Source organism: Rattus norvegicus, chromosome 4 (genome assembly GCF_036323735.1).
Source record: "Rattus norvegicus strain BN/NHsdMcwi chromosome 4, GRCr8, whole genome shotgun sequence".
Lineage (NCBI taxonomy): Eukaryota > Metazoa > Chordata > Mammalia > Rodentia > Muridae > Rattus > Rattus norvegicus.
In genome coordinates, this window is record NC_086022.1 from 167,574,997 (window position 1) to 167,633,556 (window position 58,560).

A 58,560-nucleotide genomic window follows, 5' to 3' on the forward strand; every position below is an offset into this window, starting at 1 on the left:
AGATCTTTGGGTTCATTTCTGGATCTTCGATTCTATTCTCTTGACCTATCTGGCTTCCTCCATAAGAATACCATACAGTTTTTCTCATGATTGCTCTGTTAAGCTGCTTGAAGTCAGGGATGTTGATTCCCCCAGATTTTCTTTTATGGTTGAACATACTTTTTGTTATCTTGGGTTCTTTGTTATTCCAAATCAATTTGCAAAATGCTCTTTCTAACTCTATGAAGAATTGAGTTGTAATTTTGATGAGAGTTGCATTGAATCTTCAGATTGATTTGGTAAGAGGACCATTTTTAGTAATTTAATCCTTCCAGTCTGTGAGTATGAGTGATCTTTCCATCTTTTGAGATCATCTTCACTTTCTTTCTTCAGACACTTGGAATTCTTGTCATACAGACATTTCACTTGCTCGGTTATAGTGACACTGACTCTAAATAAAAAGCATAATATTTTATATTACTTCTGACTATTGTGAAGGGTGGTGTTACCCTTATTTCTTTCTCAGACTATTTATGCATTAAATACAGGAAATATACTGATTCGCTTGAGTTAATAGTAGATTCAGCCACTTTCCTGAAGTTGTTTAACAGATTTATGGGTTCTCTGGTAGAATTTTTGGTGTCACTTGAATATAATATGATATCATCTGTAAATAGTCATATTTTGACTTCTTCCTTTCCAAGTCATACTTTTTGAACTCTTTTTATTGTCTAATTGCTCTGGGTAGGAAACAGAAATTAAACATAGGCACAATGAAACTAACAAAAGGTATGAACCAAATGGGTATAACAAATATCTACAGAACATTTCATCCTAAAACAAAAGAATATACCTTCTTCTCAGGATATCATGGTACCCTCTCCAGAACTGACCACATTATTGGTCACAAGACTATCCTACAAGAAGATTAAAATAATTACAGGCATCCTACCAGATCCCCATGGATTAGGGCTGATTTAAATAAAACTAAAAAACTGAAAACATATACACATGGAAGCTGAACAAGATTCTACTTTGTGATAACTTTTTCAAGGATGCAATAAAAAAGGAAATTAAAGACATTTTAAAATTTATTAAAAATGAAAGCACATTCCTAAATTTATGGGATACAATGAAAGGAGGGTTAAGAGGAAAATTCATACCTCTGAATGCCTCAAAAAAGAAAGTGGAGAAAGCAAACACTAACAGCTTGAGAGCACACCTGAAAGCTGTAGAACAACAGGAAACAAATACACCCAAGAAAAGTAGATGGCTGAAATAATCAAACTGAGAGCCGAAATCAACCACGTAGAAACAAACAAACAAACAAAAAAAGCTATAGAAACACTCAGCAAAACCAGGAGCTGGTTCTTTCAGAAAATCAACAAGATAGATAAACACTTAGCAAGGTATCTATAGGGCACAGAGACACCTCTGTAATTAACAAAATCAGAAGTGAAAATGTAAACATAGCAACAAAACTGAGGAAATTCCAAAACTCATCACATGTTTCTACAACTGCCTATACTCAACAAAATTCAAATATCTGGAGGAAATGGATAATTTTTTAGACAGATACAAGACACAAAATTAAATCAGGATCAGATAGACCATGCGAACTGTCCCATAACACCTAAAGGAATAGAAGCATTCATTACAAGTTTGTAACCAAAAAAAAAAAAAAAAGCCCAGAAACCAGATGGGTTTACTGCAGAATTCTATCAGACCTTCAAAGAAGATCTATTCCCAATACTCTTCAAACAATTCCAGAAAATAGAAAGAGAAGGAACACCACCTACTTTGTTCTTTGAAGTCCCAATTATGCTTGTACATAAACCACAAAAAAAACCTTAAAAAGAAATAGACCAATATTTTTATGAATATCATTGAAAAAATAGCCAATATAATTTTAACAAATTGAATCAAAAAATACACCAAAACAATCATTCCCCATGATCAAGTTGGCTTCAGCCCAGATATGCAGAAATGGTTCAATATGTGGAAATCCATCAACATAATCTAATACATAAACAAACTCATAAAAACCCACATGATCATCTTATTGAATCCTGAAAAAGCTTTTGACAATATTCAGCATCTCCATATGATAAAAGTCTTGCAAAGATCAGTCATTCAAGGCTCATACCTAAATATAGTAAAAGCAATTTACAGTAAACCAGTAGCCAACATCTAACAGAATGGAGAAATCTTGAAGCAATACTACTAAATTCAGGGACTAGACAAGGCTGCCCACTCTGCCCCTTCCCTTTCTCTCTGATAGCGTGTACCACCCACCCCCAATTCCCATGGCATCCCCTTCTCAGGAGTATTAATTCTCTACAGGACTAGGGTCATCATCTTACACTGTAGCCAGACAAGACAAGATGTCCTCAGCTACATATATACCAGGTATCTCAGACCAGCCTTTCCATATTCGTAGATTGTTTTCTTAGTTACTTAGACCACACACACCTACGGGCACTTGATTGTTTATGAAAACTCCAAAACCACACAGTGGAAAAAAGAAAGGAAATTCAATAAATGATGCTTGTCTAACTTGTGATATGCAACCTTGCAACAAAGCTCAAGTGCATGGGCATATGCTTTTCTTCAAGCAGATTTTATCTTTCACCTGCTTTTTAAGAATGTCAGTGAGCCACTATATATTATGCTAAATGTTAAACATTTTAAAACCTCAGACTTTAAAAAAAATTGCTCATAAACTTGCCTCAAAAAGTAGTTTCTATATTGTCACAATGGTCTTCCTCTTTATGGTTTTTTCCTGGTAATTACATGATAGAGGATAAACTACGCTTTGTTATGTAGCTAGAAAATAAATAGAACCCCAATCTGGAGTCCCAAGATGGTTTTTTTAATGAGGGTTTAGAGTAATTACAGTAGACCATAACTTTGCACTAATAAGATCATTCTACTTCTAGTGTTAAAATAATGAGGAAAAACATTGGTACAAAATTATTTTCACAAGACAATCACAACCTGAATAGATACAGATGATGTTGACTCACTATGTTTGATGTAGGCATCTGCACCAGAAATTGGAAAGAATTCTTACTTATTATACAAAGACTCCCTAGCATCATACATATGCAAATCCCATCTACTTCTCAAGTGTAAAAAATATTAGGCTTTACTGGAAATGTTTCCAGAAAGAAAGCTTTTTGGTCTGGCAAATGCAGTTCAGCAACTCAGGGCTCATAAAAACAGAGTTGAATATGAGAACAAGAGCATGTATGTAGAATCAATAAAACAGTGTTTAGGCATTCTACTGTCTATGGGTGTTCAACCAAATTATCAAAAGCCCCAGATGGTTAAAACCTGTAAAATTATAATGTCTTCCTTAGGAGTCAAAGCATTTGTGTGTGTGCGTGCGTGTGTGTGTGTGTGTGTGTGTGTGTGTGTGTGTGTGTGTATTTTTGTGTGTGTTCACACACATTTGTCCAAGCATAGCTCAAGTGTCAGTGATGATAGATAAGTCTGGTAAATCAACTTCACAGAACTATCTCTGGTCACTCAGGTGGGCTTGGCCTCATCAGGAACATGAGAACTGCTCAATTCTTTTGCCTTCCCAGTCTTTATTTCCAGGATGTAAGACCCTGGCAACCAGGCTTGGTTTTCTCTCCATTGCCTTAGTGGAGACAAGAAGACTGTGATTCATAGAAACTGAGCCATAGTAGGCATTTTGGTTTGATTCCTACCTAATTGGTTCTGTTAAAGCCCCCAAATCGTTATTCCAGATAAGGGAGTTTTTACCCTACCTGTCTTTTAACATGGGCAAAAATTTGGGAATAGTGTGAGGATAGAGTTCATTTGTAAAAAGACACTATAATTTACCTTATGTGTTTCTTCAAGGTATTGCTTGATGACAGTGAACACACAAGGCAGCACATGTTTCCTATTGCCTAGGTTGGTATGGACTAATGTAGGACCTCAGAGAATGTGGTACATTACAGTAACATGGTTACATTCTATATTTTTCTGTATGTAGCTATCACTTAGAGTCAGCATTCTCCACAATCACAAAACCTCCAAGTGCCAATAGCCCATTTTGCTCTTGAATATGTTTGTCAGATCTATTATTAACTCTTTCCCTTTTCAGAGAAACTAACTAAATAGAAACCATATAAAATTATTCACACTCTATTCAATATTATGTTTTTAAACAGAGACCTCACCAAAGAATTTTTATGGACATGATTTTCTCTTTGTGGTATAGGCTCTCTCAAGAGGTTAAATAGATAAATTCAGTGTGTTTTCTGTCTGACTCTTTTTTATGGATGTAGTCATTGAAACACTCCAAGTCCAATGCAGTTCCCAGGAATATCTTCATTTTCTCTTCTGAAATGTCTCAGTGAGTAGAGAGAGCATTGATAGTAAGGATAAGATCACATGCAACCTGTAGTACTAATATTTATTTACTGGATGCTGGCTCTGAGAATAGAGAATAGAATAGAATTTCAGGAGTCCCCAGCTAGTACATACCCAGAATTTTTGAGATTTGCAAGCAAAATACTGAGTGTTTCTTTGGTCTCATGGCCTTTAATTAGAATTCAGACATTTTTACTGCAAACTGAACTAACTCCACTCCCTTAGCTTCAGGAAGCAGAATCTTCATTTTCAGTGGCCAAGATCATCTGAGTGCTATGTGCTGATATTAGCATGAGTGAAGGGGATACAGATAGGCCAGACTGGTGTTTCTATAAGGAAAGAACACATATAAATGTCATAAAACCAATATTTATTTTACAAAATCTCAAATATGTTAAAACAATAAATTTAGCAACATACATAGAAAACCTATTGGGCCACGGAAAAAAAGCACTGAAGGATATGCTCACAGAAAATTTTTCACTGGAAGCTATGGAAAAGGGGCTTTCCAAATTCACACTTTCTGTTGGCCATAAAATCTCCAAATCTGCTGATCTTCTATATTCTGAGATAAGTGGATACCTAGGGGCTAATCATGCATAGTTTACCTGGTAGCTTGGCACTGTCTTACTCCTGGAGTTACAGAGCACTTTATAAATTATAATGTTTGCTGTTAAGTCTTCCATCACCTGAATGATGTGAATACCCTTTTTTAATGATGCATTAACCTCTTTCACACTTATCTCACAATGAAAGAAGGTTAGCCAAAGGGCAAATGCAGGGTGATATTTACTAGAATTAACATAGGGCAAGGATGGCTTTTTGCCATGATGTTACTTCCATACCAACTCATGAACCTACTTTTGCTTCTTCTATCTTATATGAAAGTTAAGCATGTGGTTGAAGTTTACCTGGTACAGTGCCTATATAACAGCTGGGCTCAACCTGTAGGCTGCCACCCATTTCTGGGTTGAATAACTCTTTTATATACTTCCCCCAAAATCTTAAAAGCCACAGATATTTATGTTACTATACATAACAGTAGCAAAATTACAATGATGAAGTAGAAACAAAAATTATTTTATGATTGCTGGCACACCAACATAAGGAAATATACTGAAGTATCACAGCATTATGTAGCATGAGAACCACTGTCATACTGCTTCCTTAGTATTACTGATGGTTATGGTAATAATCGAGGATATTTGAGGAACTTGTACATATATCCTACATCCAAACATAAAAAATATAAAGAGCTCCTCAGATTTCCATATGTCTTGAGAGAGTTAACACATTGTAACCTATCTCCTTCCAAAGCCAATATGCATTTACAAACAATACAAAAGCAAACAAGTCAAAGAAATTGAGACAGATAATTACCTATGGATAATTAAATTCTTTCAAAGGTAATTATATGAAGTGTTGGAGACACCTTAGTCCACACTTTAAAAAAGGTTGGTTTTAGACCGCCGGAACCTGAAAGAAACAGACCGGATAAACAGTTCTCTGCACCCAAATCCCGTGGGAGGGAGAGCTAAACCTTCAGAGAGGCAGACAAGCCTGGGAAACCAGAAGAGACTGCTCCCTGCACACACATCTCGGACGCCAGAGGAAAAAGCCAAAGACCATCTGGAACCCTGGTGCACTGAAGCTCCCGGAAGGGGCGGCACAGGTCTTCCTGGTTGCTGCCTCTGCAGAGAGCCCCTGGGCAGCACCCCACGAGCGAACCTGAGCCTCGGGACCACAGGTAAGACCAAATTTTCTGCTGCAAGAAAGCTGCCTGGTGAACTCAAGACACAGGCCCACAGGAACAGCTGAAGACCTGTAGAGAGGAAAAACTACACGCCCGAAAGCAGAACACTCTGTCCCCATAACTGACTGAAAGAGAGGAAAACAGGTCTACAGCACTCCTGACACACAGGCTTATAGGTCAGTCTAGCCACTGTCAGAAATAGCAGAACAAAGTAACACTAGAGATAATCTGATGGCGAGAGGCAAGCGCAGAAACCCAAGCAACAGAAACCAAGACTGCATGCCATCATCGGAGCCCAATTCTCCCACCAAAACAAACATGGAATATCCAAACACACCAGAAAAGCAAGATCTAGTTTCAAAATCATATTTGATCATGATGCTGGAGGACTTCAAGAAAGACATGAACACACTTAGGGAAAAACAGGAAATCATTAATAAACAAGTAGAAGCCTACAGAGAGGAATGGCAAAAATCCCTGAAAGAATTCCAGGAAAACACAATCAAACAGTTGAAGGAATTAAAAATGGAAATAGAAGCAATCAAGAAAGAACACATGGAAACAACCCTGGATATAGAAAACCAAAAGAAGAGACAAGGAGCTGTAGATACAAGCTTCACCAACAGAATACAAGAGATGGAAGAGAGAATCTCAGGAGCAGAAGATTCCATAGAAATCATTGACTCAACTGTCAAAGATAATGTAAAGCGGAAAAAGCTACTGGTCCAAAACATACAGGAAATCCAGGACTCAATGAGAAGATCAAACCTAAGGATAATAGGTATAGAAGAGAGTGAAGACTCCCAGCTCAAAGGACCAGTAAATATCTTCAACAAAATCATAGAAGAAAACTTCCCTAACCTAAAAAAAGAGATACCTATAGGCATACAAGAAGCCTACAGAACTCCAAATAGATTGGACCAGAAAAGAAACATCTCCCGTCACATAATTGTCAAAACACCAAACGCACAAAATAAAGAAAGAATATTAAAAGCAGTAAGGGAAAAAGGTCAAGTAACATATAAAGGGAGACCTATCAGAATCACACCAGACTTCTCGCCAGAAACTATGAAGGCCAGAAGATCCTGGACTGATGTCATACAGACCCTAAGAGAACACAAATGCCAGCCAAGGTTACTGTATCCAGCAAAACTCTCAATTAACATTGATGGAGAAACCAAGATATTCCATGACAAAACCAAATTTACACAATATCTTTCTACAAATCCAGCACTACAAAGGATAATAAATGGTAAAGCCCAACATAAGGAGGCAAGCTATACCCTAGAAGAAGCAAGAAACTAATCGTCTTGGCAACAAAACAAAGAGAATGAAAGCACACAAACATAACCTCACATCCAAATATGAATATAAAGGGAAACAATAATCACTATTCCTTAATATCTCTCAATATCAATGGCCTCAACTCCCCAATAAAAAGACATAGATTAACAAACTGGATACGCAACGAGGACCCTGCATACTGCTGCCTACAGGAAACACACCTCAGAGACAAAGACAGACACTACCTCAGAGTGAAAGGCTGGAAAACAACTTTCCAAGCAAATGGTCAGAAGAAGCAAGCTGGAGTAGCCATTCTAATATCAAATAAAATCAATTTCCAACTAAAAGTCATCAAAAAAGATAAGGAAGGACACTTCATATTCATCAAAGGAAAAATCCACCAAGATGAACTCTCAATCCTAAATATCTATATCCCAAATACAAGGGCACCTACATACGTAAAAGAAACCTTACTAAAGCTCAAAACACACATTGCACCTCACACAATAATAGTGGGAGATTTTAACACCCCACTCTCATCAATGGACAGATCATGGAAACAGAAATTAAACAGTGATGTCGACAGACTAAGAGAAGTCATGAGCCAAATGGACTTAACGGATATTTATAGAACATTCTATCCTAAAGCAAAAGGATATACCTTCTTCTCAGCTCCTCATGGTACTTTCTCCAAAATTGACCATATAATTGGTCAAAAAACGGGCCTCAACAGGTACAAAAAGATAGAAATAATCCCATGCGTGCTATCGGACCACCACGGCCTAAAACTGGTCTTCAATAACAATAAGGGAAGAATGCCCACATATACGTGGAAATTGAACAATGCTCTACTCAATGATAACCTGGTCAAGGAAGAAATAAAGAAATTAAAAACTTTTTAGAATTTAATGAAAATGAAGATACAACATAATCAAACTTATGGGACACAATGAAAGCTGTGGTAAGAGGAAAACTCATAGCGCTGAGTGCCTGCAGAAAGAAACAGGAAAGAGCATATGTCAGCAGCTTGACAGCACACCTAAAAGCTCTAGAACAAAAAGAAGCAAATACACCCAGGAGGAGTAGAAGGCAGGAAATAATCAAACTCAGAGCTGAAATCAACCAAGTAGAAACAAAAAGGACCATAGAAAGAATCAACAGGACCAAAAGTTGGTTCTTTGAGAAAATCAACAAGATAGATAAACCATTAGCCAGACTAACGAGAGGACACAGAGAGTGCGTCCAAATTAACAAAATCAGAAATGAAAAGGGAGACATAACTACAGATTCAGAGGAAATTCCAAAAATCATCAGATCTTAGTATAAAAACCTATATTCAACAAAATTTGAAAATCTTCAGGAAATGGACAATTTCCTAGACAGATACCAGGTATCAAAGTTAAATCAGGAACAGATAAACCAGTTAAACAACCCCATAACTCCTAAGGAAATAGAAGCAGTCATTAAAGGTCTCCCAATCAAAAAGAGCCCAGGTCCAGATGGGTTTAGTGCAGAATTCTATCAAACCTTCATAGAAGACCTCATACCAATATTATCCAAACTATTCCACAAAATTGAAACAGATGGAGCCCTACCGAATTCCTTCTACGAAGCTACAATTACTCTTCTACCTAAACCACACAAAGACACAACAAAGAAAGAGAACTTCAGACCAATTTCCCTTATGAATATCGACGCAAAAATACTCAATAAAATTCTGGCAAACCGAATTCAAGAGCACATCAAAACAATCATCCACCATGATCAAGTAGGCTTCATCCCAGGCATGCAGGGATGGTTTAATATACGGAAAACCATCAACGTGATCCATTATATAAACAAACTGAAAGAACAGAACCACATGATCATTTCATTAGATGCTGAGAAAGCATTTGACAAAATTCAACACCCCTTCATGATAAAAGTCCTGAAAAGAATAGGAATTCAAGGCCCATACCTAAACATAGTAAAAGCCATATACAGCAAACCAGTTGCTAACATTCAACTAAATGGAGAGAAACTTGAAGCAATCCCACTAAAATCAGGGACTAGACAAGGCTGCCCACTCTCTCCCTACTTATTCAATATAGTTCTTGAAGTTCTAGCCAGAGCAATCAGACAACAAAAGGAGATCAAAGGGATACAGATCGGAAAAGAAGAGGTCAAAATATCACTATTTGCAGATGACATGATAGTATATTTAAGTGATCCCAAAAGTTCCACCAGAGAACTACTAAAGCTGATAAACAACTTCAGCAAAGTGGCTGGGTATAAAATTAACTCAAATAAATCAGTTGCCTTCCTCTATACAAAAGAGAAACAAGCCGAGAAAGAAATTAGGGAAACGACACCCTTCATAATAGACCCAAATAATATAAAGTACCTCGGTGTGACTTTAACCAAGCAAGTAAAAGATCTGTACAATAAGAACTTCAAGACACTGAGGAAAGAAATTGAAGAAGACCTCAGAAGATGGAAAGATCTCCCATGCTCATGGATTGGCAGGATTAATATAGTAAAAATGGCCATTTTACCAAAAGCAATCTACAGATTCAATGCAATCCCCATCAAAATACCAATCCAATTCTTCAAAGAGTTAGACAGAACAATTTGCAAATTCATCTGGAATAACAAAAAACCCAGGATAGCTAAAGCTATCCTCAACAATAAAAGGACTTCAGGGGGAATCACTATCCCTGAACTCAAGCAGTATTACAGAGCAATAGTGATAAAAACTGTATGGTATTGGTACAGAGACAGACAGATAGACCAATGGAATAGAATTGAAGACCCAGAAATGAACCCACACACCTATGGTCACTTGATTTTTGACAAAGGAGCCAAAACCATCCAAAGGAAGAAAGATAGCATTTTCAGCAAATGGTGCTGGTTCAACTGGAGGGCAACATGTAGAAGAATGCAGATCGATCCATGCTTATCACCCTGTACAAAGCTTAAGTCCAAGTGGATCAAGGACCTCCACATCAAACCAGACACACTCAAACTAATAGAAGAAAAACTAGGGAAGCATCTGGAACACATGGGCACTGGAAAAAATTTCCTGAACAAAACACCAATGGCTTATGCTCTAAGATCAAGAATCGACAAATGGGATCTCATAAAACTGCAAAGCTTCTGTAAGGCAAAGGACACTGTGGTTAGGACAAAACGGCAACCAACAGATTGGGAAAAGATCTTTACCAATCCTACAACAGATAGAGGCATTATATCCAAAATATACAAAGAACTCAAGAAGTTAGACCGCAGGGAAACAAATAACCCTATTAAAAAATGGGGTTCAGAGCTAAACAAAGAATTCACAGCTGAGGAATGCCGAATGGCTGAGAAACACCTAAAGAAATGTTCAACATCTTTAGTCATAAGGGAAATGCAAATCAAAACAACCCTGAGATTTCACCTCACACCAGTGCGATTGGCTAAGATCAAAAACTCAGGTGACAGCAGATGCTGGCGAGGATGTGGAGAAAGAGGAACACAATTCCATTGTTGGTGGGATTGCAGACTGGTAAAACCATTCTGGAAATCAGTCTGGAGGTTCCTCAGAAAATTGGACATTCAACTGCCTGAGGATCCAGCTATACCTCTCTTGGGCATATACCCAAAAGATGCCTCAACATATAAAAGAGACACGTGCTCCACTATGTTCATCGCAGCCTTATTTATAATAGCCAGAAAATGGAAAGAACCCAGATGCCCTTCAACAGAGGAATGGATACAGAAAATGTGGTACACCTACACAATGGAATATTACTCAGCTATCAAAAACAACGAGTTTATGAAATTAGTAGGCAAATGGTTGGAACTGGAAAATATCATCCTGAGTGAGCTAACCCAATCACAGAAAGACATACATGGTATGCACTCATTGATAAGTGGCTATTAGCCCAAATGCTTGAATTACCCTAGATCCCTAGAACAAATGAAACTCAAGACAGATGATCAAAATGTGAATGCTTCACTCCTTCTTTAAATGAGGAAAAAGAATACCCTTGGCAGGGAAGGGAGAGGCAAAGATTAAAACAGAGACTGAAGGAACACCCATTCAGAGCCTGTCCCACATTTGGCCCATACATATACAGCCACCCAATTAGACAAGATGGATGAAGCAAAGAAGTGCAGACCGACAGGAGCCGGATGTAGATCGCTCCTGAGAGACACAACCAGAATACAGCAAATACAGAGGCGAATGCCAGCAGCAAACCACTGAACTGAGAATAGGTCCCCTATTGAAGGAATCAGAGAAAGAACTGGAAGAGCTTGAAGGGGCTCGAGACCCCAAAAGTACAACAATGCCAAGCAACCAGAGCTTCCAGGGACTAAGCCACTACCTAAAGACTATACATGGACTGACCCTGGACTCTGACCCCATAGGTAGCAATGAATATCCTAGTAAGAGCACCAGTGGAAGGGGAAGCCCTGGGTCTTGCTAAGACTGAACCCCCAGTGAACTAGTCTATGGGGGGAGGGCGGCAATGGTGGGAGGGTTGGGAGGGGAACACCCATAAGGAAGGGGAGGGGGGAGGGGGATGTTTGCCCGGAAACCGGGAAAGGGAATAACACTCGAAATGTATATAAGAAATACTCAAGTTAATAAAAAAAATAAAAAAATAAAAAAGGTTGGTTTTAAATATTCAGTCCCTTGTGCCTCGGTATCTTACCTCAACAAATCAATTCACAAATTGAAACCAATTTTGTACTAAATGGAGCAATAACGGGAAATTTATACAGTGTTATGTGAAAATAGCAGCTGCTTAGACTAATAAACTTCTGTTTTAGATGAATAATATTAATTGCTTATTAGCAGATATAAGAAAATGCACACAGGGTAAAAGGGAGAAAGCTATAACTGTGGCTACAAATATGGCAGCATCGGATACTCAATGTTTAAGTCAAAAATATTTCAAGATTTTGAATGACAGAAAAGATGGTGTTTTGATGTGTTATATACAGTGTTCTATGTTGTACTACAAATGTTAGTTATACAGCAAGAAACAAAACAAGGAAACATAATTTAGAACTTATAATACTGGCAGTTTAAATTAAGGAACCATTTCCAGAAGAATTACTATCATGTGGCAGAAAAAAAATGTACTATGTTAAAGATGACACTACTCAATTCCTTAACCCTCTGTACATCTGCCATGTCTCCACCCACACCTGACCTTGATTTTCCTTTCCCCATACCCTTCTCTCTTCCTCCCAAATTCCTCTCCCCCTCTATCTCCTGTGATTATTTTGTCCTCCCTTTTAAGTAGGACTGAAGCATCCATACTTTGGTCTTCTTCTACTACAACATATAATCTGTGAGTTTTGTCAAGGGTATAGTGAGCTTTTTTCTTAACATCCACTTATCTGAGAGTATATGTCATGTGTGTTCTCTTTTGACTGGATTTCCTCACTCAGAATGACATTTTCTAGTTCTATTCAAACGAATTTCATGAAGTCATTGTTTTTAATAACTGAGTAGTACTCCATTGTGAAAATGTATCACACTTTCTGTATCTATTACTCTGTTGAGGGGCACCTGGCTTCTTTCCTGTTTCTGAACATTATAAATAAATTTTCAATGAATACAGTGGAGAAGGGGTCTCTGTTATATGGTAGAATCTGTTGGGTATATGCCCAGGAGTGGTATAGCTGGGTCTTCAAGTAATACTATGTCCAATTTCCTTAGGAAATGCTAAGCCAAATTTGAAAGAGGTTTTAACAACCGGCAATGCCAACAGCAATAGGGGAGTTTTCCTATGTCTCCACATCCTCATCAGCATTTGCTGTCACCTAAGTTTTTGATCTTAGCCATTCTGATGGTTGTGATGTTGTATTTCAGTGTCTTTTTGATTTGCATTTCTCTGATGACAAAGGATGCTGAACATTTCTTTAGGTACTTCTCAGTCATTTGAGATACCTCAGTTGATAATTCTATGTTTAGCTCTGCACTCCATTTTACCAGGGTTATTTGGTTCTCTGGAGTCTAACTTCTTATTTATCTGTGTATATTAGATATTAGCCCTTTATCAGAAGTAAGATTGATGAAGATTTTCCCCAATATGTTAATTCCCGTTTTGTGCTAATGGTAGTGTGTTTTGACTTAGAAAAGATATTCAATTACATGAGTTCCATTTATCTATACTTGACTTTAGGGCCTGGGCCATTGGTGTTCTGTTCAGAAAATTTTTTCCTGTAGAAATAATCTCGATGTCCTTTCTGATTTTCTCTTCAATTGGATTGAGGGTTGTGTACCAGTGATAGATCATAAAATGGGGTAACTACAAGAAAATCACAGAGGCCAGGAGAGCAAGACACTTTGAGAACCCAGTGTGGATGATGTTAGCTGAAATACCCAACAAAGTGGAGAATCTGTAGAGACCATATCCAGAGGAAAGGGATAGCTCCTGTGTGAGGGATAGGATCACTCACACATCTCAAAATTTTTAATACAGAATTGCTCCTTACTAAAGGAAATTCAAGGATAATTTTGGATCAGAGACTAAAGCCAAGGCTACCCAGAGACTTCTCCACTTAGTGATCTCTGCTATGTGCAGGTATCTCAGACACTATTGCCAAGAAAAGCTTGCTGACAGGATCCTGGTATATTTGTCCCCTAATAGTCTCGGCCAAATCCTGACCAAGACAGATGAAGATGCTTGGAGCCAACCATTGGACTTATCACTGGAACCCCAAAAGAGGAGTTAGGAGAAGAATTGAAAGAGCTGAATGAGTTTACCACCCCATAGGAAGAACAACAATATCAACCAACTAGACACTCCAGATTTCCCAGGGACTAAACTACCAACCAAAGAAAACACATGGAGGAACCCATTTGACAGCTGCTTATTTACCGGAAGATGGCCTTATCTGAAATCAATGGAAGGTCAGGTCCAAGGTCCTGTGAAGGTGCAATGCCCCAGTGTAGGGGAATTTTAGTGGAGTGAGGTGGGAATGTGAGTATGGTTTGGTGAGCTCCCTCATAGTAGCAGGAGCCAGGGGTAATAGGGTAGGAGGGTTTTGGTGGGTAAACTGGGAAGAACAAACTTTTGAAATGTAAAGAAATAACCATTTTACAAGAGAAGAAAAAGAAAATCTTATCATTTTGCTTTTTTTCCATGTAGACAGTGCCTAGAAATTCTATGGTTTAAGATATTAAATATTAGTTCAAAGCATCAAGATCCAAGCTTTGATATCATCAATATATGGAGTATGTGAAAGTTTTACAAAGACAAGGTGGGGTGATAATGAAGGCAATTGAGAAATGACTGAGAACAACTATGTAATAGACAAAAAGAGCTGTTAATAAAAGGTAAGTGTGCATTTCATAACTAATCTTAACTCTCCATGTGATGGACCAACAATAACCTATGACTGTAAACCAGACCCCTAATATCAGGCCACCTGTTGCAGGATTCCTAAGAGGAACCCCTTCCATCCAAGATTATACAACTCAACATGGCCTACTCTGGGAATGATGCCAGGAACGGACCAAATCCCTCAGCCTGGAAACCAGCAATGCCAATCCTCACAGGGAAGTCAGCAGCTTCATTCTTATCATTTTCATGATGGAAACTACTAAGGGCTATCCCAACATGGAGGAAAGCAACCAAGCGAATTCCATAACCTGGAAACCACCAAACCCACCGGAAGGCCTCAGTAGAACCAGTCACCTCAGCTCAGAAAAAAGCAAATCCCTTGCTACTTACTCAACAGGGGATACCTCAGAGATCTTATTCATGCCATGATCCTCAGTTATCAAGAATACATTGTTGTGTAGGATTTCTATTTATTCTCCTTAAAAAAATAAACTCTGTGAGTTAAAACTACAATAATATGTACTTATTTAGCCTTAAACACATTGGTATTGCATGGTTTGGGGTCTTAACACCATTTGGATATTCTGTGGTGGTATAGAAAATTTATGTTTTGTATAATATACAAGTTACTGTGAGTGTGAGGATCAATTCCTCTCCACATTTGCATTATTATTGTTGGTGGTTGTTCAAAATAGCAAAGATCTTCCTAAATTATAGGACCTCCTTACACAAACCAGCAGCCGTACACTTTAGAATAAGAACTGACCTTTATGTGTCTCTGGTACATGAGACCATAATGCTGTGTTTTTAAATGTTATTTGCATTTTTAGCATGCACTCACCTTAGTGTGTGCACAAAATTGAGAAAAAACATGCTTTTTAGAAAAAAAGCTTTAAATTAAATTTTAAATTTATATATCATTATCCCTTCTCAACTTATACATCAACAAAATTTAATTTTCATCATTCTACTAGAAGCATACACAGTACATAATCATTTTCTATTATTTCCATATCTATCTATTACACTTATACTAAGTAAAATTTGTTGCTAAACAAAGGTACCACCACAATATTCATAGAATCAATAAGTTTGTGATGGTTATTTTGGTGTTTTGTTTTTTGCAGTACTAAACTATCGCTTTATGTGGCTATGATGCTATTGACTAGGTAATCCCTTATCAGTGGAACTTCAAGCTGGTTGCTATCTTTACTTGTATAGCATTTGTCTCTGTAACCATCTTTCTTTTATTTTCCTAGGATTTTTTAATTGTATATTTTTTATTTAAATTCCATTTCCCTGCATATGTAGCAGAGGATGGCCTCATAACCATATTTCTAAACATATCTTTTTATATGTATTAAGTTTTTGAGAATGGAAGCCAGGTGTGTTCAGTCTAGTCTAGCTTTATACTTGCTGTGTTTTCAATTATGTCTGAATTCCAGGTTCTTCATTCCTCTACTCTTCAAGTACTGTGAAAATAGTCATATATCATCATCACTGGGTTAGATGGAATGTTTTTCACTAAAGATATATAACCAATGTTTTCTTCATTTTATCAGACACAATTCAGAATGCATAATGTGTTAGCTGATTGATAATTACCAGCATTGGAATCTGTGTGGTGATAAGTGAAGGTAAGCACCCAGATTGGGTACCTTTGAGAGTAGCTGACAGGAGTGAGTTCATATATTGACTATGGTGTTTAGAGAAATTATTCATTGTTTCTTTCAAGAGAACAAAGATTAATTGACTGATGCTGTCACTCTATTTGTGTTGAAAGAAATGTCTGAGGTCTTTTAACTCTTCGTGGCTGCTGAGAAAGAAAAGCAAAGTGAGAAAATTCATGTAAATAAATACATATACAAAGCCAATGAATAAATGAAGTAAAGACATATATACAAACACAGAAAAACATTCATGCAGACATATAAACAGACAAACGGACAGACAGGCATATTCACAAATAGAAAGGAAGAAGCAAAGTTCTGGCAAGGAGATTCCAAGCATGGTGCCTGTTGCACGTATACATACAGGTGAATGAATGGTACAAGGTTTCAACAAGCAGGATTCAGATATTTCAAACACACACACACACACACACACACACACACACACATACACCACAATTTGTGGATAGAGCAATTTATAGCACACCCAGACAGACTTTACATATATACTTACATATTTTGATAGTTGGAACAATGTTCAAACACATTCTCACACAAACATTACACATATAACTGCATACATATACATCCAAACATGCATATATAGATATGTGGATGGTGGAAGGAATGAAGTTCCAACCTGAGACTTAATTTTTCTTCCGTGGCATGTATACCACAGAAAAATCTTTTAAGCAGTACAAAATTACAATGTTTTATGCAAAATTACATTCTACTTTTTTCCAGTGAATAACTAGAAAAACGTATATTCCCCAAAATATTTAAAAGTAATAATGTCATGTATTACAGATTTAAAAAATTATTCCCATGGACCTCTGCATACTATAACTAAGCAACTTGTTATACATTAAAAAAGTGTCAACAGGAAGATACATTTCTCAGTCTGTTTCTATTACTGACAGGCAGAAATTTGCAGTTACATAGAAGGGATTAATTATTTCATGCTATAACTTTAAAAGTAATCTTATAAGAATCTTAAAAGAATCACATATGTTATATTAAAATAATCTAGTCACATCTACCCTACTAATCAGAAATTCTTAACAAATCACATGAGGTAGCTGATGATAACAGGGGTATAAGAAATCAATCAGCAGCAATTCAGTCTCAGTGAGAGTCAGTTTACCCAGTACTGCCAATGGTCTTGTACTCTGACTATAAAATGTTCCTAGGTTAACTAATAAGCCTCTACCCTTCTGAAATTCATTTGTTCTTTAAATTTTATATATAAGATTTTATATATAAAATCAAAAACATGTTAACAATGCTGGACAATACCATTCTCTGCTACATATGTGACTGAGCTCCATGTGTACTCATGGTTTGGTGGTTTAGTCCCTGGAAGCTCTGGTATCATCTGGTGTGTTGTCATTGTTGTTCTTCCTATGGGGTTGCAAACCTCTTCCGCTCCTTCAGTCTTTTCGCTAACTCCTTCATTGTGGTCCTTGTGCTCAGTCCAATAGTTACCTGCAAGCATCCTCATCTGCATCAGTAGGATTCTGGCAGAGCCTCTCATGGCACATCCATATCAGGTTCCTGTCAACAAGCACTTCTTGACATCAGCAATAGTGACTGGATTTTAAGGATACATATGGAATGAGCCTCCAAGTGGAACATTCTCTGAATGACTTTTCTCTTCAGTGTCTGCTCCACTCTTTACCTCTGTAGTTCCTCCATTGAGTATTTTCTTCCCCCTTCTAAGAAGGGATGAAAGACCTATGCTTTGGTCTTGCTTTTTCTTGAGCTTCATAAGTTCTGTGAATTTTTTCATAGGTATTCCAAGCTTTCAAGTTTATGTCCATTTATCAGTGAGTACATACTATGCTTATTCATTTCTGCCAGGATTACATCACTCAGGTTGATATTTTCCAGTTTGATCCTTTTGCCTAAGAATTTCATGTAGTCATTGGTTTCAATACTTAAATTTTCTGTATCCATCCCTGTGTTGAAGGACATCTGTGTTCTTTTCAGCTTCAGACAATATTAATAAGGATGCTTTGAACATAGTGGAACATGTATCCTTGTTACATGTTGGACATCTTTTGGGTCTGTGCACAGGAGTGGTATACCTGAGTACTCAGGTAGTATTATATCCTACTTTCTGAGGAATTGCCAGAAGAACTTTCAGAATGGTTGAGTGACCTTGCAAATCCACCAACAATTGAGGAGAGTTCTTGTTCCTCAATATCCTCGCCACCATCTACTGTCACCTGAGTTTTTGATCTTAGTCATTCTGACTACTATGAGGTGGAATCTCAGGGTTGCTTTGATTTGCATATCCCTGATGATTAAATATGTTCAACATTTCTTTAGGTGCTTCTATGACATTCAGTATACCTCAGTTGAGAATTATTTGGTTAACTCAGTACCACATTTTTAAATAGAATTTTTTGATTTAATAGAGTCAAACTATTGAACTCTTTGTATTTCTTTGATATTAGCCCTCTATCAGATGAAGGATTAGTAAAGACATTTTCACCATCAGTTATTTGCTGTTTAGATTTCAACACATCACTCTTTTCAATCGGCAGATAGTGGAAACAGAAACCACACAGAGAAACTAACAGAAGTTATACACAAAATGGATTTAACAGATATTTATAGAATAATTCATCCTAAAACCAAAGACTGTACCTTCTAATCAGCACCTCATAGTACCTTCTCCAAAATTCACCATATAATTATCCATAAAATGGGCCTCAATACATATATGCAGATTAATATCATCCCATGCATTATATTAGATCACCCTGAACTAAGGATGATCTTCTATAACAACAACAACAACAACAACAACAACAACATCAACAACAAAAACCAACCAACCTACCAAACAAACAAACAAAACAGACAGCCTATTTAAACATGGACGTTTAGCAACATTCTACTCAATGACAAATTGTTCAAGGAAGAAATAATGAAATAAATTAAGTACTTTTTAGAATTTAGTGAAAATGAACACACAACATACCCAAACTTATGGTATACAATGAAAGCAGTGCTAAAAGGAAAACTCATAGCTCTGAGTGCCTCCAAAAAGAAAATGGAGAGAGCATATACTAACCATTTGACTGCACATCTGAAAGCTCTAAAACGAAGAGAAGCAAAATTACCCAAGAGGAGTAGATGGCAGAAAAAATGCTTAGAGCTTACAGATGCAATAAGTGGATGAGAAACTTTATCTTGCAATGTTTTCCTATAACTTCCATTTGTAATTTTTTCTCTCAGAAAATGAGTAAGAAACAATGATGGCCTTTTCCATACATTGCAACTGGAATAATGTCACATTTTATCTTCTTAACATCAATAAAATTACAAGTATACCATTTCTGACACCATCTTCATCTATCCATATGACTCAGTCTGGAATCTGAGTTCCTCAAACACCATTTACAAGCACACAGGACTCAATATTATCATTGTTTCTGCCTATTAATATACTCATATCCACAAAACAGCTGCCATGGTACCCAGAGTTGCTTATCTTCTAAGACAAATACAATTTGTATAATATACATATTACATATACCTATTTTAAATATATACCTATGTATAATCTTTATGTGATAAATGTATAATATATATATATATATATACATATAATGTATATCATAAACCATTAACTAATTTTCACATATATTTAAAGAAATAAAAATATTACAAATGATTGTAAAGACATTTTAGAAACACGCAATCTTTTAAACGTCCAAAACAATGGATTCTATTTTCTTAGGTTCTTAATGTGTTTTTGCATATCATTATTCTATTATTCACTGTGTAATTCCTCTTTATGTTCACATAATGATCAGATAATATATAACTAGCAATTTAATTAAACTACATAGATTCAGCCTGTGGCAGAAACTTTTCTGATTCCAGCCCACATCTCCCTGATCCCAAAACCCATGGGAAGAGATCTGAACACCCAGGAGTGAGGGCAATATTGAGACTGCAGGACAGGACAGACTGCCACTTCTGCCCATCATTGCCCACATCCCTGATCCAAGAGGAATCTGCATAGTGCCTCTGGATACTGGAATATAAGAACAGTCAATTTCAGGAACCACAGGGTCTAGATCTGTGTCCAGATCTGAACTGAAACAGTCAAACAGCTCCCTGCATCCAAGTCCTGTGAAGGGGAGAGCTAGACTCTCAGAAGTGTTGACACTCCTGAGAAACCAGAGGAGACAACATTCTGCTCACATTCCCAACTCAAGAGGAAAAGGCCTAGTGCCATCTATGAACCCTGTGCACAGTGCCCGAGGAGAGGTAGGATCAGGAACCTTCAGGTTGCTGCCCTCGACAAGAGTTGAAAGCCAGTGACTAGGAATGACTATACACCTGAGAGCAGAACACTCTGTTCCCATAACTCGCTGAAAGAACAGAGGAAAACAGACTTACAGGAATGCTAACATATAGGCCAACAGGAGGGTCAAGCCACCATCAGAAACAGCAACACATACTAACATGAGAGAGAACCTGATGGTGAGAGGCAAGTATAGAAACCAAAGCAACAGAAACCAAGACTACTTGACAGAATCAGAGCCCAGTTCTCCCACCAAAGCAAACACTGGATATCCAAACACATGGGAAAAGCAAAATGTAGATTTAAAATCACATTTTATCATGAGAATGGAAAATTTTAAGAAAGTCATAAATAACTCCCTTAAGGAAATACAGGACAATACAAATAAACAAGTAGAAGTCCTTAAAGAGGAAAGAAAAAAATCCCTTAAAGAACTACAAGAAAAGGCAATCAAACAGGAGATGAAAATGAACAAACCATCCAGGAATTAAAAATGGAAATAGAAGCAATAAAGAGAGACAACCCTGAAAATAAAAAAAAAAAACCTACATAAGAGATCAGGAGTCATAGATACGAGCATCACCAACAGAATACAAGAGATACAAGAGAGGATATCAGGAGCAGAAGATACCAAAGGAAACATTGACATGAATGTCAAAAATAATGTAAAACAGAAAAAGCTCCTAGCCCAAAATATACAGGAAACCCAGGACAGAATGAGAAGACCAAATCTAATGATAACAGTTATAAAAGAAAGTGAAGACTCCCAACTTTAAGGACCAGTAAATATCTTCATTAAAATCATAGAAGAAAACTACCCTAAGCTAAAGAAAGATATGCCCATAAATATACAAGAAACCTACAGGACTTCAAATAGATTAGACCAGAAAAGAATTTCCTCCTGTTAAAAAATAGTCAAAACACCAAATGCAAAAAACAAAAGCAAGAATATTAAAAGCAGTAAGGGGAAAAGGTCGAGTAACATATAAAGACAGACCTATCAGAATTACACCAGATTCCACACCAGAGACTATTGAAGCCAGAAGATCCTGGTTACATGTCATACATACCTCAAGAGAACAAAAATAATACTATATCTAGCAAATCTCTCAATTAACATTGAGGGAGCAACCAAGATATTCCATGACAAAACCAAGTTTACACAATATCTTTCTACAAATTTAGGACTACAAAGGATAATAAATGGAAAAGCCCAACAGAAGGAGAGATACTACACCCTAGCAAAAGCAAGAAAGTAATCTCTTGGCAACAAAACCAAAAGAAGAGAAGCACACAAATATAATCCCACCTCTAATTATGAAAATAACAGGAAGGAACAATACTATTCCTTAACAGCTCTCAAAATCAACGGACTCAATTCCCCAATAAAAAGACACAGATTAACAGACTGGATATGTAAAAAGGACCCAGCATTTTGATGTCGACAGGAAACATACCTCAGAGACAAAAAACAGGCACTACTTCAGAGTAAAAGGCTGGAAAACAACCTTCCAAATAACTGGTCTGAAGAAAAATCTGCAGTAGCCATTCAAATATCGAATAAAATTGACTTTCAACAAAAAGGCATTGTTGTTATAAATATATAAAAATAAAAATGTATTGATGTCTTTTGCCCCGCTAGGTCCGCACCTCGGTGTCCCAAGATATCTGCTAGATATCTTGGCAGAAACACATCCCAGCCGCACACTTTCCTACACTCAAACCCTCACATAAAAGAACACACAACACAATAATCTTTGACCCAATTGGTAAGATATAATTGCCCACTAAACATACAAAGCCTGGTACTATCCAACCCTTGAGAACATTAATAACAACCTGTAAATACACAGAACAGAATCTTAACATCACCTCTCATCTTGTCCTGCCACGGCTTTTCAGCCCCTCTCTCCCTCCTATCTCTTCCTCTCTAACCTCTTCATTCAAACTTCTCTCCTGCCCATCCTTCCTTCTCCTCCAATGACAGGCCTCCTTCTATCTTGTACCTGCCCCTCACATGTACTTTACAAATTCAATGGTAAGGTTCTGGTGAAGTCACCTGATTCCTGAGTACGTGACTAGGCAGCTGTCCTTGGGGCAGTGGAATTAGCATCAAAATATAGATAACTCCAGGACAAACCACAACAAGTCATCAAAAAAGATGAGGAAGGACACTTCATATTCATCAAAGGAAAAATCCACCAAGATGAACTCTTACACCTAAGTATCTATGTTCCAAATACAAGGGCACCTACATTCATAAAAGAAACCTTATTAAAGCTCAAAACACACACTGTACTTCAGACAATAATAGTAGGGGATTTCAACATCCCACTCTCATAAATGGACAGATCATGGAAACAGAAATAAAACAGAGACATAGAGAGATCAACTGAAATTATGAACCAACTGGACTTAACAGATATATTTATAGAACATTACATCCTAAAACAAAAGTATATTCCTTCTTCTTACCTCTCCATGGAACCTTCTCCAAAATTGACCATATAATCAGTCATAGAACAGACCTCAACAGATAAAGGAAGATAGAAATAATCCCAGGCATCCTATGAGATCGCCGCGGACTAAGGCTGGTCTTCAATCACAATAATAAGGAAAGAACGCCCACATGTACATGGAAGGTGAACAATGCTCTACTCAATGATAACTTGGTCAAGGAAGAAATGAAGAAGGAAATTAAAGACTTCTTAGAATTTAACAGAAATGAACATACAACATACCCAAACTTATGCGACACAATGAAAGCTGTACTATGAGGAAAACTAATAGCTCTGAGTGCCTGCAGAAAGTAACCGGAGAGAGCATATATCAGCAGCTGGACAGCAAACCTAAAAACTCTAGAGCAAAATGAAGCAAATACACCCAAGAGGAGTAGAAGGCAGGAAATAATCAAACTCAGAGCTGAAATCAACCAAGTAGAAACAAAAAGGACTAAACAAAGAATAAACAGAACCAAAAACTGATTCTTAGAGAAAATCAACAAGATAGATAAACCCTTAGCCAGACTAACCAGAAGGCACAGAGAATGTGTCCAAATTAACAAAGTCAGAAATGAAAAGGGAGGCATTACAGAATCTGAGGAAATTTAAAAAATCAGCTGATCATACTACAAAAACGTCTATTCAACAAAACATGAAATCTGATGGAAATGCACAATTTTATAGACAAATACCAGATACGAAAGTTAAATCAGGCACAGATAATCCATCTAAACAACCCCATAAATCCTAAAGAAATAGAAGTGGTCACTAAAAGTCTCCCAACCAAAACCAGTCCAGGATCAGATGGGTTTAGTGCAAATTCTATCAGATCTTCATAGAAAACCTCATACCAATACTATCCAAACTATTCTACAAAATACAGACAGAGCACTACCCAATTCATTGGATGAAGCCATAATTACTCTTATACCTAAACCATAGAAAGACCCAACAAAGAAAGAGAATTTCAGACCAATTTCCTTTATGAATATTGACAGAAAAATACTCAATAAGGTAATTGCAAACCGAATCCAAGAGTACATCAAAACGATCATCCATCATGATCAAGTAGGCTTCATCCCAGGTATGCAGGCATGGTTCAATATATGGAAAAACCATCAACATAAACTACTATATAAACAAATTCAAAGATAAAAACCACAATATAATTTCATGTGATGAAATGCTGAGGAAGCGTTTGACAAAATTCAACACCCCTTCATGATAAAAGTCCTGGAAACAACAGGAATTCAAGGCCCATACCTAAGCATAGTGAAAGCCATATACAGCAAACCAGTAGCTAACATTAAACTAAATGGAGAGAAACTTGAAGCAATCACATTAAAATCAAGGACTCCACAAGGCTGCCTACTCTCTTCTACTTATTCAATATAGTACTCTATATCCTAGCCAGAGCAATCAGACAACGAAAGGTCAAAGGGATAAAAATTAGAAGGGAAGAAGACAAAATATCACTATTTGAGGATGATATGATAGTACACTTTAGTGACCCTAGAATTTCCACCAGAGAACAACAAAGCCTGATAAATAACTTCAGCAAAGTGGTTGTGTGTAATATTAACTCAAAAAATCAGTAACCTTCTACTCAAAGGATAAACAGGCTCAGAAAGAAATTAGGGAAACAACACCCTTCATAATAGTACCAAATAATATAAAATACCTTGGAGTGACTTTAACCATGCAAGAAAGATCTCTATGCTAAGAACTTCAAGTGTCTAAAGAAAGAAATTGAAGAAAATCTCAGAAGATGGAGATATCTCCCATGCTCATAAATTGGCAGGATTAATATTGTAAGAATGTCCATTTTACCAAAAGCAATCTACAGATTCATTTTAATCCTCATCATAATTCCAATTCAATTCTTCATAGAGTTTGAAAGAACAATTTGCAAATTCATTTGGAATATCAAAAAACAGAGGATAGCAAAAACTATCCTCAAAAATAAAGAGAACTTCTGGGGGAATCACCATCCCTGACCTCAAGCAGTATTGCAGAGCAATAGTGATAAAAACTGTATGGTATTAGTACAGAGACAGCCAGGCAGAATGCTCTAAGATCAGGAGTCGAAAAATGGGACCTCATAAAAGTGCAAAGCTTCTCTAAACAAAGGACACTCTCATTAGAACAAAACGGCAACCAACAGATTGAAAAAAATAACAATTGAAATGTAAATAAAAAATACCCAAATTAATAAAGATGGAGGAAAAAATAAAATAAAAAAAAACAGAAGAGGAAAGTAGGAAGGCATATTTTTCTACTCACTGCTACTTTCTTATCTAATATATGAAGATTGATGATTATAAAGATTTAGAAATTTGTCAAAAGTGTTCAAAGTTTCAATCAGTCTTCAGATTGGCTCATTTTTCCTCAAAATTAGAGAGTCATGATTGTTTCAAGATGTCATAAATTTTACTGGCTATTGCAGTATAAATTGACATGTTATATTGTGAACATTAATTCAGTTGTCATAAAGGCTTATATGTACTCACATCTTTGTAGTAGATCATCTCGGCTGTAATATTCAAGTATGCTACAAATACAATTTGAAACTAAAATGAAAAAAAATCCTATATTCGATAGGGGGCTAATGTCCAAAATATACAAAAATATCAGGAAGTTAGACTCAAGAGAGCCAAATAACCCTATTAAAAATGGGGTACAGGGCTAAACAAAGAATTCACAGCTGAGGAATACTAAATGGCTGAGAAGCACCTACAGAAATGTTCAACATATTTAGTCATCAGGGAAATGCCAATCAAAACAACACTGAGATTCCACCTCACTGTCAAAATGGCTAAGAACAAAAACACAGGTGACAGCAGATGCTGGTGAGGATGTGGAGAAAGAGGAATACTACTACATTGTTGGTAGGATTGCAAACTGGTACAACCTCTCAGGAAAGCAGTCTGGTGGTTCCTCAGAAAATTGGACATTGCACTACCTGAGGATCAAGGTATACCTCTCCTGGGCATATACCCAAAAGATGCTCCAACATACAACAAAGACACATGCTCCACTATGAAGCAGCCTTATTTATAATAGCCAGAGACTGGAAAGATCCCAGATGCCCTTCAACAAAGGAATGAATACAGAAAATGTGTTACTTCTACACAATGGAATACTACAGAGCTATCAAAAATAATGCCTTCATGAAATTCATAAGCCAATGGATGGAGCCAGAAATTATCATGCTGAGTGAGATAATCAATCCCAGTAAAATACACATGGTATACATTCATTGATAAGTGGATATTAACCCAAATTCTCGAATTACCCAAGATGTAATGCACAGACCACATGAAACTCACGAAGGTTGACCAAAATGTGGATGCTTCAGTCCTTCTTTTAAAGGGGAACAAAAATATCTATAGAAGGCTGTAGGGAGGCAAAGTTTAGGGCAGAGACTGAAGGAATGGCAATTCAAAGCCTGCCCATATGTGGCCCACATATAGAGAGCCAGCAAAACTACATAAGATGTATGAAGCTAAAAAGTGCATGCTGAAAGGAACCAGATATAGATCTCTACTGAGAGACACAGCCAGAACATGTCAAATACAGAGGTGAATGCTAACAGCAAACCACTGAATTGAGAACAGGACCCCTGTTGAAGGAATTAGAGAAAGGACTGAAAGAGCTGAAGGGGCTTGCAACTCCATAGGAACAACAATGCCAACCATCCAGAGCTTCCAGGGATTAAACCACTACTCAAAGACTATACAGGGACTGACCCTGGGCTCCACCTGGATGGGAATAGCCTTGTTGTGGCACCAGTGGAAAGTCCCTTGCTCCTAACAAGCATGGACCTCCAATATAGGGTATTGCTGGAAGGGTGATAAGGGGTGGTGGATGGGGAGGGGAACACCCCTAGGGCCTGATGGACAGGAAACAGGGAAAGGGAATAACATGTGAAATATAAATAAATACACAATTTAATAAAAGTGGGAAAATAATTATATAGATTCAATACAGGAGGAAATATGATTCATTACTTTGTGATTGTTTTGGATATTTTGTTTATTTACCTTTCAAATGTTTTATCCATTCCCTGATTTCCCCTCTGCAAAAAAAAAAAAAGCCCTATCCAATGGCCCTTTACACTGCTTCTATGAGGGTGCTCTTCCATCAAAAAACTCACCTCCTCCTACCTCACCAAACTAGTATTCCTCTACACTGTGTCAAGCCTTCACTTGACCAAGGCCCTCCCTTCCCACAGAGAACAGTTAAGGCCCTTTGAAAGATTCTTTGGTCTTTCCCCTAACTCTTCCTTTGGGGTCCCTGTGATCAGTCCAATGGTTGACCACAAGAGTTTGCCTCTGTATTTGTCAGGACCAGGCAGAGCCTCTCAGAAGTCATCCCTATCACACTCCTGTCAGCAAGCACTTCTTGTCATCATCAGTAGTATCTGGCTTTGCTGTCTACAAGTGGGATGGATCCTCAAGTGGAGCAATCTCTGGATGGCCTTTACTTCATTCTCTGCTCCACTCTGTCCTTGTATTTCTTCAGACAGGAGCAATTCTGGGTTAAAATTTTGGAGGTGGGTGGGTTGCACCATTCATCAACTGGAGGCTCATGCCTAAACTCTGCATATGCTCTCAATAGGTTCTCCCTCCCCTTTTTGGGGTATTTCTACAAATGCAACCTGAAGAAACATGCAACATCCTTAGTCATCAAGGAATTGAAAATCTAAACAACCCTGAGATCCCACATTACTCCAGTCAAAATGGTAAAGGAAAATACCTCAGGTGAAAATGGATACTGGCAAGGATGTGGAAAAAGAGGAACACTCCTCCATTGTTGGTTGAATTCCAAGCTGATACAATTCTATAAATCAGTCTGGAGTTTCCTCAGAAAATTTTACATAGTACCACTTGAGGACCCAGCTATCCCTCTCCTGGGCATATACCCAAAACTAGCTCCAACATATAACAAGGACACATACTCCACTCTGTTCATAGTAGCCTTAATTATAATAGCCAGAAGCTGAAAAGAACCCAGATGTCCCTCAACAGAAGAATGGATACAGAAAATCTGGTAAATTTACACAATGGAATACAACTCAGCTATTGAAAACGATGACTTCATGAAATTGATAGGCAAAGGGAAGGAATTAGAAAATATCCTGAGTGAGGTAAACCAATCACAAAAATAACAAAGACCACACATGATATGCACTCACTGATAAGTGGATATTAGTCCAAAAGCTCGAATTACCCAAGATACAATCCAGAGACCACTGTAGTTCAAGATGAAGGATAAACAAAGTACAGATCATTCAGTCCTTCATAGAAGAGGGAAGAAAATATTCATAGGACTAGATATGGAGATAAATGTTGGAACAGAGATTGAAGGAATGGCCATTCAGATTCTGCCCCACCTGGGAATCCAGCCCATTTACATACAGCCACCAAACCCAGACAATATTTCTGATGCCAAGAAGTACATCCTGAAAGGAGACTGATGTTGTTGTATCCTGTGAGACTCTGCCAGAACATGACAAATATAGAGGTGAATGCTCACAGCCATCCATTAAACTGAGAGTTATGTTTCCATTGGAGGAGTTAGAGAAAGAATTGAAGGAGCTGGAGGGGTTTGCAACATCATAGGAACAACAATACCAATCAACCAGAGCTCCCAGGGACTGACTAATCTACCATCCTAACAGTATAAATAAACAGACCCATGGCTCTAGCTGCATTTTTAGAAGAGGATGGCTTTGTTGAGCACCAGTGGAAGGAGAAGTTCTTAGTCATACCAAGGCTGGATCCTTCAGTCTTTAAAACAACCCTCCCCCACCCCCTGCTCAAAGAAGTACCTAGTGTCTTCGGGAGACAACTGCCATTGTTTCCATTGACTCAATGTTCCTATAGTTACAAACCCTTCATCATTTTTTTTTGCAGCACATAAAAGATGTTACAAAAGTCTTAAGCTTTTCAATTGTAAAGACTATGTGTACATGGAGTCACCAGCCTCAAATGGTATATGTACAAAACAACGGCTGCCCATTAGTTTCATGAGATACTGTGCAAGATTGGATGGAAAGATTGTTAAATTCAGGAGACCAGGAGGCAATTATGAGATACAGTCTTCTAGACATGACATGAAAGCTTCACTCAAAAAATTCTCTTTTCATTTCTGATTTTGTTAATTTGGACACACTCTCTGTGTCCTCTCGTTAGTCTAGCTAAGGGTTTATCTATCTTGTTGATTTTCTCAAAGAACCAACTTTTGGTTCTGTTGATTCTTTCTATGGTCCTTTTTGTTTCTACTTGGTTGATTTCCGCTCTGAGTTTGATTATTTCCTGCCTTCTACTCCTCCTGGGTGTATTTGCTTCTTTTTGTTCTAGAGCTTTTAGGTATGCTGTCAAGCTGCTGACATATGCTCTTTCCTGTTTCTTTCTGCAGGCACTCAGCGCTATGAGTTTTCTTCTTAGCACAGCTTTCATTGTGTCCCATAAGTTTGGGTATGTTGTACCTTCATTTTCATTAAATTCTAAAAAGTTTTTAATTTCTTTCTTTATTTCTTCCTTGACCAGGTTATCATTGAGTAGAGCATTGTTCAATTTCCATGTATATGGGGTTCAGAGCTAAACAAACAATTCAGAGCTGAGGAATGCCGAATGACTGAGAAACACCTAAAGAAATGTTCAACATCTTTAGTCATAAGGGAAATGCAAATCAAAACAACCCTGAGATTTCACCTCACACCAGTGAGAATGGCTAAGATCAAAAACTCAGGTGACAGCAAATGCTGGCAAGGATGCGGAGAAAGAGGAACACTCCTCGATTGTTGGTGGGGTTGCAGACTGGTACAACCATTCTGGAAATCAGTCTGGAGGTTCCACAGAAAATTGGACATTGAACTGCCTGAGGATCCAGCTATACCTCTCTTGGGCATATACCCAAAAGATGCCCCAACATATAAAAAAGACACGTGCTCCATCCACTATGTTCATCGCAGCCTTATTTATAATAGCCAGAAAATGGAAAGAACCCAGATGCCCTTCAACAGAGGAATGGATACAGAAAATGTGGTACATCTACACAATGGAATATTACTCAGCTATCAAAAACAATGACTTTATGAAATTCGTAGGCAAATGGTTGGAACTGGAAAATATCATCCTGAATGAGCTAACCCAATCACAGAAAGATATACATGGTATGCACTCATTGATAAGTGGCTATTAGCCCAAATGCTTGAATTTCCCTAGATGCCTAGAACAAATGAAACTCAACACAGATGATCAAAATGTGAATGCTTCACTCCTTTTAAAGGGGAACAAGAATACCCTTGGCAGGGAAGAGAGAGGCAAAGATTAAAACAGAGACTGAAGGAACACCCATTCAGAGCCTGCCCCACATGTGGCCCATACATATACAGCCACCCAATTAGACAAGATGGATGAAGCAAAGAAGTGCAGACCGACAGGAGCCGGATGTAGATCGCTCCTGAGAGACACAGCCAGAATACAGCAAATACAGAGGCGAATGCCAGCAGCAAACCACTGAACTGAGAATAGAACCCCCGTTGAAGGAATCAGAGAAAGAACTGGAAGAGCTTGAAGGGGCTCGAGACCCCATATGTACAACAATGCCAAGCAACCAGAGCTTCCAGGGACTAAGCCACTACCTAAAGACTATACATGGACTGACCCTGGGCTCTGACCTCATAGGTAGCAATGAATATCCTAGTAAGAGCACCAGTGGAAGGGGAAGCCCTGGGTCCTGCTAAGACTGAACCCCCAGTGAACTAGACTGTTGGGGGGAGGGCAGCAATGGGGGGAGGGTTGGGAGGGGAACACCCATAAGGAAGGGGAGGGGGAGGGGGATGTTTGCCCGGAAACCGGGAAAGGGAATAACACTCGAAATGTATATAAGAAATACTCCAGTTAATAAAAAAAAAAACAAAAACAAAAACAAAAACAAAAAAAAAACAAAAAAAAAACAAAAAAAATTCTCTACTTATTTACATTCATTCTGTTGTCCTTCTGGGCTTCTCTCCTGTCCACTATTCCCCATATCTGCTCCTGTCAACATTTTTTCCTCCCCTTTCCCTCTTGTACCTATGTACCTCTCTCCCTCTGCCTCTTGTGGTTATTTCCTTCCTTCTTCTAACTGAGATTGAAGCCTCCTTATTTGTGCCTTTCTGCTTGTTACACTTCTCAGAGTCTCTAGATTTTTATCCTAGGTATTCTGTAATCTCTGGGGAATATCCACTTATCAGTAAATACATATTATGCCTATTCTTTTGGATCAGAATTATATCACTTAGGGTGATATTTTCTAGTTCTATTCATTTGACTGCAAATGTCATGATGTCCTTGTTTTTAAAAGCTGAGTAGTATTCCACTGTGTAATTGAAAAACCTGTTCAGTGTTCATTCTTTGGTTGAAAGATATCTGGGTGATTTCCAGCTTGTGGGTGTTATAAAAAATATTCACGAAAGGGATAAAAGACAGTAACCAGAATTTCATTCAATTCTATATCTAAAATTAAAACTAATAAATAATTGCTATTGTCATTTGGGAATACAATTCATCAACATCTAATGTAGAGTATAATTTATTATCAATCAAGATGTCTGAAAACAAAACTGACTCCAAAACTGAAGAAGTTGTATTTCACATTACTTTGTTTCTTGCAAAAAGAAAAGAAAAAGAAAGAAAAGAAACATCAAGTTTTACAACTTTGTGGGCCTATTTGCTGAATAAAGGAGACAGCAACATCATTTCTTGTTGAGAAACATTCTAGGAAAGATTGAGCCTGGCAGGTGGCCTTCTTGTGTGTTACCCATCTTTTTGCATAGACTGAGATGGGTGAGCTCTGAGGTAAGTTCCCAAAGAGACTTAATGTCAGGATTATTACAGCTGGTTTGTATTTTCTGTCCTTATTATATTAATATAATAATCTGTAGGCATTAGTTCACACTAATGAGCATATTTCCTACCTAAATGCACTTTCATGAATTAATGATGCTTAGATAAATTAATGATTGTATGGAATTCCAAATTAGATTTAAATAATCTAAGAAGAAAGGTTTAAATGCTGCTTTTATTTGTTTTGCTAGAAAGATGTAATAATGTTCAAATCAAAAATAGAATGTGCGCTCTACTCATAATAGTAAAGGTTGCATGAGAAGGAACACAATGAGCTTCCACAATTACACTAAAAAGAAAATAGGCTTGCAAAAATATGTGTTCACAGAAAAACAATGTGGCCAACAGATGAAGCCACAGGTGTGCAGTATGGTAAAACAAGGTCATATGTAACTGTTGTTTTGATATAGTAAGCTTACAAAATGAACCCCTGCTTTGGATTAATATCAAAATAATTTCATAATTCCTATTTTGTGTAACGTTTTGTCTATGATGTAATTTTCTCAGAACATTTGTCTATGAAAAGGCAAGAGAAAAGATATAAGAATGATGGGTTGTTTTGGGGGTTCTTTTTCCTATTCATTCATCCAGGCATCTATTCAGATGTTTTTCTATCTGATTGTGTGTGTATATATGTATGCATGTATGTATGAGTGTATGTTTAAGAGTAATAAGAGTTCAGAGTTTTGTGCCAGACATTCTCTTCAGCCCCAGATAATTAAGTTATGTTCTGTCAGTAGTATTAACTCCATTAATTGTTTGATCATTTCTGTATCCCATCTGTGGCTTTTCAAACTTTTTACCCTATATAGTTTAAGAAAGTCATTATCACTTTTGCTCTCTGTGAAGACCAGCATATCCTCTTGTCCTTGCCTTCCTTATCCTGGACATTCTGTGTCTGTGCCTGTGCTTGTGCCTGTGCCAGTCCCTATGCCTTCACCTGCCTGCTTCTCAGTCCAGCTTGTCCTATCTGTTCTTCCATCTATTTCTTAAAAATATCCCCGTGCATTTGTGCCGGCTATTCAAACTTCTCCTAAAGCTCTGCAGAACACAGAGGCTGACAGATTATTTTTACACTGTAGCCTCCACTAGTGCATCTGTGTTTGCAGAGACCACAGCAGAATTCAGGCCAGCCATCCCTGACCCTTGTCATGTTGAGCACTGTCCCTGCAGCCTGCATTGATACACACTCACCCCTGAACCTAATGACTAGCTGGTTTTCTGTGTCTACTTGACATATGCTGGAGTTATAACAAACACAGTAGCCTCCATTCAGAAATGGCTCAATTAGATCCAGCTATAAAGCAGTTTTTCATTTAGTGATCAAGATTTTCAGGGTCCACTGAAAGTGGTCTCGTCCTTGGGCTGGTAGTCTTAGGTTCTATAAGAAAGCAAGCTGAGCTAGTCTCTGAATGTAGCCAGTAAGTAACATCCTCAATGTCCCCTGTGTCAGCTCCTGCTTCCTGACCTGCTTAAGTTTGAGTCTTGTCTTCCTTTGGTGATGAACAGAAATGTGGAATTATACGTTTAGTATACCCTTATGCTCCAACTTGTTTCTTGGTCATGATGTTTGTACAGGAAATGAAACCCTAAGTAAGACAGCACAGGATGTAGCAATGTCTTGAAAACTCTTCTATCTACCTTGGATGACCTATAGACATTGCAGACCAGGATACCAGTGACTATAGCCTACCAGCCCACTGCATCTGCCAAAGATGCTTGGTCATTCCTCCCTTCCACTGAGAGGCACTGGTGCCCCAGGACACATCCATACACATCTCAATCCTTTTGCTTTGGCATGTTATATATAGCTCCCTGACCTTGCAACCCAGATTAGGCAAAACAACACCCAAATATCTGTTGTCAGAGTGAGTACTATGCTAAGCTGGGAAAAGAGTGTCTGCCTTGTTGATCATGCAGAAACACAGCATTAAAAAACATGGTAACTGATAGCTGGCTTATGGACAATTGCTGGGAGAAATTACAGGCCGAAACCAAGAGAGAATACGGGTGTTTTTATATAAGTGTCAGTCCTGAAATTGGAGGTTGAAAATACACCCAGGAAGAAAGACACCAGTCAGAAGTTGCATGCTGGTCATTTATTAATGAAGTGAATGAAGCTCCAATTCTCATCCTGTGGTGGTAGTGGAAGAAGATTGTGAGGGAACCACTTTCTTACTCATTTTCTGAAATTCAAAAAAAGTTAATGAAGGCAGGGTTCAGAGAGAACATGACATCTCAATCACAAGCAATTAATTAATGGTGAATGGAAACAAAAATGCAAACAAAGAACATGATGAGATTTGTGTATCCTTTTGAATACATTAATTCCAGCAAGGAGGGAATGAACCTTAGGAAGAAAATGGGTCTTCTTGCCAAAAGCAGGTAATTAATGCAGTAATTATGGAAAACGAAATGAGGAGATTTTCCTCCAAAAATATATATTCTCTCATGAATAGATCATTTAATATTTAATAAAAAATATTTGCTATTGGGTCCAGAACAATGTTATTACTACATATTTAGGTTGCATACTTTAAACAATGTGAAATATAGAAGGATTGTGTTCCCTGCCACCCACCAGGGCATTAACAGGAAACATACCTTTCACTGATAATCTGGTTTACTGAGGTCCCTGGGGTCTGCCGAATTGAGGACCTTGTTGAGGGCCTTGTGAGTTTCCAGGCTGAGGAGGTCTTTGCTGAGGGCCGCCTTGTGGGGGTGGGCCTTGAGGAGGTCTCTGCTGTGGTCCTCCTGGTGGGGGTGGGCCTTGAGGAGGTTTCTGCTGTGGGCCTCCTTGTGGGGGTGGACCTTGAGGGGGTTTCTGCTGTGGGCCTCCTTGTGGGGGTGGACCTTGAGGGGGTTTCTGCTGTGGTCCTCCTGGTGGGGGTGGGCCTTGAGGAGGTTTCTGCTGTGGGCCTCCTTGTGGGGGTGGGCCTTGAGGGGCTCTCTGCTCTGGGCCTCCTTGTGGGGGTGGGCCTTGAGGGGCTCTCTGCTGTGGGCCTCCTTGTGGGGGTGGGCCTTGAGGGGGTCCCTGCTGTGGGCCTCCCTGTGGGGGTGGGCCTTGAGGAGGTCTCTGCTGTGGTCCTGCAGGTGGGGGTGGGCCTTGAGGTCTCTGCTGTGGTCCTCCTGGTGGGGGTGGGCCTTGAGGAGGTCTCTGCTGTGGGCCTCCTTGTGGGGGTGGGCCTTGCTGGTTCCCATTAGCAGGTGGTCTTGGTCGGAATCCTGAAGGTGGTGGCCTCTGATTGGGGATCTGGTTTAGATTCTGAAGTTCTGAGTGGTAAAGAAAATAACAAATGAGCTTAGATACACTTGATTCTGTTTTCCTTTATCTCAATGAACTTTCCGCACAGCATCTCTTCTCAACAGCCACTTGTTTATAGTTTCATGAAAAGTTCATTTTAAACATGGTCTTTTGGTCACATGCAATTACCCATAATTCAGTTTCCAGAGTATTCATGATCAGTTTCCTCAGGGAAATTAAAACAAGTAAAATAGTTTGCATATGGAGGTTTTGTTGACTATCTTATTTTGGGCAAATTGACATTTTGTGAATCCAGATAAAATTACTATGTGATATGGAAAATTCAATCAAGCAGGTTGCTCAGAAAATTGGCCTTAAGGTGAGGAATATTATCAGGGGAAGAAGAGTCTAAAAGTTACTGACCATACAGTATTCACTGAACAAGTAAATGCATGAAAGGTTATAATCAATGAACTCAATACATGTCTTTGAATATAGAGTCACAAAGAAAAGAGACCTTAACGTTTGAATACTTTTTCTGCTGGAATCAACTGAAATGGATACAACAAGGGGTTGGAAGAAGACATTGAGGAACTCCTGTTTCCATAGAAGAGTAAAAAGCAGGACACTGAAACTAACTTTTATTTGCAAGCAACTACTCCCGTGTTGTAGTTAATTGCCTTTTTCTCAGGTAATTCAGACCTCTGGGTTATTGTAATTTATTGCAATCCCCTAGGGTGTTCATCATTGTCGAATTTGGAGAATGTTTGTCTGAACCTTTGTGAAACTTACATTTATTAATTCATGAAACCCAACATAACAATAAAGTGTAGAATTATAAAACATCCTGCTTACTAAAGATACATAAGAATTTTAAAGATTACATTGTATTTGCTTGATGTAATTGGGAAAGTGTTCACAGATGGCCATTGTGAAGCAAAACAAAGGACAGATTCAAAAGTGAGTTCACAAAAACAAGTAGCAATCTATAGGTGGCAGATGATTTTAGCTACAATCTCTCATTTCCTGGTAATTTATAAACAGTTAGGAACATGAACAGCTAGCAGTAATCTGAAGCATCTCTGGTACATATATTTTGAGTGTCTATGAGTAAGTAACAATATAAAATTTCTTTTGGTTGTCATTATTTTACATAGAATCTTGCTGCATACACTGATAAATCATATATATATATATATATATATATATATATATATATATATATATATTCTACCTCTATGTAATCTCTTCTTTATTTAATTCTTATCTTCTACCTTTTAGGCTTCTCAAAGTAAGGGAATATAAATAAACATTTGAGTAAATAATTAAATACACACTGATAGTATATTGGAATTTATAATGACTATGGAAAAATGAAAATTCAGAAGATGTTATTATTTTTCTGTGTAATAGTTTCAGATTTGTTACTTCAGCTGCCATCCTTACAGTGATTCTTTCATGGGTATTTCTGCCACCTTTTCTTGATAAATAGTACAGCAATATTACTCGCATATGTAGTCTATTTTAACTACAACAGTGTCCTCAAATCCAAGACTATCCATTATTAAAAGTTGAAACACTGTGTGGTCTTATTTATCTTTCATCTCCTTTCCTCTGTCCCATATCTCTCCTACCCTGCAGTATTGTCTCTTATTCTTTAAGAAGAGTCACAGCACCAACACCCATATTCTCATACCTTCACCTGGTTCCTGAGCAAAGCTCAAGCCCAGCAGGAAGATTGTGAACAGGACCACTAGCATCTTGGAAGAGGCTCTGTAGTTTCTCCCAAATCTGTGCTGGAAGAAGCAAGGCACTGCCTTTATAACTAGAAGCAGAAGAATGGCACCTTTGAATTCCATACTGTTATTTCATACTTAACAAAGGAGGAAATCTTGCATCCTTTACTCCATGCTGGGACTTTTGCCCAGCAGGATGAGGTAAGGAAGAGTTGCCAGTATCCCTTTTCTAAGCAGTACAACAGTGATAAGAGTAAATTTGAATAAAGTCATCTGTAAGAAAGTACGCCATATATTGAAGGTAAGTAAAGTCATTATATAAATATTGCATTCTATTTGCTAACATTTTCTATGTATCACTGTGTATTTGGATAGGATTAGTGTGTGTTCACACATCTTTGTATTATCAGTAATGATTTCCATCCAAACTGAAGGTAGTCAATTTCTTTGATTAATAGTATAGCTTAAACACTATCACTTCTATGTGACTTTATATATTCTATTGTCAAGAATGATGATGTTGAGGTTATTCATATACAAATTTCATTTATGACAAAAGCACTTCGAATCCCTAGCATGCATAGCCTCAAGAATTGTTCCAACTATTCGCTTGAAGTAACCCAATAACAGCAACATTGGCTGGAAGAACGTGTGAACAATTGCATCACTAAAACCTCAGCAAAAGGCTTCACAACACATATGGACTTTTCCTGAGTCAGTATCATGAATCTGTAATTCCTTGAAGAGTTGTTTGAATATTTTACATTTTGAAGGACTGTGGACAGCTCCACATTTCAAATTGTTCTATTTAAGTTGCTTAAGGCTGGAATTATTGAGCTGAGCATGAGAGCTGCTTTCTGGTTCCCCTTAATGGGACAGATGTATACAGTTATTATTATTTTAAATGTCAGTAATAGGCTCAGGCCTCAGGATGTTATTCACCACAGGATATCTGTAATTGGTGATAACACATCCTCTCAAGATTCTCTTTCTGAATATATTTTCCTTTTCTTTTGGTGAGGACTCAGTCCTATAATTTTATATTTCATCTTATATTTGAACAATTTTCAGAGAACCAAAGAGAACTCAAAATTTTATTCACATTAAATAAATAGAAAATTAGGGCTGGTCAAGCATATGTTTTGCATTTCACTGCGTTTGTGTGTTTTTATTTCAAAAATTGTTCACCAGATGCATTCTTCCCAAAAGATTTTCTTGTGTGCCTCCTATTTCTTACTTTAAATAATTACTGCCTTAATTGTTATATCAGAACATTTATTTTTCATTTTTGGAAAACATATTTTAAGCACTCTCTAACCAGGATATCTGGAGAAATTTTTGTGTGTCCCTTAGGTTCAGTAGAGGATATGTGACACTTTCGACCTGTTTCATTGGAAGGAAGATAGAGAAAGCACCATAACAGATGAACCTAGATTAGTGAAGCTTGTGCAAGTTGGCCCACTATGTTCTGTGCAAGGCCTGTGAATATTAGTCATGTCTTTTCCACCTGATTGATGAGAATCATATAGAAAGGCTCCATGATCGATGAACTATGTATACTACATGCTATGTGAGCCTTAAAAATGGTCAGTGTCATGGTAATATTTGCAGGGTTATTAGACCTGTACTCTAAGGGAACATTATTTTCAGTTCACTAAAACTTTTGGTTATACTATAAACAAATTGTATTCCTGTTTTTATGGAATTTATGAGAAACAGAGATTGTTTAAACCAGACAGCCCTCTCTATTCATCAACACAATATGGGCTGTAACTTTTGCTATATAACATTAAAAGTTATATAGCAAAGGAGCCTGATGATATGTTGTACAGTACAGGTTGTCACAGAAAAGGACCATAGTCAAGAATCATGCAATGTCCTAACTAGTACTGAGTGTTGACAGGATTGGAGTCAGCCTTTTCCTTGACTTTTGAAAGCAGTTACATATCTATTGTTTCTTCCAAATATCACTCAGCTCAGGACATTTCACTGACCTTCTGGAGCTTTAACAATGTGTGAAAGAGATTAGTGTATCATTAAAGGAAAATATCATCTCTGACCTCAATAGACACAACTGAGACAGAAAATATATGAGATGAGACTCTTTTTAATGCCTATTACAGAACAATAACTTCCTTTACCTCATATAAAAATATTAAACCATGTCACATTAATGAACACCTGTACCCTCATATATAGATATAGATATAGATATAGATATAGATATAGATATAGATATAGATATAGATATAGATATAGATATAGATATAGATAGATATATAGATATAGACATAGATATGTGTGTTTGCATATAATCATACATATATTCTTATATTTTAGGTTATTTATATCATATATTCTAAAGTCATGTCAAATTCTAAAGTTATACCAAATATAGAAAGGTTATAAACTTACAGTTTATGATTTCTTTATCCTAAATCTACTGTCTTCACTATTAGTTCAATATGCATGCAAAGAAAAAGCTGAACATTGTGTGACAAAAACAAGACACACTTACACGTGAACTATTTGTCTGTAAGTCCAAGAAATATGTAGTGTTGAGCCAAGTTCCTCAGATATGTTTATCTTCATGTCTTTTTCTTTGATCATATGGGATTCGCTTGGTACAAGGATGGGGCTGTCTTATCTAATAATTATTCCTTATAAAAACACAGTCAATTAAGTTTGTTTGGTTATTAATTACTTCTTTTCTTTTTATGTTAACTAATTGCATGTGCTCCTTGAATTATTGATTTATGTTTAAAATGCCTCTAATCATGTCCAGTTATTACTCTCTCCTATTTTCTTCCCACCACTATGAAGTATCCCTTCTTCACAGAAGTCTCTTTCTTAGGCTCATGATTTTCTGTTGTTTTTGTTATACACTGAGTTTCATCAGAGCTGCTATGTGATTATGTGTACAGAACTATCCATCAGAGCCTAATTAGGTGATTAGTGTATATACAGGTAAAGGCAATAAATCACTCTGGCCTAAAATACATCATTATCCACTGACATTACCTAGAGACGATATCTTCTACATAAATGCCTATTGGCATTGATGGCCAATTTTGTGTGTGGAAATTTGTTTTCCTGAGAAGTCTGACTAGTGATAAGTTGCCTATTGTCCTTTGAAGGGCCTCATATTAACTACAATACAAGTAACTTGAGCTAGACTTAGTAGAATATAAAGTTATAATAATTTGAGGACATGATGTTTGGTAAGGACATTTGGAAGATCTGGAGATAATGACTTTAAGGGAATAGTCATTAAAATGATAAAAAAAACACTTTTTCATGACTATCTCAAAGAATAAATAAAATGATGTTACATCTACCCCCAACTTCAATTTATATATGTTCTTTTATTTAGCTGACTGCCATGTCCTATTCAATGTATCTCATTTCTAGCTTTCTGATTAATATACAAATTTCAATTATGAAAAAAGCACTTCGAACTCGTAGCATGTATAGCTTCAGTAAGTGTTCCAACTATTCTAGTGAAGTAACCCAATAACAGCATCATTGGCTAGAAAAACATGTGACCAATTACATCACTAAAACCTCAGCAAAAGTAGCCTCACAACACATATGGGCTTTACTTGAGTCAGTATCATAAATCTGTATTTTCTTGAAGAGTTGTTTGAATATTTTACATTTCGAACATCCATGGACAGCTCAATATTGTAAATTGTTCTATTTAAGTTGTTTACGGCTAGAATTATACAGCTGAGCATGAAAGCAGCTTTCTGGTTTCCTTTAATGGGACAAATGTATACAGATATCATTACTTTAAATGTCAGTAATACGCTCAGGCCTCAGGATGTCATTAACTACAGGTTATCTGTAATTTGTGATAACACACCCTAGCAAGATTCTCTTTATCAATATATTTTCCTTTTCTTTGGGTGAGGACTCAGTCCTCTATTTTATCTTTTTCTCCATCTTTATTAAATTGGGTATTTCTTATTTACATTTCAATTGTTATTACCTTTCCCGGTTTCCAAGCAAAGATCCCCTTAACTCCTGTCACTCTCCTTCTATAAGGGTGTTATCTTCCCCATCCTCCTCCCAATACTGCCCTCCCCCCAACAATCACTGGGGGTACAGTCTTGGCAGGACCAAGCGCTTCCCCTTCCACTGGTGCCCTTACTAGGCTATTCATTGCTACATGTGCAATTGGAGCCCAGGGTCACTCCATGTCTTTTGGTAGGGGCTTAGTCCCTGGAAGCTCTGGTTGGTTGGCATTGTTGTTCATATGGGGTCTCAAGCCCCTTCAAGCTCTTCCAGTCCTTTCTCTGATTCCTTCAACAGGGGTCCCATTCTCAGTTCAGTGATTTACTGCTGGAATTCGCCTATGTATTTGCCATATTCTGGCTATGTCTCTCAAGAGAGATCTACATCCAGTTCCTGTCAGCCTGTACTTCTTTGCTTCATCAGTTTTATCTAGATTGGTGGCTGTATATGTATGGGCCACGTGAGGAGCAGGCTCTGAACGGGCGTTCTTTCAGTCTGTGTTCTAAACTTTGCCTCCCTATTCCCTCCCAAGAGTATTCTTGCTCCCCTTTTAAAGGAGAGATGCATTCACATTTTGGTCCTCCTTCTTGAGTTTCATGTGTTCTGTGCATCTAGGGTAATTCAAGCATTAGAGCTAATATCCACTTATCAATGAATGCATACCACATGTGTTTTTCTGTGATTGGGTTACCTCACTCAGAATGATATTTTCCAGTTCCATCCATGTGCTTATGAATTTCATAAAGTAATTGTTTTTGATAGCAGAGTAGTATTACATGTGTAGATGTACCCTATTTTCTTTTTTTTTACTTATTTACTTCTTTTTTTTTTTTTTATTAACTTGCGTATTTCTTATATACATTTCGAGTGTTATTCCCTTTCCCGGTATCCAGGCAAACATCCCCCTCCCCCCTCCCCTTCCTTATGGGTATTCCCCTCCCAACCCTCCCCCCATTGCCGCCCTCCCCCCCCATTCAGAGCCTGCCCCACATGTGGCCCATATATATACAGCCACCCAATTAGACAAGATGGATGAAGCAAAGAAGTGCAGACCGACAGGAGCCGGATGTAGATCGCTCCTGAGAGACACAGCCAGAATACAGCAAATACAGAGGCGAATGCCAGCAGCAAACCACTGAACTGAGAATAGAACCCCCGTTGAAGGAATCAGAGAAAGAACTGGAAGAGCTTGAAGGGGCTCGAGACACCATATGTACAACAATGCCAAGCAACCAGAGCTTCCAGGGACTAAGCCACTACCTAAAGACTATACATGGACTGACCCTGGACTCTGACCTCATAGGTAGCAATGAATATCCTAGTAAGAGCACCAGTGGAAGGGGAAGCCCTGGGTCCTGCTAAGACTGTACCCTATTTTCTGTATCCATTCCTCTGTTGAAGGGCATCTGGGTTCTTTCTAGCTTCTGACTATTATAAATAAGGCTGACATGAACATAGTGGAGCATGTGTCTTTGATATATGTTGGAGCATCTTTTGGGTATATGCCCAAGAGAGGTATAGCTGGGTCCTCAGTAGTGCAATGTCCAATTTTCTGAGGAACCTCCAGACTGATTTCTAGAATATTTGTACCAGTCTGCAATCCCACCAACAATGGAGGAGTGTTCCTCTTTTTCCACATCCTCACCAGAATCTGCTGTCACCAGAATTTTGGATTTTAACCATTCTGACTGGTGCAAGGTGGAATCTCAGGGTTGTTATGATTTGCATTTCCCTATGACTAAAGTTGTTAAACATTTCTATAGGCGCTTTTCAGCCATACCCCCATTTTTAATAGGGTTATTTGTCTCCCTGCCATCTAATTTCATGAGTTCTTTGTATATTTTGGATATGAGCCCTCTATCACTTGTAGGATTGGTCAAGATCGTTTCCAGTCTGTTGGTTGCAGTTTTGTCCTAAAAACAGTGTCCTTTACCTTACAGAGGTTTTGAGATTCCATTGTCGATTCTTGATCTTAGAGAATAATCCATTGGTGTTATCTTCAGGAAATTTTGTCCAGTGCCCATGTGTTCGAGACTCTTCCCCACTTTTTTCTTCTATTAGTTTTAGGGTATCTGGTTTGATGTGGAGGTCCTTGATCCACTTGGACTTAAGCTTTGTACAGGGTGATACAAATGGATCAATCTGCATTCTTTTACCTGCTGCCCTCCAGTTGAACCAGCACCATTTGCTAAAAATGCTATCTTTTTTTCCTTTGTATGGTTTTGGCTCCTATGTAAAAAATCAAGTGACCATAGGTGTGTGGGTTCATTTCCGGGTCTTCAATTCTATTCCACTGGTCTGTCTGTCAGTGTACCAATGCCATGCAGTTTTTATCACTATTGCTCTGTAATACTGCTTGAGCTCATGGATAGTGATTCCCCCGGAAGTCCTTTTATTGTTGATAATTTTAGCTATCCTGGGTATTTTGTTATTCCAGATGAATTTGCAAATTGTTCTGTCTAACTCTCTGAAGAATTGCATTGGTACTTTGAAGGGGATTGCATTGAATCTGCAGAAGGCTTTTGGTAAAATGGCAATTTTTACTATATTAATCCTGCCAATCCAGGAGCATGGGAGATTTTTCCATCTTCTGAGATCTTCAATTTCTTTCTTCAGAGGCTTGAAGTTCGTATCATACAGATCTTTTACTTGCTTGGTTAAAGACCCACCGAGGTATTTTATATTATTTTGGACTATTATGAAGGGTTTCATTTCCCTAATTTCTTTCTCAGCTTGTTTCTGTTTTGTGTAGAGGAAGGCTACTGATTTATTTGAGTTAATTTTTACCCAGTCACTTTGCTGAAGGTTTTTTTTTAAATCAGGTTTAGTAGTTCTCTGGAGGAACTTTTGCGATCACTTAAATATACTATCATATCATCTGCAAATAGTGATATTTTGACTTTTTCCTATCCAATCTGATCCCTTTGATCTCCTTTTGTTGTCTTACTGCTCTGGATAGAACTGCAACAACTATATTGAATAAGTAGGGAGAGAGTGGGCAGCCTTGTCTAGACCCTGATTTTAGTGAGATTACTTCAAGTTTCTCTCCGTTTAGTTTAATGTTAGCAACTGGTTTGCTGTATATGTCTTTTACTATGTTTAGGTATGGGCCTTCAATTCCTATTCTTTCTCCAACTTTTACCATGAAGGGGTGTTGGATTTTGTCAAATGCTTTCTCAGCATCTAATGAAATGATCATGTGGTTTTTATCTTTCAGTTTGTTTATATAGTGGATTACCTTGATAGTTTTCTGTATATTAAACCATCCCTGCATTCCTGGGATGAAGCCTACTTGATCATGATGGATGATTGTTTTGATGTGGTCTTTGATTTTTTTGCAAGAAATTATTGAGTATTTATGCATTGATATTCATAAAGGAAATTGATCTGAAGTTCTCTTTCTTTGTTGGGTCTTTGTGTGGTTTAGGTATATGAGTAATTGTGACTTCATAAAAAGAATTTGGTAGCACTCTATCTGTTTCAATTTTGTTGAAGAGTTTGGAAATATTGATATAAGGTCTTCTATGAAGGTCTGATAGAATTCTGCACTGAACCCATCTGGACCTGGGCTCGTTTTCATTGGGAGATTTTTTATGAATGCTTCTATTTCTGTAGGAGTTTTGGGGTTGTTTAAATGGTTTATCTGTTCCTGATTTAACCTTGGTACCTGGTATCAGTCTGGGAAATTGTCCATTTCCTCCAGATTTTCAAGATTTTTTGAATATAGGATTTTGTAGTAGGATCTGATGATTTTTTGAATTTCTTCTGGCTCTGCTGTTATGTCTCCCTTTTCATTTCTCATTTTGTTGATTTGGACACACTCTCTATGTCTTCTGGTTAGTCTGGCTAAGGGTTTATCTATGTTGTTGATTTTCTCAAAGAACCAGCTTTTGGTTCTGTTGATTCTTTCTATGGTCCTTTTTGTTTCTACTTGGTTGATTTAGGCTCTGAGTTTGATTATTTCCTGCCTTCTACTCCTCCTGACTGTATTTGCTTCTTTTTGTTCAAGAGCTTTTGGGTGTGCTGTCAAGCTGCTGATATATTCTCTCTCCTGTTTCTTTCTGCAGGTGTTCAAAGCTATGAGTTTTCCTCTTAGCACAGCTTTCATTGTGTCCCATATGTTTGGATATGTTGTACCTTCATTTTCATTAAATTCTAAGAAGTCTTTAATTTCTTTCTTTATTTCTTCCTTGACCAGGTTATCATTGAGTAGAGCATTGTTCAACTTCCATGTATATGTGGGCGTTCTCCCCTTATTGTTATTGAAGACCAGTTTTAGCCCGTGGTGGTCTAATAGGATACATAGAATTATTTCTATCTTTCTGTATCTGTTGAGTCCTGTTTTATGACCAATAATATGGTCATTATTGGAGAAAGTACCATGAGGTGGTGACAAGAAGGTATATCCTTTTGCTTTAGGATAGAATGTTCTATAAATATCTGTTAAGTCCATTTGGCTCATGACTTCTCTTAGTCTGTCTACGTCTCTGTTTAATTTCTGTTTCCATGATCTGTCCATTGATAAGAGTGGGGTGTTGAAATCTCCCACTATTATTGTGTGAGGTGCAATGTGTGTTTTGAGCTTTAGTAAGGATTCCTTTATGAATGCAGGTGCCCTTGTATTTGGGCCATAGATATTTAGGATTGAGAGTTCATCTTGGTGGATTTTTCTTTTGATGAATGTGAAGTGTCCTTCCTTATCTTTTTTGATGACTTTTAGTTGAAAATTGATTTTATTTGATATTAGAATGTTTACTCCAGCTTGCTTCTTCTGACCATTTGCTTGGAAACTTGTTTTCCAGCCTTTCACTATGAGGTAGTGTCTGTTTTTGTCTCTGAGGTGTGTTTCCTGTAGGCAGCAGAATGCAGGGTCCTCCTTGCATATCCAGTTTGTTAATCTATGTCTTTTTATTGGGGAATTGAGACCATTGATGTTGAGAGCTATTAAGTAATAGTGACTATTGTTTCCTGTTATATTCATATTTGGATGTGAGGTTATGTTTGTGAGCTAGTCTTCTCTTTGTTTTGCTGCAAGACAATTCGTTTCTTGCATTTTCTAGGGTGTAGCTTGCTTCCGTATGTTGGGCTTTACCATTTATTATCCTTTATAGGACTGGATTTGTAAAAAAGATATTGTGTAAATTTGGTTTTGTCATGGAATATCTTGGTTTCTCCATCTATATTAATTGAGAGTTTTGCTGGATACAGTAACCTGGGCTGGCACTTGTATTCTCTTAGTGTCTGTATGATATCTGTCCCAGATATTCCGGCTTTCATAGTCTCTGGTGAGAAGTCTGGTGTAATTCTGATAGGCCCGCCTTTATATATTACTTGACCTTTTTCCCTTACTTCTTTTAATATTCTTTCTTTGTTTTTTCCATTTGATGTTTTGACTATTATATGACAGGAGGAGTTTCTTTTCTGGTCCAATCTATTTGGAGTTCTGTAGGCTTCTTGCATGTTTATGGGCATCTCTTTCTTTAGGTTAGGGAAGTTTTCTTCTATGATTTTGATGAAGATATTTATGGGTCCTTTGAGTTGGGAGTCTTCACTCTCTTCTATACCTATTATCCTTAGGTTTGATCTTCTCATTGTGTCCTGGATTTCCTGTATGTGTTGGGTCAGTAGCTTTTTCCATTTTACATTATCTTTAACAGCTGTGTTGATAATTTCTATGGAATCTTCTGCTCCTGAGATTCTCTCTTCTATCTCTTGTATTCTGTTGGTGATGCTTATATCTACAGCTCCTTGTCCCTTCCTTTGGTTTCTATATTCAGGGCTGTCTCCCTTTGTACTTTCTTTATTGATTCTATTTCCATTTTTAATTCCTTCACCTGTTCGATTGCGTTTTCCTAAATGGTCAGTGTCATTGTAATATTTGCAGGGTTATTAGACCTGTACTCTAAAGGAACGTTATTTTCAGTTCACTAAAACTTTTGGTTATGCTATAAACAAATTTTATTGTTGATTTTGTGGAATTTATGATAAATAGAGGTTGCTTAAACCAGAAAAATCTCTCTATTTATCAACAGAATGTCGGCTGTAACTTCCATTTAAAACTACATAGCAAGGGAGCCTGATAATATGTTGTCCAGTCCAGGTTGTCACAGAAAAGGACCATAGTCAAGACTCGTGCAATGTGCTAACTAGTACTGATTGGTGACAGGCTTGGAGACAGCCTTTTCCTTGACTTTTTGAAAACAAGTGCATACCTAGTGATTCTTTCAAATATCACTCAGCTCTGGACATTTCTCTGACCTTCTACAGTTTTAACAATGTGTGAAAGAGTTTAGTGTATCACTAAAGGAAAATATCATCTCTGACCTCAACAGGCACAATTGAGACAGAAAATATATGAAATGAGACTGTTTTTAATACCTATTATAGAACAATAAATCCCTTTACTTCATAAAAAAAATTGAACCATGTCACATTAATGAACACCTGCACCCCTCTTTATATATACATACATACATACATACATACATACATATATAAATATGCATATAATCATACATATATTTTAAAGTCACATCAAACTCTAAAGTTATATCAAATATATATAGAGAGGTTATTAACTTACAGTTTATGATTCCTTTATCTGAAATCTACTCTCTTCACTATTAGTTCAATATGCATGCAAAGAAAGAGCTGCACATTGTGTGACAAAAACAATACACACTTGCACATGAGCTATTTGTCTGCAAGTCCAAGAAACATGTAGTATTGAGCCAAGTTCCTCAGACATGTTTATCTTCGTGTCTTTTTCTTTAATCATATGGGATTTGCTTGCTACAAGCATGGAGCTGAGTAATCTAATAATTATTCCTTATAAAAACACAGCCAATTAAGTTTGTTTGGTTATTAATTGCTTCTTTTCTTTTTATGTTAATTAATTGCATGTGCTCCTTGATCTTTTGATTTATGTTTAAAATGCCTCTAATCATTCTCACTTATTACTCTCTCCTATTTTCCTCCCACCACTAAGAAGCATCCCTTCTTCACAGAAGTCTTTTCCTTAGGTTCATGATCTTTTTTTGTAGTTGCTGACTTTTTCAGAAGTGCTGAAAGTATACTCCAGAGAGAGAGAGAGAGAGAGACAGAGACAGAGACAGAGACAGAGACAGAGACAGAGACAGAGACAGAGAGAATATGCACATGTGTCTTTTAAGCATGGATGCAGTGTCTGTGGTTGTATACATGATTGGATGATCAATTTCACACAATATGTCTAGCCCCTAGAGTTCCCTAAGCCTTATCAGGAACATGAGAAATGCTTCCTTTTATCTCCTTTCCACAATTTGCTTTCATCTCTGAAGACCCTGGAAGTTAGGACTATATTTTTACTCTTTTTACCTGTTGGAAGCAAGAGAAGTTTTATTCATAGAAAGCTATCTCTTTTAAGAGCAGGCATACTTAATACTGATTTGATTCCTAGCTGACTGGTTCTGTAAGAGGTCAAAAGTCATTACTCCAGAGAAAACAGTTTTAATGATACCTGTCTTCTAACATGGGAAATAATCTTGAAATGTGTGAGGGTTCAAGCTTGCATCTCAAAATATATGTTATATCTCCCTTCTGGCTTCTTTGAAGAATTGCCTAATGATGGTGAAGAGACAATGCATCAACATTGTGCCAAATGCCATTTTTGGTTTGGACTAAAGAGTGCTCTCAGAAAATGGGGGTACATTGTAATAAAACTGCCACCCTGCATGGTTATCTTTGTATGTAGTTATCTTTCAGTTAGAGACAGTTCTTTTCACTGCCACAAAATTTCCAGGTACCAGTAGGACATGTGGCTCTGGAATATCTTTGCCAATTCATCTATTCTGCTCATTTCAAAGAGACTCACTAAATTGAAGCTAAATGAAATTATTATTGTTTTATAAAATTCGGGCCTCACAAAGGAGCCTTGGAGAAAATATATTTCTTTTTGTCCAACAGATTCATCAAGAGGTTAAATAGATAAAATCAATAAGTTTGCCCTCTGAATCTTGTATATAGATTCAGTTCATGAGACAGTTCCTGTCCAATACAGTTCCCAGAAATGTCTTCATTTTGTCTTCTGAAACTTCTCATTTGGTTGAGCAAGGATGCCATGGACACAGTTCAGAGAGAATCCATCAAGCTGGAGATTATTTGCTGGATTCTGGCTCTGACTATAGAGAGGAGAAGAGCATTTGAAGATCCCCCTTTGCAGGCAGAGGAAACATAGGTTGTTTTTCTGGTTACTTGACCCTCATGTAGAATCCAGCTTTCTTTGCCACAAGCTGAGCTACCATCACTGTTTTGGCTTCAGAAAACAACTTTGTTGAAAGAGACCAATATCATATGGGTGTTGTATTAGTGTTCTGGTAACAACATTAGATGAAGGATGTAGAGAAAAGTGTGACTGGTATTGTGTAAGTAAAAACCATAAAGAAATGAAATAAAACCAGTACTTCGATTGTCAATTTTCAGATCAGATTAACTAAGAATAAAATCTCAGGTGACAGCAGACACTGTAGAGGATGTGGAGAAAGAGTAACACTCCTTCATTGTTGGTGGGATTGCAAGCTGGTACAACTAATCTAGAAATCAATCTGGTGGTTCCTCTGAAAATTGGACATAGTACAACCTGAGGATCCAGCTCTACAATTTCTAGGCATATAACCAAAAACTGCTCCAACAAGTAATAAGGAAACATCATTATGTTCATTATAGCCTATTTATAATATCCAGAAGTTGTAAGAAACCAGATGTCCTTTAATAGAGGAATGGATACAGAAAGTATGGTGCATTTTCATAATGGAGTCCTATTCAGCTATTAAAACCAATGGCTTCATGAAATTCTTAGCCAAATGGATGGAACTGGGAAATACCATCCTGAGTCAGTTAACTCAATCCCACTCACCCCAAAAAAACATACATGGTACACACTCACTGAAAACTGGATATTAGCCCAAAAGCATGAATTCCCAAGACACAATTTAAAGACCACATGAAGCACAAGAAGAAGGAAGACCAAAGTATGGATGCTTCAATCCTCACAGGAGTAAGTAAGGAGACAAAGTATGGAGCAGCGACTAAAGAAAGGGCCATCCAGAGACTGTCCCACCTGGGAATCTATCCCATATACTGTTACCAAAACAGACACTATTGCAGATGCCAAGAAGTGGTTGATGTTACTATCCAACCATTGCATTGATAACAGGGTCTCCATTGGAAAAATTAGAGAAAAGATTAAGGGACCTTATGGAGTTTGCTATCCCATAAAAAGAACAATAATATCAGCCATCCAGATCCCACTCCTGAGCTTCCAAGGACTAAACCACCAATGAAAGAGTACACACAGAGTGACCCATGTCTACACATGCCTACATAGCAGAGGATTGCCTTGTTGGGCATCAGGGAGAGGAGAGGCCCTTGGTCCTTTAAAGGCTCAAAGCCCCAGGATAGAGGAATGCCAAAATGGGGCGGCAGCAGGGAGTGTGTGGATGCGTGATGAAGCACCTTCATAGAAGCAGGGGGAGGGAGAATGGAATATGGGTTTCCCAGTGCAGAAACCGGGAAATGGGATAACATTTGAAATGCAAATATAGAAAATACCCAAAACATGAAAGAAAAAAAGCAAAACTGTAAAACAATAAATTTAACAACAGAATTTTAGAAATACCAGCCCACAGGAAATATTACTGAAGGATGTACATAAAGTAAACTGTTTATTGGAATCCATGCAGAAGGGACTGATAAAGTTTATATCTTCTGTTGCTTTTGTCATCTTTAAACTTCTTGGTTTCTATATTATTTTGGGAGTCATACTGAACTAGTATGAGGACCATAAGTTTCAGTATATGAAATCTAAGTTCTATTGTATGCATGCTATGTTTTAGAACTATAACATAGGACAAATGGATATCTTAGGGCTTTATCATACATAATTTTCCTTGGGATTTGCCACAGTCTTTTTTTTTTTTTTTTGGCTTTACGGAGCCCTTTTTTATAAGTGGTATTGCTTGCTGTTAGTTTACCATTGTTCAACGGTGATATTATTCTTTTGTGATGCATTAATCTTTTTCACACCTTTCTAACAATGCAAAATGTCAAGTAAAGGGTACTGGCTGGCTGGTATTGAATAGAATAACAAAGGGCATGATGACTTTTTCCCACAATGCCACTTTCATACACACAAATGAGCATGGTTCTTCTGCTCCTTTTATCTCTCTTGGAGTTTAAAAATAAGTCAGCACATGTGTGTGAATTATATCCTTGTATCCTGCACTTACAGCAATATAGGTTATATTCTCAACCTGTAAATGAAAACCCCTTTGTGTGTGACTAGTCTTTTCATAGGGTTGTCTAAGACGAATACAGATATTTATATTAGTGTTCATAACAGCATCAACATTGCAGCTGTAAAGTAGCAACAAAAGTAATTTTATGATTGAGGTTACCAAAATATTAAGAACTTTATTAAATTTTTTGTGTATTAACAAGGCTGATAAGCACTGTCATTCAATATATATATAGTATAAGATACTGATGTTTATAAACTGTGGGATATTTTGTACCAAGTAACTATATCCTATATCTAATGAATGCGAAAAGCTTATCAGATTTCCAACAGATTGGGAAACTTGCTAAACCTGATCTATTTCCTTTCGAGGCCCCTCTGCTTATAAAATACCTCTACAGACAAGTGTTTTCTAAAACTTGGAAAAGGACATATTTTATGTATATTGGAGAACACAGTTATCCACAGGTAAGAAGAAACTTGGTTTTGAAATTTCAGTCCCATGGCCTATTGAATCTTACCTCAATGAAACAGTTCACAATGTAAAACTAATTTTATACCAAAATGAACAATAACATGTTATTTATACAAATGTGAATTGAAAAGAATAGATGCCTAGGCTGATAATCCTCTGTTTTAGATGAAGATGTATTTATTACCATATAATATAGACTATACACACCGTAAAAGGGAACAAACCAAGACAGTTAGCTGGAAATGTAATAACATCTTACTAAATTTAAAAACTAGAGCAAGATACTGAAGAATAGAAGAGAGGATGATTTGGAATGTTATAGAAATTATCCTGTAATGTATCAATAGAAAGTTATACCGTAAGAAACAACAGAGGAAAATGGTTAACAAATTATAATAGCAATGATTTGGATTAACATAGGTGTTGTGGAGGAATTAGTATCATGTAGCAGAAAACATGTTCTGTGTTAAAGACATCTCTAAGAAAACTGTATAGGTTTAGACTTCAAGGGAGAGCATGAGTGTAATATGACTGAAATTTTAGGTGTGTATCCCACTGTTTTGTTCTATTGCATAGTTATGACCAATAATTGGTTATTGTAACTTTTGAAAATATCTCCTAAAAGTGAGAAGGCAGAAGTCCAATTTGCTGGATATTCTGGAAAGGGATTTGCCTGGAAACGTCTCAGAAATATGAAATAGCATGGGCTCATCAAAACTGGAAGTTTGCCTCATAGTGTTACAACAATTCCTAGGCAGTTTTCATAGAATATTTTTCATGGATAGAGTACTTTAGAGCTGGATATAACTATGTGAGTAATGAGCATGCCTGCTGAACATGAGAACTCAAGTTCTACTTCTCCAGAACCCGAGTAAAAAGTTGCATGACAGGACACGTGGTGAAAATAGCAACGATGGTAAGATAGAAGTCAGAGATATCTGGATCTTTAGAAATTTGCAAGCAAAAAAAGAAAAGAAAAAGAAATGATGCATCAGAAGACCAAGAGCTAAATTTATCCTTTGACAACCCCATGCCTTACCATACATGTAAAGAAATAAACAAACAAATGCATGTACTACACATGCACAAACAAGCAAGAATATAAATTTTAAGTACTGTATATTAGCAAGCATTTCCCATTCAAAAATACTCAGTTGACAAAATACTCAAGGTGTCAGCAAACCATATAATTGGTATTATGCTCAATGGCATAGACTTCTCTTCTCTTCTCTTCTCTACTCTTCTCTACTTTTTTTTGAACAAATCTACTTCTTAAACAAAAGTGGAGTATAAGTTACATATATGGTATGATGCAATAAATCTATTTTTTCATTAAGAGTTCAGTTGTAAAACTCCAAAATAAGGAATGAAATTAAACCCTAGAAAAGGCAGAAAAGTGATAATGTTGCAAAAAAAGGAAGAGAGCCAAACAAACATACTTTCACCTCTAACAATAAAAATAGGAGGAAGCAACAATCACTATTCCTTAATATCTCTTAACTTCAGTGGACGCAATTCCCCAGTAAAAAGACATAAACTAACAGACTGGATATAAAGAGGACCAAGTATTTTTCTGTATCTAAGAAATACACCTCAGAGACAAAGACTAACAGTACCTCAAAGTAAAGGGCTTCTAAACAAATTTCCAAGCAAATAGTCCAAAGAAAAAAGCTGAAGTAGCCATTTGAATATCTAATAAAATCACTTTCAACCAAAATTATCAAAAAAGATAAAGAAGGATACTTCATATTCATCAAAGAAAAAAATCACCAAGATGAACTCTCAATCCTAAATACTTATGCTCCAAATGCAAGGACACCTACATTCATATAAGAAACATTACTAATGATCAAATCACATATTACACCACACAAAATAATTGTAGGAAATTTCAACACCCTATTCTCATCAATGGACAGATCATGGAAACAAATTAAAAAGAGACATAGAGAAAATAACCGAAGTTATGAACCAATCGTACTTAACAGATATTTATAGAACACTTCATCCTAAAACAAAAGGCTATACCTTCTTCTCTGCACCATGGTACCTTTTCCAAAGTTGACCTTATAATCAGTCATGAAAACAGGCTTCAACAGATACAAGAAGAAAGATATAATCATATGTTTCCTGTGAGATCACCACAGACTAAGAACTGTCTCAATAATAATGAATGACAGAAAGCCCACATATACATGGGCTTTACTTTTTTGAACAAAGCTCTACTTACTGATAACTTATTCAAGGGAGAAATAAAGAAAAAATTAAAGACTTTTAGAGTTTAATGAAAATGAAGGCACAACATACCCAAACTTATGGAACATAAGGAAAACAGTGCTAGAAGAAAACTCATAGCTCCGAGTTCCTCCAAAAAGAAACAGGAGAGAGCATACATTTGCTTCTTAACAGCACATCTAAAAGCTCTAGAACAAAAAAAGTAAATACACACAAGAGGAGCAGAAGTCAGGAAATAATAAAACGCAGGACTGAAATCAGGCAAATAGAAACAAAAAGGATTATACAAAGAATAAGCGAAACCAGGAGCTGGTTCTTTGTGAAAATCATCAAGATAGCAAAACCCTTAGCCAGACTAACCAGGGGCGCTGAGAATGTATCCAAATTAACAAAATCAGAAATAAAAAAGGGAGACATAATAACAGAATCTGAGAAAATTAAAAAACCATCAGATCCTACTACAAAAGCCTATATTCAAAAAATTGTGAAATCTAGAGGAAATGGACAACTTTCTAGACAAATACAAGGTATAAAAGTTAAATCAGAATCAGATAAACCATTTAAACAACCCCATAAATCCTAAAGAAATAGAAGCAGTTATTAAAAGTCTCTCAACTAAAAAGAGTGCAGGACCAGATGTGTTTAGTGCAGAATTCAATCAGACTTTCATAGAAGACCTCAGAACAATACTGTCCAAATGATTCCACAAAAGAGTAACTGAAAGGGCACTACTCAATACCTTCTGTCAAGCCACAATTATGCTTATACCTAAACCAAATGAAGACCCAACAAAGAAGGAGAACTTTAGATTAATTTCCCTTATGAATATTGTTGCGAAAAGAGCCAATAATGTTCTCATAAACAGAATCAAAAAACACATCAAAATATTCATTCATCATGATCAAGTAGACTTCATTTCAGGGATTCAGGGATTGTTCAATATGCAGAAATCCATCAACATAAACCACTCTATAAACAAAATCAAAGAAAAAAACCACATGATCATTTCATTAGATGCTGAAAAAGCATTAAACAAAATCCAACACCCCTTCATGATAAAAGTCCTAAAAAGATCAGAAATTCAAGGCCCATACCTGAACATAGTAAAAGCCATATACAGCAAACCAGTAACTAACATTATACTAAATGGAGAGAAACTCAAAACAATCTCACTAAAATCTGGGACTAGACAAGACTGCCCACTCTCTGTACTTATTCAAAATAGTACTTGAAGTCCTAACCAGAGTAATCAGACAAAAAGAGGAGGTTAACTGGATATAAATTGCAAAGAAAGAAGTCAAAATAAAACTGTTTGCCCATGATATGATTGCATATTTAAGTGACCACAAAAGTTCGACAAGAAAACTACTAAGTCTGATAAACGACTTTAACCAAATAGTTAGGATTAAAATTAACTCAAACAAATTGGTAGCCTTCCTCTCCTCAAAGGATAAACTGGCTGAGAAAGAAATTAGGGAAATGACACCATTCAAAATAGTGGGAAAAAAGTTAAAATACCTCAATGTGACTTAGCAACTAAGCAAGTGAAAGATCTGTATGATAAGAACTTGAAGTCTTGGAAGAATGAAATTGAAGATCTCAGAGAATGAAAAAACCTCCTATGCTCATGGATTGGTAGGATTAATATAGTAATAATATCCATTTTACCAAAAGCAATCTACAGATTTAATGCAGCCCCCTTCAAAATTCCAACTCAATTCTTCATAGCGTTAGAAAGAACAATCTGCAAATTCATTTGGAATAACAAAAAACCCAGGATAGCAAAACTATACTCAACAAGAAAAGAACTTCAGTGGGAATCATTTTCCCTGCCCTCAATCAATATTACAGAGCAACGGAGCTAAAAAAAACTATATGGTATTGGTACAGAGACAGGGCAGTTGATTAGTGGAATAGAATTGAAGAGCCAGAAAGAAACCACACACCTATGTTCACTTGATCTTTGACAAAGGAGCTAATACCATTCAATGGATAAGAGATAGCATTTTCAACAAATAGTTCTGGTTCAAACGGAGGTCAGCATGTAGAAGAATGCAAATTGATTCATTTTTATCACCAAGTATATAGCTTTAACATTCCCTTAGCATAAATGACCCAAGTCTGTGTCTTTTGCTAAATCCCCAGGCCTATGGCCAGTTCTTGTTACTATGGCGGCAAGGTCAATGTCAATACTATAGGTCTTCTTGTAGTGTCCTTGAACTCACTGGCTCCTTCAATCATTCATCCTCATTTTTCACAGAATTCCCCAAAATTTTATCCCATGTTTGGCTATGATTCCCTGCATCTGTTTCCTTCTGTTGCTGGATGACACCTCTCAGATGACAGTTATGATAGGCAACTGTCTGCAAATATAGCAGAATAATTTTGTTTGTGTAAAGGATGGTCTCTATCTAATGGCATTGGTGTCAACTGGACTAATCATTGATTAACTTTTCCTTCAGTTTCTGCTCCACCTTTATTCCTATACATCTTAAAGGTGGGACAAATTTTGGGTCAAAGATTTTGTGGCGTGGTTGGTTTCCCAATCATTATATTGCAAGCCTCTTCTGGTAACTGGAGATGCCCATATCAGGTTGCATAGCTCTGACTGTTATGTGTCTTACCTAGCGTTACTCTCATAAATTCCTAGGAACTCCCACTGTCATAGGTTTAGGAGTCTGGGGCAACAGAATTATCAGTTCTAGGCCAGCATGGACTATGCATTTTCACAAGCATTTATAGTGGGGACACAAGGGAAATTTAGCTGTTATCAATTCAGGGGAGAGATACAATAGAGTACTGTAAGCAGAGCTTAATGGCACATCAGCAATAGCTCAATATTAGAATTTAAAAAGAAATGTAGAAGGCTATGAAACTCATAAGTTTTCACAGAAGTAAATGAGCTTTTACTGGGAATAGGACTAAAGGGCTTTCATTACATCATGTCAAAAACATGTTTACAATGTGTTCATGATCTGACATTTTGTGGGAGATTACTATTAAAATATGAGGTTAACAGATATGGCAGAATTTCAAGGTGATACAGCAGTCAGTGCATGCATGAGCATTAATTATTTTAACTCTTTATAATGGGATTTGTTAGCAAAAGTATGAATAAAAAGTTTGAAAATCTCATAAACCTGTGTAATATTGTTTAAAGAAATCATAATTTCTGGAGATTTTGTTTCCTTAAAAGGAAATCAAATGGTTTTCATGTAGATTGTAGAAGATGGCATCACAGGATCAAGAGCACAGAAATATAAATCTTGTGGAATACTTTCCTTTAAATAAAAGAAAGCCAGGGTATTGTGCCTAAAATAATCACATGAAAGGGTATTTTTTAGATTTGGGTTCACAAGTAAGCAAAGATTTTATACCTGTGGTACTATGGTCTTAGGGTCTTCATTTGAAAACTTAATTTGACTTATACATATAAATTTGTTTTGTTGGAACACAGAATGCAAGATTATTGGGTCACAAAGATTTAGATATCACAAGACATCTTAGAGCCCAAGTAGTGTAGGTAGTATCAGAAATCTTTTCAGTAGTCTAGAAAGAGCTGTAATGCAAAGAAACTCAAGAAGTGGATGTGAAATATTAGCAAAAATTAAATAAATAAAAGATGTGGGTAATATGGGAAAAATCCATTTTATAAGAGGTCATATTTGTGCATCTGTGATTAGAAACAGGAAGGCAAATCCTCAAAACTGTAAAAAAAGAAAGAAAGAATGAATGAAAGAAAGAAAGAAAGAATGAATGAATAAATGAATGAATGAATGAAGAAAGAAAGTAACAAACAAACAAAGGAGTTAGTCAAGCAATTATGATATTCCAGTAGTCCTTTGTGCACACATATTTAAAAACAATCCTGGTTAAACCAAAACAAGTGAGAAGGAAAAATAAATAATGTCACACATTTATTGAATTGTATAGGTAGATGTGCTTAAAATATGTTCAGTAAATTTTATGAAATGGCTAAAAATGTAATATACCTGGGTCTAATGCTTTTAGTCATAATTTAACTACCAAATGTATAAACATTCAAATAAAGTAGATAAGTATTAAATCAAATACTTGATTTTAAATAGCTTAATATTAGATTCTATCAGAAAGATTCAAATTAACTACACCTTAATATCTATTATGCTTATGTGAAATGTATTTGTATTTAGATAAAATGTGGGAGGTAGGAAAATGTAGTGGTAGGCCAAACTCTTAGACCATCCTTGTTTGCATATAGAGTTCCAAGGGTTACATAGTGAGAATTTGTTTTTTAAATAAAAAAAAAAACAAATTTCTAAGCACATGATGTGCCAGGACCAAAAATCAGGGAGAAGGTTTATAAGGGAATCAGTTTAGAAACAAATTCATGTCTGAAACCTGGTTCTGTTGTAGAAATTTTAATAATCAGTGATTTTGCATGCTGTATATTCCTTATCCCTATAAAATGATAAGACTTAA

The 58,560-nt window shown here is 37.0% G+C and overlaps 1 protein-coding gene across 1 annotated transcript; it reads right to left on the bottom strand.

The window, feature by feature from the left end:
- Positions 1 to 34,742: 34,742 nt before the first annotated feature.
- LOC120102183 (proline-rich protein 2-like) lies at positions 34,743 to 37,123 on the bottom strand. Its single transcript, XM_039108538.1, has 2 exons — positions 37,066 to 37,123; positions 34,743 to 35,392 (listed from the first exon to the last, which is right to left on the bottom strand). Exons 1-2 carry the CDS (start codon positions 37,121 to 37,123, stop codon positions 34,743 to 34,745), a joined length of 708 nt encoding a protein of 235 aa, XP_038964466.1.
- Between the last annotated feature and the right edge of the window lie 21,437 nt (positions 37,124 to 58,560).

Excerpts from the sequence above, each read along its gene's own strand:
- LOC120102183 (XM_039108538.1), bottom strand. The coding sequence starts at position 37,123 with ATGCTAGTGGTCCTGTTCACAATCTTCCTGCTGGGCTTGAGCTTTGCT. Across the intron at positions 35,393-37,065 it reads GAGCTTTGCTCAGGAACCAG|AACTTCAGAATCTAAACCAG; the intron begins GTGAAGGTATGA and ends TTTACCACTCAG.